The sequence below is a fragment of the Hirundo rustica genome, chromosome 6 (assembly GCF_015227805.2).
Source record: "Hirundo rustica isolate bHirRus1 chromosome 6, bHirRus1.pri.v3, whole genome shotgun sequence".
NCBI lineage: Eukaryota > Metazoa > Chordata > Aves > Passeriformes > Hirundinidae > Hirundo > Hirundo rustica.
This window is the reverse complement of record NC_053455.1, coordinates 16,182,637-16,253,260: the sequence shown is the minus strand read 5'-3', so window position 1 is coordinate 16,253,260 and position 70,624 is coordinate 16,182,637. Positions and strand designations below refer to the sequence as shown.

The 70,624-nt window shown below is 37.5% G+C and overlaps 4 protein-coding genes across 11 annotated transcripts in view; 1 reads left to right on the top strand and 3 right to left on the bottom strand.

The window, feature by feature from the left end:
• The window catches only part of TRIP11 (thyroid hormone receptor interactor 11), a 27,822-nt gene extending 4,750 nt beyond the window's left edge, over positions 1–23,072 (bottom strand). Inside the window, exons 1-18 of the mRNA XM_040068818.2 lie at positions 22,881–23,072; positions 20,316–20,392; positions 19,267–19,377; positions 17,927–18,202; positions 17,073–17,141; positions 16,224–16,389; positions 14,019–14,381; positions 13,293–13,333; positions 12,112–12,315; positions 8,064–11,093; positions 7,732–7,872; positions 7,331–7,524; positions 6,215–6,378; positions 5,792–5,895; positions 5,455–5,554; positions 1,733–1,814; positions 846–960; positions 67–189 (exon numbers count right to left, since the gene is read on the bottom strand). Of these exons, the coding sequence (XP_039924752.1) occupies positions 67–189; positions 846–960; positions 1,733–1,814; positions 5,455–5,554; positions 5,792–5,895; positions 6,215–6,378; positions 7,331–7,524; positions 7,732–7,872; positions 8,064–11,093; positions 12,112–12,315; positions 13,293–13,333; positions 14,019–14,381; positions 16,224–16,389; positions 17,073–17,141; positions 17,927–18,202; positions 19,267–19,377; positions 20,316–20,392; positions 22,881–23,019 (5,499 nt within the window). The 5' untranslated portion in view covers positions 23,020–23,072. The remainder of the gene's footprint in view (positions 1–66; positions 190–845; positions 961–1,732; positions 1,815–5,454; positions 5,555–5,791; positions 5,896–6,214; positions 6,379–7,330; positions 7,525–7,731; positions 7,873–8,063; positions 11,094–12,111; positions 12,316–13,292; positions 13,334–14,018; positions 14,382–16,223; positions 16,390–17,072; positions 17,142–17,926; positions 18,203–19,266; positions 19,378–20,315; positions 20,393–22,880) is intronic.
• Positions 23,073–25,420: 2,348 nt separating this feature from the next.
• On the bottom strand, positions 25,421–42,780 carry ATXN3 (ataxin 3). Of its 5 annotated transcripts, XM_040067114.2 has the most exons (12): positions 41,993–42,490; positions 41,458–41,521; positions 39,005–39,169; positions 38,441–38,485; positions 37,073–37,158; positions 36,541–36,607; positions 34,099–34,186; positions 33,717–33,849; positions 32,528–32,703; positions 32,000–32,123; positions 31,151–31,239; positions 25,421–30,599 (listed from the first exon to the last, which is right to left on the bottom strand). In XM_040067114.2, the coding sequence occupies exons 2-12, from the start codon at positions 41,491–41,493 to the stop codon at positions 30,505–30,507; spliced, it is 1,104 nt and encodes a 367-aa protein (XP_039923048.1). In that variant the 5' UTR covers positions 41,494–41,521; positions 41,993–42,490; the 3' UTR covers positions 25,421–30,504. The 5 variants fall into 5 exon arrangements, with proteins under 5 accessions (XP_039923048.1, XP_039923050.1, XP_039923046.1 ...); XM_040067116.2 differs by lacking the exons at positions 41,458–41,521; positions 41,993–42,490 and adding an exon at positions 42,716–42,780; XM_040067112.2 differs by lacking the exon at positions 41,458–41,521.
• A 709-nt stretch (positions 42,781–43,489) lies between these two features.
• On the bottom strand, positions 43,490–46,470 carry NDUFB1 (NADH:ubiquinone oxidoreductase subunit B1). 4 transcript variants are annotated; one of them, XM_040067104.1, is made up of 4 exons: positions 46,354–46,435; positions 45,300–45,353; positions 44,990–45,134; positions 43,490–43,806 (listed from the first exon to the last, which is right to left on the bottom strand). In XM_040067104.1, exons 3-4 carry the CDS (start codon positions 45,127–45,129, stop codon positions 43,770–43,772), a joined length of 177 nt encoding a protein of 58 aa, XP_039923038.1. In that variant the 5' UTR covers positions 45,130–45,134; positions 45,300–45,353; positions 46,354–46,435; the 3' UTR covers positions 43,490–43,769. The 4 variants fall into 4 exon arrangements, with proteins under 4 accessions (XP_039923038.1, XP_039923041.1, XP_039923039.1 ...); XM_040067107.2 differs by having other exon boundaries at positions 44,990–45,131; positions 46,354–46,430; XM_040067105.1 differs by lacking the exon at positions 45,300–45,353 and having other exon boundaries at positions 46,354–46,470.
• CPSF2 (cleavage and polyadenylation specific factor 2) lies at positions 46,449–63,792 on the top strand. Its single transcript, XM_040067103.2, has 15 exons — positions 46,449–46,569; positions 47,080–47,265; positions 48,750–48,909; positions 48,993–49,098; positions 50,591–50,720; positions 51,055–51,170; positions 51,714–51,901; positions 52,303–52,593; positions 53,607–53,707; positions 54,044–54,244; positions 54,826–54,978; positions 55,541–55,766; positions 57,412–57,711; positions 58,635–58,769; positions 58,913–63,792. Exons 2-15 carry the CDS (start codon positions 47,117–47,119, stop codon positions 59,003–59,005), a joined length of 2,349 nt encoding a protein of 782 aa, XP_039923037.1. The 5' UTR covers positions 46,449–46,569; positions 47,080–47,116; the 3' UTR covers positions 59,006–63,792.
• The last annotated feature ends 6,832 nt before the right edge of the window (positions 63,793–70,624 follow it).

The following is a 70,624-nucleotide window of genomic DNA, read 5'->3' as shown; positions in this document are numbered from 1 at the left end:
ACATGATTAATATGCAGCTTCCCTGTTTTTCCACTCAAACCAAGAGGATGAATGAGTAATTCTTACACTATTAAAAATGTTCTGATGAGTTGGTCTCAAAGGTGTGGTAGGAACACTCTTTGACCCTGCTCCTCCACCAAGCCAGCCAGTCACCCATCTTGTAACTCCTCTTTGCTCTTCAGATAATAACTAGAGAAATATTTAACGAAAACAAAGTTAGAAACAACAACAATAAAGCAGCACATGAAAGAAAGTGAATAAATACGAGCTGCAATGCAACATAACAATGTGGAACTCTTAGAGATAAATAAAAATTTTTATTATAGTCAAAATCATATCCTCTACCTGCCAAAGATTAGCAGTCTAAAAACCTAGCTCTTTATTTTAAAACATAAGCCTCACATTTTTCACAACAACTACTGGTACATACATAACAGGCTTATTTTTCTGTAACTGATATATTGCAGCTACCCTACACAACAGCCCCAAGTTAAATCCTTTCCTTTTCTGCATTAGTATTCCTCGGCAAAATCAAATCTACCCTATTAAAACAATGTTATCTAAAGATTAAGATCATCATATAAAAAACATAAAAAAGTCCCAAATTGAAAAAAAGGTGAGATGAAAGATGAAAAAACACATTTTCCCTACAAAATGAACAGGGGCAGTTACATTTAGTCTGGTAGCAAGCCATTCTATTTTCAGGTAAGGCTACTGAAAAAAAAAAGGAAAACAAGGAACAAAAAAGAAAAGAAAAAGAAAATACAAAAAAAAAAAAGAGAAAAAAAAGAAGGAAAAAAAGGAAAAAAAGAAAAAAAAGCGCCTAGTTTTCGGCAGAGTATTACCTGATCAAGTTCCTCCTTTTTCAGTCCCAAGATACTTCCCATTAACCTTAACACTTCAAGACGTTTATTTTTTGGAGTATGAAAATGTCCAATAAAGAGATTTCTCATCAACAGTCTGCAGAACAAAAGAAGGTATTTATACAAGTTGCTATTGTGTAACAGCTGGTACCATAATATTGATGCATTTATTCCTCATACTCTTGCCTAATTTACAGTAATATAAATAAACACATCAAATACAAATAACTAAAAGGTACCTCACCAGTTTCCTCTTTCTCTAAGTTATTACATTTCTTACACATTATGGCTTTGGACAATATTACCAATATTGTATGCAGTAAGGTGAAACTGGATGTAACATGAGCAAATATGGATGTACATACTACAGTCAGGGAAAATGTTTGTTCTAAGTTCTTCATTCAGGAGAGCATTTAAAAAGAAAGCTCTGTGTAGTCCCAAACCAAGATGTAATGAAGGGGACAGGGGAGCCCATCTGCCTATCCCTGTTTCAGTTCTGTTGGGTAGAGAAGGAAAAAAAAAGGACCAAGGAAGAGATTTACAGGACATCCAGGTGATGCAGACATGTGAAAAGGCTTGCTGTTCACACCTTGAACTTCATAAAATATGTTTATTAAGAACTCTTATCTCCATTTGCAGAGCTCATGCTACAGAAGTGCACTTCTACTTTAGAAGCACATCAGTGAGCCAAAGTCAATCAAAATGACTATTTATAACCATCAAGCACCTGAAAAATGTCAAAATAATAGTGTAATTACAAGACAACATACCAAAGTACAGTCCTGTACTACTCTTGCAACTGTGTCACATCTGTACATCAAGAGGAATAAACCCAAAAACTGAGACCAAATTTTTCATTAAAGACTTACTTGTCAACTTTTCCTTCTGTGCTGTTCATAAGGTTCATTAATTTATTTTGTACATCTTCTAACATTTCTCTTCTGATCTCACCTAAAAATGTAATATGTTATATATGAATATGTAAAATGGTCTTTTGTCACAGCAAAAGAAACAAAAATCAATTTTTTGAAATATTGTTGCAAAATTTATTGATAACACACACCTTCATAAATATTGCTATGGTGCTTTTAAATAAAAACCAAAACCGTAAAACCAATGTTATTTTTTCATAAAAAGGCATCAACTTAGTAAGACATTGTTATTCAAAACCACAAGCTGAAATTGCAGGAATGATACTCAAAGCTGAAGTACAGGAACACACATTAAATAAATCCATTGCAGAAGGTGTGATGAACTGTTCTTTTCTATCTAAATAATACAGATCTGGAAAAAAACTTCAGCAAGGTCTGTAGTCCTGTAGTGACAATCTTTTTCACAATGACCAAGCTCCATGCTGGCATCAGGTCTTTTTGATTCTGCCCTTAACCTCCAGTATTTCCCAAGCCCAGGTATTCTGTGTACCCTACTATCAGGCTGCTACAGCCTTTGAAGCATCAAGGAGTTCTCAAGTTTCCTAGATGAATTACTGGCTAACAGAGCAACATCAGGAGCTTGTTGAGGGTCTGTACTCCTTGGACCTTTCCCACTCCTGTGACTGATGCAGGCTCTGGAAACAGCATGCTGGGACATACTAATGCATTGTAGAAACAGTGTTGTGCTTCATAATTCAGTATGCTGGCAAGAGAGACAGACAAGCAAGATTACCCATACTTTTGGGAACAAAAACGTGAATGGAAGAGATGAAATGCCACAGCTACCATGCACCAAAAACAAGAGAAAAATGGCAAACCCTTCAGTCAGGCATCATGGCCTGCAAGCTGAATAAATAGGCCAGAAATATAAGTCAACGAACGTGAGGTGGCCTAAGCCATAAAGAACGCAAAAGCGTAATTTCTCACCAAACTGGGGCTCTGCAAGATACTGCCTCTGAAGCCTAATAAAAGTACAATTAAGCCTTATTTACACACAAAAATTTGACAAATATACCATAACATGGACTGTTCATGTGAAGACCAACTCTACCCCACAGACAAAAGCAGACAGGATGAACTTTTTTTCCCCCCCTCTCTCTCTTTGAGGTTTAATGCTTACTTCTAAATCCTTTGGAAAAACTGCTGATCAACTTAGTTTTTAACGATTTTTGGGCTCACTAATTAAAAATGCTTCATTAAGAAGCCACAAAAGATACGCTTTCGTTTTATCTATCTCATAGTTAATTTCTAAAAAGCCTCAACATCTTTGTAAAAAGAATGACTTTTATGAATTTTTACAACTTTCAAATAATGGTGGTGCATGGAAAGGATTCTGCTCATTTCCACAACTGTCAATCTTTAATAAGCGCATGCCACAACTATGTTGACAAAACATGGTTCTCAACTAACACTAATAACTCCATGAGAATTCACGAAGAGATTTTGGATATGTACACATCAAAGAGCCAGTCTCTGAAACGGATACAACCTAATATACCCTGTTCAAATACTCCACATCTTTATACAAACATTTTACTTCACAAATATGAATTTTAAGGAGTACAGAATAGAACAAACTAATGTCATGCTGGGAAAGTTCTTATTCAAGGAACACATAGAGTAAGCTCCTCATTCAAATCAAGCTAAAAACTAAAGCAAAACATGTATTATACAAAAATATCTCTTGTAACAACTACATCCATATGCATCAAAATCCATTCCAATGATGTGACTGCTCTTCAGCACTCCTCTCTTAACACACCAGAGTGAGGCACAGGAGAATTAATCCATGGTTTCAAGGTTTAATTTTGTAAATATGGTTAAATATGACACCAATACTTGAAGGAAAACATAGGCAAAATAATTATTGAATGATACAGGACATACACAGGTGAGTTATTTGGATGTACACAGAACAGAAGGAAATAGAGTTATACTTCCAATGCCACAAAAAAATAAACAAGCAGCATTTGAAAACAAATTTCAATTACATTTCACACTATGGCTATTTCTCTACAAAGCAAGACAATTGTGAATTGATTTTTCAATTTTTATTCACTTCATTTATTCCTTTATGATGGCTGTCAAAACAAAAGTATTAATAATTTAAATGAAAAAAAGATTTTTTATCAAAGAGGATAAACCTTTCAGGACCCCATCACAGCTATATTCCATCCACAGTGACTATGCAACTTTATCACAAAACATATTTTTTAAATGGAACATTTCCCTCTAAAATAGAATCCTACAGCTGAAAAGGACTTAAGCACGTACTTTGGGTGTATGAAAAGTAACAAAAAGGTCCTGAGCCAAAATTCAGCATGGACTGCTGTAAACCAGACATTTACAGTCTCTAATAATTTGTTAACCATTTATGGCAGAAAACTCCATCTGGTACATCTTATACTTTTCCATTAAAATCACTTCTCCTGCCAAAAAAATCTATAAAGAAATCCTTCAAAAGATTTGGCTAACAAAACTGTGTCTGGGAATGTATTTGGCCAATTTGCAATAAGACATTTTATGTTTTCTTGTATAAATAGAGAATATGGAGCGATATTTTTTCCTATAAAAATCATGATTTATTTTACAACAACATTAAAGTGCTGTTTCCTTTATGCAACAATTCCATTTCAATTTTTTTATCAAGTAAATTGCGTGCCAATACAACATTGCTTGATACTCAGTTTTCTCTCGAAGTTTAAACCCCTCCTGCTTTCTTATGCAAGGGTTTAATATCAAAATTTAAACAGTAATGAAGAACTTCCAGTTTAAGAGTGCAGTATTTGCCTATGCCAAAGTTAATTTCAATCCAGGGCGTTTGTGAACTTTTGCTATGAATGTCTGTAGTGAGACATAGATATACAGATCGGTCAGTTCAAAAATCAGTAGTTGTACTTTATGCAGCAGTTTGAAATTTAATTTAGCTTGTAAAATTCATAAGTGAACTCAGGGAGCACCTCTATGGATGCCCACCTGAATGCGAATTTGCACTTAGAGAGAACTAAATTTAAGTAAGTACACGTTCAAATATGTAGCAAGAAAGTAATAACTTTTTTGTAGAGTGCTTGCTGGAATTTTTTAGACTTTCAAATGATACCTCACACCACCTATCTGTCATAAGCAAGAATGCTTCAAGAAAACTTCACTTATTACAAGAGTAAGACTGATGACCATTTAAAAAGGAATAGCAATAATTTGTTGCAGATATTCAAAGCATGAGTTACCACTGCATCCATTCAAGATGGCAGTCACATCCGTTCAAGAGCTGCCGCCTCTACATCTCTTACCAATTCACACCTTTACCTCACTCTACTCCTGTATCTATGTCAAATATGGTAGCTACTTTGGATAATCTGACAACATTTGGTATTTCACCAACTTTTACGACACTTATAGAGCTAAATCAAGTGTCTTGGCATTTACAGGGAAAACCCCCCAAAACCCAAAAAACTTCTACAGCGCTTTCTTTTGAGAAAGATCCCTAACAGAAGGCAAACATATTTTTTCATATTTGCTTTATAAACAAGGAAGTCCTCAGAATGTGGCACAGAATTAGTCTCTCATAGGATATGAATTCTGGTGAGTTTCTAGGAATACAACATTGTCTCCTCAGCTGCTTGAAATATTTTAAGCAGAAATGAAAAAAATGTAGTTACCTTCTTTCTTAAGCTCTTCAATCTGCTCCTCTTTGATGTCAAGCTGCTCAGTAAGCCTGGATGCTGCATCCAAGGCAGCATTTGCCTCTTCTAAACTCACCTAAATAGAGGGTAGGAAAAGGACAAAAAGAGAAGCAGGGAGATCACTATCACAATTGCCCTAATACCACACACATCAGACATTACAGCTGAAGAGACAGCAATCGTTTGTTCTTTCCGATAACTGGACTGTAAACACCCTCAGAAAACAGATGGTCAACAGAAGAATGCTACTTTGCCTGCTCAGTGAAGAAATACAATTTAGTTTCACAAGGTTCAATTTCATTATTCAGCCCACCTGCAGTGATGCAGCTTTTTCTTCCAGGTTTTCTGCTTTCCTTTTCCATTCTGCACTCTGCTTTTGGTGTCTCTCCAGCTCTGCTGAATACATAGCTTTTTCCTCTAAAGGATTAAGAGACAAAACAAAACTACCTTAATTTACAACATGTAACTCTTCTAGGGATATGCAACTGCAAAACCTCAGCATTATCATATCTGGTCCTCATGAGGTAGAGGTAGAATTCAAACTTCATAAATGCAGTATTGATCAACACATTCACAGAACTGGTTTTTAAAGTTTTTTAACAGACAACAGATTCTGAAGTTCATGCTATTAAAAGGGAAGCAAGGTAACTAATACTTCAAAAGCACCAAAATAAGGTAACTATTCCAGTTTGCAAAATACTTGTTGCAATCTTTGCTATTTCTTGACTAGCCTTACCCTGTTGGAACTGCTCTAGTACCATCTGCAGGTTGGCCAGAGACAGTGCATATTGCTTCACTTGGTCCTGGGAGATGGTCAGCTGCAGCATGGTTTCATCTCTCTGCTTGGAAACTAGGTTTAACTGCTCTTGCAAAGATTCGACTTGCAGACTAGCCTGATGACTTAATGAAAACAAGACACATTACTTAAGTAACAGAAGTTATCACAGAGAAAATTACATCCCAGCAAAAGACAGCTTAGCAAAAATTTTTCAGCTCAATTTACAAAAATTATGGCATTTTTCCCCGATTCCTCTTTAAAAACTAACAAAACATAAAAAGAGATTTTAAAGAAGTCTGGAAATAATTTTTTTATGACCAAAGAAAAAAAATGCCAGTTAACGTATTTTGTTTGAAATGCACTAGAAAAAAAAATCCTAGTTTTTGTTCATTATTATAACAGCATCTTTACAAAAAAAAATCCGTACCTTCCTAATTGTCTGCTTCAACTCCTATGAATCAGTAGGTCTCTCTACCAGTTTTTACTTCTAAATCCAGTTTCCAAGAACTCAGTATATCTTGCTACTTACTGATGATTGAATGCTCCATTTAATTTCCCATTGTGCAAAAATATTTCAGCCACCCAGATTCTGGTACCCACGAGAAATTCAATGCATCTTGCTCTATACGTTTGCACTAAGAAGAAGGATGTTCTCAGCAGTATATACCTTCCATGGTATAAGGCCCAAAGTAAGAATGTGTATGTGTCTCGAAAGCAGTTCAAAAGGCATGACAGTCACATCTGTGTATTGAAGTGTATAAAATAAGACCCTTTCAAATTGAATGAAGGCTTGACTTGAAAGTAAGTCACTCTTCTTTAACATGCAACTAAATTGATGGGTGAAGGATTTTTTTTCTAGTTCGAAGCACTGTTGAGGATAGTTGTTACTAAAAGGAGAAATACATTAAATTCTCAACAGTAGCCAAGTATATTTCAAATCACCCTCTTTATTCTGAGTAACATAAGTTTGTATCTTTTCATTTTCTCAAGTGCTTAGTATGATTCAGGCTAGCAGCTCAGTATAATAGATGCATCAACACCAGTTTTAATTAACAGTGATATTTAAAAGAGTACCTGGCATTCTCCACTGCAGTAGATGAGGATGCAAGCTTTTCTTCCAAAATTAAAACCTTTTTTCTTAGCTTGACCTCTCTGTCTTCTGCAGCTAAAGCTTCTCTGGTGTAAGAGTCTTCCATTTCTAAAAGGTGATTCCGCAACCTCTCCAGTTCCTGATTTAGGCGCTGCTCCTTCTCATGCAAATGCTGTACCTGTGTAGAACATACCTTAAATTGCTTGGACTATCACTTCTTATTAAAAAAAATGAAGCAAATGTAACACATGCCACATTGCAAGTGTGTTAATTTGAAGTGCTTTAAACAAGTGATTGCTACTAAAATAATCCAAAAATATTACTGATGCAATTTCTTATTCTTTTTTTCATTTATTTCTTGCAACTAGAAATTATTTGGCGGTACCTCACTCTGCAGGGCACTGCTCTCCATTTGCTTCTGTTTGAGTGCTACCATGACCTGGTCTCTCTCTTGCTGAAAAGTAACAGCCTTTTCCTGCATTGATTTAACTTCATTTAAGAGCTGATTCAATTCTCCCGTCTTGCCCTGTTGAAGACATAACCCAACAATTTTACCAGAGGCACAGTCTTTGCCAGGAAGAGTGTAAAGATACTACAGATCTAACAAGGAAAAAGGCAGGACATTTATGGCCTGGCAACACAGAAAAACATCCAGGAAGAGTGTTATTTTGAACTTGTCTAGTTTGAAGAGACAGTCACAAGTATGATCGTACATACCTGTTCTTTGTCTTTCAACAGCTTCTCAAAAGCAAGAGCTTTTTCCTTCATGGAGTGAGACTCAAACTCTTTCTCTTTCAGCATCATTGAAAACTGCATATTAGTCTCCTGAAGTGCACGGAATTCTGTTTCTTTTTCCCTGCACCTTGCAACTATTTTCTCATTTTCTTCTTTCAGTTTTCGAATATCCATTTCTAAAATTAAATTTCTTTCTTTTAGATTAGTTACAGCTTGCTTTAAAAGCTCATTTTCATTCTCTTTATTACTAAGATTTTCACTCACAGAAAGTAACTGATCACTTTTAGATTTAATTAATATATCTTTTTCCCTAAGTGACTTCTGTAACACGTCATGTTTTTCTTTGATCTGCCTCATCTCTGATTCAGTCCCTTCTTGACTCTTTCTTTCAATCTCTGATGCTGTAGCAACAGAATCAGATAATCGCTGATTGTTTTCCTGAAGAATCCTAATAGTTGAATCTTTTTCTTGTAACTTTTTTTTCAGTTGTTCCAACTCATTTTGAAGGAGTTTACACTCCTCACTGAGTGCTTCAGGAGGACTGTATTGAACACCTGAAAGCTGTGAAACGGCGGAAGCTGTTGCCACAGATGGTGTTACCAAATCCAGTTTACTCAGGAGGAGATCCTTAGTGTTATAAAGCTGTCCTATGCTGTGTTGAACTTGCGCTAATTCCTGACTAAAACTTTTCAGCTTTTTCTCATTCTGTTCATAACTCTGAATCAAGCCATTATAATCTACCTGCAGCCTTGAAGTACTATCGCTTTCAACTGAAATTTGTGCTTGCAGCTTGTGTAACTCTTCTTGGAGGTGAGCTGACTCGTGCTGCATGTTCTGGACCGTGGTTATTACTTGTTGCTTCCACTCCTCCATTTTCTTTACTTGCTGTTTTAGTTTATCACGTTCTTGCAGGAGTTCCTCAAACTGGTTACTGTTCACACCCCCTGCCCCATTATCAGCACCTGTACTGGATGTCTGCAAGACAGTCAATAAGGTTTGGCATTTTTGACTTAGGGCATCTATCTCAATGTCTTTTTCTCGAATGATACGGGATAAATTCTGAATAGTTTCTCTAGACATGTCTTGACTGCTGTTTTCAGATCTACTGGATAACCTTCGGTTCTCCTCTTGCAACCTCACCAAAGCTGCTTCTTTAGCAGCGACCATGTCCATGATATTACGATACTCTGTTTTTAACTGACTGTTTTCCCTTGTCTTTTCACTTAGAACTGCTAGTACTTGTTCTCTTTCCAGAGCATAAGCTTGCAGCTGCTGCTGAAGGGAAAGAACATCCTGCCTGTAGGAAGCTGAGGAAACTCTAGCATTAAGAGCTTGTATTTCTAAATCCTTCTCTTGAATGATGCGAGTAAGTTTACCAACTTCATCTTTAGACAACTGATCAATTTGCTGACTTAGAGAAACATTCTTTTCATTTAACAGCTTAATTTCCATCTCCCTTTCTTTGATACCTTTCACCAGTCTTTCAATTTCAGCTTTAGATAAGTCATGTTTTTCATTTCCATTTTCTCCATTAAGAGTCTGAACTTTGGTTTCCCGGAAAAGATCAGAAGAATCAGTCTGAATAATCTGTCTCTCTTTGTGCAACTGAGTTTTAATTTGTTCAATTGTTTTCTGCAAATTCTTGATTTCCTCATCTTTCTCTAAAAAGAGTCTTTCATGTGTGACATTCATTTGCTCACACTGAAATTTGGACTCGTCTATTTCCTTTCGCTGCTCCTGCAGTGACTGCTGAAGTTTCACTGTTGCTTGATTCTGATCTTCTATTGTTTTTTTGTGAACTTTTATTTCTTCTTCAAGATTATTCTTTATCACTTTTAACTGTGTTACCTCACTTTCGAGTTCAATAATAATATCTAAAGTTTTAGGTTCAACCATAGGTGTAGATCTACTCTGCTGATCCTTAAGGCGTTCAATTTCTTCTTTCAAATGATTATTTTCTTCTTTCATGACTGCAAGACTTCTGTCTTTTTCCTCCAGGTTCTGTTTTAAGAGATCCTGCTTTTTTGAAACTTTCATATATTCCTCAAGTTCCTGCTTAACCTGTAAGGCTTGATTTTTGTATTTTTCAATGAATACCTCTTTCTCTTTTATGAGATCTGTCAACTGCTTTTGTCCTCCTAAGCTTGTAGTCAACATCTCTTTTGTTTCTTGATGGTCAATTTCCATCTGCTCAATAGTCCTTTTAAGCTCAGCAATCTTGAAGTCTTTCTCTTGATGAAGCTTAACCAGGCGCTGGTGTTCAAGCTGCAATGCAGTGGTATCCATACTACGTGCTTTTGATAACTCCTCAATAGTCTGCTTATAATTGTGTGCTTGCTCCAAGAGCCTCCTCTCTGTCTCATTTAATTCACTCTCCAACTGTCTTTTTTCCATTTTCAAAGCCTCCACAACAGTGTCTTTTTCCAAATAAACTTTCTTTTTCTCAGAAATAGCATCATTTAACTCCTGTTTTAGTTCTTCAATGGCGGCTATTAGCTTTCCATTTTCTGTTCTGAGATTAGACAGAGATTTCTGTAGATCTTCATTTATTTGTTTATTTTCTGAAACATCATTCTGTAGTTTTGCAATTTCTACTTCTCTTTCTTTCAGAAGCAGATCTTGACAAGCGTAGTTAGATTCCTCATTACTTTTTTCGGTTAACTTGCTCAAGGATACACGAAGTTCCCCCTCTCTTTCTTTTAGTCTCTCTTGTAACTCTCCAATTTCTTTTTTACTATGCAAATTACAGTCCTGGGCTTTCCTTAATTGTTCCTGAAGATCTTTAATATGATCTTGTAGCTGCTGCTTAGTTATATGCAGATCATTAAGTGCATATGAACAGTGGCTTAGTTTTTCTTTCTGACTATCCAACTCTTTAATAGTTTTCATTTTCTCAGTTTCTAATTCTGATACTTTTTTTCTTTCACAATCTATGTCAAGTTTCAGCTGTTTGATGATACTATCAGTTTCTGTGTGTTGCTTCGACAGCTGCTCTTTCAGTGTAATCACATGCTGGAAATGAATACAAACCAGAATTCATTAGGGTAGTAAAAACATGGATGAACTACGCATTTAGTTCACTTTTATCCTCTAAACAATAAAAAAAATGGAGGGGAAGGGTTTCTTAGTCACCAACATAAGTTGGCAAGTAGGATCAACTAGTCAATGCTAAATTCATTAAAACCAAATATCAAATAACGACAGATTACATTTCACTACAAAAAAAACAAACAACAAAACACCATCCCTAAAACAACCTTGGCTACCTAAATGAAGAAATAATAATAATAAAAAAAACCACTTAAAAAAAAGAACTCTCAGAGTTTGTCAAGACATCTGGAATTCAGCAATCATCCCTTGCTTTAAAAAGGGGTGGCATTACACTGAAATTATCTGTACATTCTAATTTCAACTTTTTGAAAGTTCAGCATACTTATTTGGATTCATGTCCTAGGTGATTCATTGGTAAATCAGTAATTGAAAACATATGGCTTGCAACTCAAATTCACAGGTCAAATATATGGGAACTGTGACAAAAAAGGTATAATTTAATTCTGATTATATATAATTGGTGACTTTTTTACTCCACGAATACTCATAAAGAACTTGCAATAAAGTAACTTAAATATTCAACATAATTAAAAATTATAAAAGTTTCAAAAATCATTGTAATGTATACTGTCATAAGACAGACCAGAATATTACCAGGATAAATTTCATCAAAAATGTTCCAATGAAAAATCAGGGACTATTTAACCGGACTTTGTAAAGTAACATCTCTTATGGACAGCTGACACGCTGTATTACTTCTTTGTCTGTAATAAGCAGGTTTTACTTGCATATCTGAATTTCACATTGAGATGGTAGATATAGAGAAATACTGGCCCCAAGTATTTGCTTCTAGGCCTCAAAAGGTAACTTGTATTTCCCTACTATCTATGTTCAAAGGTCAACCTAAAAGACAAACACACATGCACAGAATTCTAAACATTTATTCAGCAGTTCAATAATTAGTTGTAGTATTTATTACCTGAGTAGCTTCTTGATTCTGCTTGTCTAGTTCTTCCAACTCTGCTATTAATGTTTCTCTTTCAGCAACACTTTCATCTAATTCATGTTCTTTCCTTTCCAAATCTTGTCTTAACTGATTTATTTCTGAATTCTGATCCTCTGCATTCGAAGAAAGAATATTCTCATGTTTATGTTGTGCACTTGTCAGTTCCTTCTCAAGTCCCTCAAAATAAAAAAAATAATATAAATATCAGACTTTATCTTGCTGAAATTATGTTAGAATCTCTAAGCCTACGTGAATAACAGCCCAGTTAAAAATTCTTTGCTGTGAAGTATTTCTCTCTACCATTCATACATACACATTTATTTCTTCATCACTTGGTTTAGGAGTGCAGTTTATAAACTTCTGCACAAAAAGCCATGGTATGGTAAGAAGTTATATCCACCTCTGAGGTATGGATTGACAGCTGGAATAAACTATTTTAACTGCAAGAGCCACCCTAAACACAGGCTAAACACAGGCTGCATGGTGAGACAGGAAGTTTTAATCAAGGGAATCTAAATAACATCATTATGAAAAGCGCTACGGGAAGTCTTGAATGCATGCAAAAAATAGAAAAACTCAGTTGAAAAATACTACTGGATACAATGTAAAATAAACCAAATCTTTCAAGGCTGAGAGTTTACAAACTCTCAAGAGTTTACAGATGACAGCAATGCCAAAAAATAAAGGTGTGTTATGTTCCACTACTTCACTTCATCAGTAAGATGGAATGCAGTATTATTATGAATACTACAAGGAAGAGAAATATTTCATGGCTGATAAGTTTGGTAAGTGCCAAAACTGAAACATGTTAAGGCAGAAGAGAAAAATGACGTATTTTTACAGAATGTAGTACTAGTACTTTAAAAATGTAGGTTATAGCTTTCCAGGTAACAATGAGATAGGTGGAACTTGAACGGTTTTCCTAATAGAATGCTCTGTGGAGTTTCACAAGTAAAAATGTATTGTTTCTATAAATTCCATGTATAATTACAGAAGTAAACTACAATTATTTTCTTTTACATTATAATTTTCTGCAGAAATGCAAATGTTAAAAAAAATCCCAAACGACAAAACAACAAGCTACCAAACCCTGTTTTCCATCAGTTACTGTTGTTATGAACTTCTTTGTTGGCTTAATCTAGAAATTGCTTTACCTGATTTAAACTGGAAAGTCTTGCTATTTCATTTTCTGCTTCTATAAAGGAAAATTAAATCAAATAGACAAATTACTACTTTTCAAACAACAATAAAACGAAACCATTCTCCCACCTTGCCCAAATAGAACTCTGCTGCTCAGAAGAGAATAGTTTCACAGCATTTTGTGATGACAGACATCAGCGCCATAAAAGATTCAAACATACCATAAGTCACCTCCTCAAAGCAGAGTCTTACTTTCACAACGGATCCCACATTAGCGGGATATTGGTACTAGAGTTTATCAGTTATGAAATATTAAAATATTTTCGACCTACAGATGTTTCTTAAACAGGTATGTTAGTGTTTCCTTAAAGAGAAGACACTAGCAACTGAGTACCTTTATATGCATACACAAAAATGTACTTTTGGAATTTAAACAAGCAACTTCTATTGAGGCTTACTTACTTTTAAAGAAAAAAACCAAACCCTACCAAACAGTTGGCAGACATGATTACTTCCTTAATCAGAAACCCCTATAATGGCCACACTAGTCCTAACAACATTCTCTCTTCTGTTTCACCTTACTTCAACGGACAATGCTTTTCTAAAACAGCAATACTTTAAAGGTAAATAGTTTCATATTCAGTTTTAAATTAATAAAATAAATCTTGAGTTTTAAAAGTGAAAACCTGTGAAAATATACTAAAAATAAAGAATTAAAAAAAAAATCATAGCCTTAGTACCTAACAATGCTTGCTGTAGGCTGACAACATCTTGTGGTATTGATGCCTTTGACTGCAGCTGCTTCTCTTCTTTCAGGACAGCATCTTCCTCTGCCACAGACCTTCGAAGGTCATTAAAGTCAGATTTAAGCTTTTCATAATTTTGTGCCATTTGGATTTTTTCTTGCTTTGCAAATTCTTGCTCTTTCAGAAGATTTTTGTTTTCTGCTTTGGCAGAAGACAATTCGTGATTTAATTTTCTTATTTCATCCTCTAGGTCCTTTACAACCTGCAACTCTTCCACCTGTCCTTCATCTAGACTCTGAGCTCTTTTCTTCTGCTCAGTAATTTTAGAGTCATCCATGGCATCAGTGCTCACACCATCTAAAAGACAAAAGAGATTATTTGCAATATTAACCAAACCCATCACTCTAGATCTTTTATTTCTATTCTTTCACCTCTTCTCCTGACAGAGGGAGACAGACTAAAACAAAGACATGGTCATCATCAACAGAAAGCTTGGTTCAATAGGTTTAACATTTGAAGATGTGCTATACATACTACATTAACTATGACAGGTAGCTTCTGAATACTTTCACATGCCTGGCTCTAAATAATTTTAAATGATAAGTGTTGCAAGACATACTTTGTTTGCAATTTAATTAGAATATACTTGATCTCCACCTCTCTTGGTGAGGAGATGACAATCTAATTTATCAGAACTTGGAACCTCTCAGTTTTCTAAGAAAAAATTATCAAACCCCATCTAATTCAGACTGATGCAAAATCCATTTATAATTTAATTACATTTCAAAGGTTTGCCAAATGGTTGTTATAGGGAACAATTTGCTCCAAATAATTTGCTAAATGATGCACAAAGGTTTTCAACTAAAGAAAAACATTTTTCATAATTAACCTTTTTACAGATCCATTGTACTGTCATATGATACTGACATTTATATTTCTGTACAATCTTCCATAATTTCCAAGTAAGTTAGAGAGTACAAAAAGGCATCATCAGAAGAGTGTAGGGAAAAAAAAAAGTTAATTGAAGGAACACTACTTGTGAATTCTCTTCTGTATCAGATTAAACGCTTGACCCTGCCCTACTCCCTGTTATGTTGTCAGACAGAATGAACAAAATAAAAATATAAAATACTCTAGTTCTTCAAAAGCCACTAGCAATATTTATTTTGCAGATAAGCAGTAACGTAAAAGATAAGGGACTTCTGCCTTCAACTTCCTTAAATTAGTCCTGATGGTGGTATGCTTAACAGGTATCTAATTTTAAGAAATAAACTCCCTATCAGTACTACCTTTGTAGGTAGAGAGAAGCTGTGAAAAAACTTCCCTTCTTTCCAAGAAGGTAATAGATTCCTCATTCCAAAAGGAGAGTATATACTCTTGAGAAGTCCAAGTTTTACCAGGTAAATATAGAGGTTTACAGGCAAAGCTTATGTATTTGTGCAAAGAAGCCTCTTGAGGAAACCTGACACGACTGTTTTTAGGGAGCATGAAATATTTACAAGGCAATAAAAAGTTATTTGTGGGAACTACTGATCATCTGCATTGTAGTTATGCCACAAACTAAGGTGTGGTCCTTATGGCAATCACAGAACCACAGCATAGTTTGGGTTGGAAGGGCTTTTAGAACATCTAGTTTCAATAATCTGCATCATCATGGGCAGGGATGCCACTCACTAGATCAGGTTGCTCAAGGTCCTATTCAATCTGGCCACAAACATTTCCAGAAACGGGGCATCCACAACTTCTCTGGGCAACCTGTTACAGTGTCTCACCACCCAATCTTTGAGCTTTTGTCAAGTAACCCAATTGGCACACAGTACTTCTCACAAAAGTTATTTTTTGCCCTGTTACTTTCTTATCCTCAGTTTGGTATGTCTTATCCTTACCTGTATTCAGTGTAAGTTAAAAAACCAACCCAGAAAGTGCATAATTCAGAGCACAACCATTGGTATGAATAGAAAATGACCCTCCTGACTGATATATACCACAGAGGAAATGCTATCATTCCAGTGTTCAAGCCAACCAGAGTGAATAAAAGATATGGGACACATGTCTTAAACATGAAGCTGAACTGAAACTGAAATTCAAATTCTAAACATCATATATTTGATATCTATTGTACTGCTACATGCATATTCAGCATCTTAATCAAAATTCACTCTACATAAAATAAAACAGAAAGCATGTGGTAACAGAGACCTTTCTGTAACCGATTCTCAAGTTCTTCAATTCGCTCTTCATATTCAAGCATCTCCTCTCGGTGTCGGCGACTTATTTCTCCTAACTTCTGTCTGTGGGCATCCTGCAATACTGACAGTTCATGTTGATGTTCGTCTATTTCTTGGCTTAATTTCTGTTTGAGCTCCTAAAATATGGTTAGAGAAACAAAATGGCAAAATACAGCACAGTATCTTTTTAGGAAAGAAATAACATAATACAAAAGAAAGAAAAAAAGTTTTCCCCAGTCCAATGAAAGGATTTATTGAAGGATTTCTCACAGAATTTTCTTGATTTTTGTTGACTGATTGTTTTTTAAACATGTGGAAAGAAATTCCTTTAAAAGATATGTTTACACAAATAGTATGCTCTACATAACAGCAAATATTAAACCAATGTAAAGCAATTACAAGTCTTACATACCAAGTGAATACACTAGGATGCATTTCTTGTAACTTTCTAGGATGATATGTAAAATCTGTATTTTGCATATTTAACCAAAAAAGGAAACATGCATCTGAGAAGGAAGGAATTGTTCTGTGGATCTAAAATACAGTCTCATAACTCATCAACAGCTTCACAAAGTGATGTGCCCTCATAAGTAATACTAATGTCACTGTTTTGAGCTAACATACTGTAATTATCAAATCAAATAGACATCCTTTCTCAGAGTAACTGTTTCTAAATATTGTATTGCTGACTGAAGTGTTGCTATGCTACTACATGCACCTGTGCATTTTAAATAATGTGGTAGTTAAAAATATTTAAGTCATGTGACCACATGCAAAACCATAAAGAGTAAAGCATGAGAAGACCCGTTTGTCATCTTACCTTAACAAGATTTTGTAGTTTGCATATTTCACTTTGTTCAGCATCATCTGTGCCTTGCACTTTGGAAGACTGAAAAAACCCAAACCACATAGCCATATAAAAACTATGATAGATACATGTATTTTTTATCTAAGTGGCTCCTTTATTGATATTCAAAAGTAGAGAACAGCAAAGCTAACACGAAGCAAACTAAAAATCCACTGCAATTTTGATTATTAAAAAAAAAAAAAAAAAAAGGAAACATTTTAATTTTTCATGGATTTTTATTATTGCATTACCACATTTAATGGGTAGAAGTTTGGAGTGGGGGTATTATTGCTCATAGTAAGACAACAGAGTTGCTTAGTTTTGAGTATTTTCACATGGGAAAAGCATACCTCCGAAATCAGGCTACACCTTGAAAAATAGTAACCCATGTCAGCAGCAGCTTGAAAGATTATATTCTTTTTGTCTCAACAGATCATGAATTATAACTGACATATCAAGGACTAGGAGAAGAGAAAGTATAAAAAGCATGCAAGTATCCAACCATTACTTTGAACAGTACTGTGCTATCAATAAAAAGCAGTATTGTAGCCAGGAGGAAGTATTTTTTTAAAAGGCTGAATGAAAACAAAACCCTGAAATAGCGTTTCAGGTGACTCTTCACAAAATCTTTTACCTAACTTGAAAAATGATGCATAAAAGCATCACAAAAAAGCATTTGGAAGTTAGTCACGTGACAGCACAAAAGGTTACAGCTTTTCCATTGGAATATGACACTTTCAAGTTTTTTTCCAAAGATCCACCAAATGCAATGAAAACAATAATTTGGAGGGGAGAGGGAAGGATAGGGTAGAAGAGAAACCACTCACCACTGCAATCTGCTTCCAGTGGTCAACCTCCGATTCAAGCCTGGAAACTTCATTGGACAATCTGTTTATTTCTTGTTGTGACCAGATTATATCTCCAAAATCCATGTCATCTCCTTCAAAACCCAAGGAATGTCTGACCTCGGGAACATAGGAGGTTGAGGCAGTGGCTGCTGGCAGAACACCAGCTCCCAACTGAGCAGTCTGAGCAGCTGTCTGTACTTTCTGCAGTTGCTCCTGTAGTGCATTCTGTCTGGCTTTTAGATGGCTAATTTCCACCTGTATATACAAAATAAAATGCATTGTTTGAATAAGAAGAATATCAAAATATACTCTACCCTTTGTGACCTTATGAAATGTGAACTAAACAACACCCCCAGCACAAATAACTGATCACTTCCACTAAAAAAAGAAAAAGCTCCAAACATTCTCATAATAGAGAAAAACCCCCCACCCTTAAATCAAGCGTTATAAAGTACCTCACACAAAGACATGGCAAGCCAAGGTACACAAGCAGTACAGCCATATCCAGGCTAACTGGTTATACAAAAAATGTAAATATAAAAGAAGTAATTCAGATAGGAAAGTTAAGCAATTTATGATGTTTTTCCAGTTATTTTTATTACATTTGAGTTCTTTTATGCTTTAATGTAGTGAAAATTTACTCATTTGCAATAAAGGGAAATTAGCTGCACGTAATTTTCTTGTAACAACTCTGCCATTGCATTTACCAAGCAGAATTTTATACATCTCATAGTTCTCCTTCCTATAGTTCCCCCAAGAATGTGGGAATACATCAGAAATAAAACTCCCTTTTGTGTAACTTTCAGCATGCTGGCAACTTTCTTAATTTAGGTCTGTGAAATCTCATGTTATACAGTAGGCTATAAAGCTGATGCTTCCATCACAAAGGGAGATTTCAGAAATTTTGAAAGCCAGCTCTGTTGTCTTTAACTGTGTATGTTAAGATAGAAATAATGATATCTAAAGACAAAATAATTGCTTCGAATGGGAGTTGGTTCCTGTTGCCTTCTTTAAAAGTAACTGAATCAGAAATACAAACCAGTAGAGAATCTGTTCTCACAGTGATCCCAGAAACAACAGAAATTCTGACAGCTGCATGACATTCCCAGAGTGTTTTCTCTCAACTATCTCCTGGCAGCTTGACTTACATAATATGATTCAATGAAATATGTCTTAGTCTACATTAACAAACCAAGAAACCATAGCTATGAGCAGTGTTTCCACTGGAAGAGAACAGACACTATAACAAAGGCATTAAACAGTACAACAGGTAAGTTTATTGGACATACTTACTGAAGAGCTTTTACTCTGTGTCCTACCTCTTTCTGTTGAAGCTGATTCCGGTACTCAACAGACAACTGCTTTATTTGCAGCTCTGCTGCTTCATGCTTTTCTTCTAAGTCACTACAGACTTTTTTCAGTCTATCATTCTAGCAAAAATGAGAAATGAACGTTGGTAAACTCAGAACAGTCCTTAAGGAATCTGAAAAGCATAAAGCTACTGGACAGCAAAGAAGTTAAATTGTACAGATTTCTCATGTGATTTCATTCAAAACACAGAGCAACAGTGAGGGCCCAAAATCACGGTTATGTCCAAACTTTCCATTTTTATATGGCGTAGACTTCAGCTCACTTTCAGAAAAAGGTTTGTGACGACCAGAGATAAATGCCAAGAATTAAAAAACTCAGGGCTGAATCACATCTTAGCAAGATCCATGGGCAGGATTTAAGACCAGCCACAAAGCACAAATTGGAGCTAATATCCGGTGTTTTCTCTCTGACCTCAGCCAAGAGCAGATGGCAAGAAACTAAGAACAGGACAAGCAGGAACAGTTATGTCCCCAAAACAGTATATTAACTTCACAATGCTCTTGAGGCCTGAAGGCATACATGAGGGTTGCTTATTTAGAGACATAAATAAAGTCACAAGACCAACAAGTCCTTTATAAGAGCACAGAAAGTCACTTTCCATGAGGGTACATGAAATTTGTAAGTGGTTTTGGAGGAGCACAAGCAGCCTATGTCAGAATGACCAAAGAGTAGGAAAACAGAGAGAGAGCAGAACAGGGAAAAAACCACTCTTTTCAGAGCCAAGCCTACTGCTGCAGTCCAAGTCCACCTGATAGGGCACGAACAGTCACAGTTAGCAAAAGATGAAAATTTGCAGCACATGCATACACCAATAAACATGTGTGTCCCTAATTGTGATGGCATTTTGACACAAAATCAAAGTCGCATTCTAACACCACTGTCACCCTTGTTTCTGGATTTACCCAGGTGCAAACAAGTTCAGTGCAATATTTCAACTTTGTACAAACCAAATCCTATCCATTGCTTTTAATTACAATAATGAGCTGAAATTTCTTACTTCAAGCTTTTGTGCTGCATTAATACTTTCTATTTCTCTGAGTCTAGAATTGGATACATGGAGTTCTGTCGCTGCATCTGAAAGAAAGTGAAAGTTTTCATTTTAATTACAATCCTTTCAATCTGTTAAGACCAGTTATTAATACATATCTTACTTCAGACTGCTTTAACATCCATTCCTAGGTAAATATCAAAAGCTGCTTTTATCAGAACACTGTAAAAATTATTTTTCAGGCAGCCTTTCTACATCTAATTTAGTTCACTCATATTTAAATCAAATCAAAACCCATGGATTTAAGCTTTAAAGTAAGGGAGGTAAAAATGTTTTACTTGACTATTTTGTGTCCCTGAATCTGTTTCTCATTTCAGACTTGCTCCTGACCGAAGAGATGTGTTTCTCTGTAATGCCATGCAAAGTTTCAAAACAAATATTAATTCCATTAAATACACATAACAGTGACTGAATTTTCAAAATAAGAAACAAACCACCCACACCCAACAAAACCCATATAACAAAACATCAACCCCACAAGGCTCACTGTCTCTAAAAAGGTGATACATCTATCATCTCAGTTTATCCAACAGAAAAAGCATGTCATTCCAGATACATTTTAATGAACAATCATCCTCAAACTGGCTATGTTTACCTCTCCTATGTCCCAACTTTAATGGACAGAAACACCAAATTTCCTTTTACCAATGAAAAATCAACTATAAAGCAACCTTGACAATACTTCAAAATTTGAAATAAGTACAGTTTCCAAGTAAATACTATATATTTCATAATTTCCCATGTGCTGTTTAAAACTGAGACAGCTCAAGCACTGCAGAGGGAACAAATTACACAAGAAAACTGTGAAATGGAAGATGTGCAAGTCCATAATCCAGAAAAAACTGATGGGAGTCAAAACACTGAATGTATGGGATAATATTAAAACCACTAGGAAACTTTCACCAATTATGAAATTAAAAAAACCCCAAACTGTAAGGAAGTACTTGAAAAGTGTTGTTTAGGCCACATAGTATTTAAAGATCTTTACAGAAGAGTACTTGGATGCCTCTAGATTTTTTTACACCCCGGAGTCTAGTCACCCATATACAAATGTACCACCCAGAAATTTTTAGGAAACTGAAATTGTTCACAGCAGTATCCAGCAATGAAGTACAACTGAAAGTAACTACAAAACATCAGTACATCCCTCTTGCACAAACTCACGAACAAATGTGTGAGTTCACAATTTATCTTTCAAAAAAGCAAAACAAACACCCTAGATGACTACACCGCTCAGGAATATAAAATAACTTTTCAAACTAAAAGTACCACAGATTTTGAAATTTAAAACACTTCTAAGCAAGTCTTTCAGAAAAAAAAGAGAAAAAAAAAAATCTCAGTTGTGAGAACCTCTCTCGTGGGAGCACTTTACCTGTGCACCAAACAGGCCATCCATATGAGACCCATTATATCAGCTTGCCAACAAGGTTTATACACCTTATGTTTCTATAATATTCTTTCACAATGCTTCATACATGAGAGATTGTAAACACAGTAGAATTGCTTAATCTCACATTTAAGATGACTGTTCAGATGTCTTAGCTGTTATTTGTGGTTTCTGTTCTTAACACTGTTTTGAGAAAGCTTACTTTTAAAATAATTTATAGTTACAAAATGGTAAACAATACCAGGGATATTAATCAATTGATACTTATTACCACATTGTATAACTGCTTTAACTAAAGCTTTTTTCAAAAATTTGCAACCAAAAGCCATTATTAAAAATATGAAGAAAACATTATATTCTAAAATAGAATTACTATTGGTTTATAGAATATCTTACTCTGATGCCCTAATGACTGGGGTTTTTTTTTTTTTTTTTTTGTTTTGTTTTGTTTTGTTTTGTTTTGTTTTATTTTGTTTTTCCCTTGCTGTTTTAAAGATAAATCGTTCTAGCCTCTAATCCTTATAAAGCAAGAGCCATGTTCTCCTACTTGGCTATAGGGGAATTGTAGAATTCGACAGGTTTCTCCGGGCATAACTGAAATATAAACAAAAAATTACAAACATTGAACCTTTGCCTGTGTGACACGTCAGACTTAGATCACACCAGTGGCAAAACAACCTCTGTACTACAACTCTGCAATTTTATGGAACCGGTGTAAAAGCAGCTAATTAACTGAGGGTTTAGATAAACTAAGCAAACAGAAAGGAAAAAAGAGTGTCGCTTGAGTGCTGTCATTCCGGAGCAACATAACACTTCACGAAATTCAGAAACCTCTGAATAATAAGCCTAAAACAGGTTCATATCTACTATTAGAGCCTGAGAATATATTCGTGTATTCTCCAGATCCTGAGATCACAAGAGCGGAATAAAAACAAAAACAAAGGCAGCGAAGCCAGCAGCATTCGCGAAAGGCACCGAGCAGCGACAGCTCCTTCCCGGCCCGTGCGGGCAGCTCAGGCCCCGCCGCCGTCGCTCCGGAGGGGACCGGCGGCCGGAGGAAGAAGAGGAAGAAGACAAGAGGAGGAAGAGCTCCCTCGCCCAACCAGGCCCGTCCCGAGCCCCCTTACCGCCCACTTCCTCCGCTCCTTCCAGAAGGATGTCCTTGGTGAAGCTGGAGATCTGCCCGGTGAGCGAGGACAGGCTGTCGCCCACCTGCCCCAGGGACTGGCCCAGCCCCGAGCCCAGCCCGCCCAGCCACGACGCCATCGCGGCTCGGAGTGCTCCGGGCCTCGCTCGGCCCCGCCGGGCGGCCTCTGCAGCCGGTTCCCGCGGGCCAAGGCGCCGCCTCCCTTCTCGTCGCTACTGCGGGTCGCGGCTCCTGCTGCGTGCTCAGCACAACGGGCTCGGCAATTCCTCCGCCAAAGCCGCGCGCATCCTCCCGGCCCCTCCGGCTCAGCTGCTCCTCGCGGCTCGTCCTGTCCCGGCCTGGCTCAGCGACTCCTCCCGGCGGCTGCGGCCGCTGCCACCTCGACGGCCGCCATGACAGCCCTGCTAAACACGGCCGACAGCGGCGGCCCGGCTGGAGCGCCGCCTCGGAGGCGGATGTGGCGTGTGGGCGGGAGCGGAGGGTGCCGGGATGGTGGCGGAGCAGCAGGCGGGGGCAGCGGCTGCCGGCGGGGAGCGTTGGGTGAGTATCGGGAACTCGCCCGCCGGGATGGAGCGTGCTATGCACGAGATTAGACACGATTTGTGTTTGAATATGTCTTCTCACAAAACACACGAGATCCTGAAGCCCCGGCTGCTTTGGAGGTACATGGAGTGCATAGGGAGGGGAAGAGGCGACTGAGGGGATCTAATCGATGTCTATCAGAATCTCAAGGAGACGTGCCAAGAGACTGGGTCCGGGCTCTTTCGCTGGTGCCCAGCAGTAGGGCAAGGTTTCTGCAACGAGCAGAAACTGATGCACAGGAAGATCCACCTGAATATCAGGAAAAACTTGTTTACTGTGCAGTGACTACACACCGGAACAGATTGCCCAGAGAGGCTGTGGAGCCTCCCTCACTGGAGATACTCGGCAATCTGAATTCTGTGCAATGCGCTCTTGGGATCACCCTGCTTGAGGAGGGAGCTTGGACCAGATGATCCTTTGTGATCCCTTCCAACCTGACCCATTCTGTGATTCTTGGCTGTATTTCCAGCCAGAACCCCAAAACTGCTCAAATTCGAAGTTCTTGTTTTTTGATCGAGTGAGGTATTTAAACTTGGGACTACAAAGGGGTACTGCACTGATACAGAAAAAGCAATTTTGTATCAGTCAGGATGATACTGTTACAAAAAATGCTGATACTGGAAATAAAATACAGGGCAGTTGGCTCACTGCCCGTTTCAAATTGGTAACTACATAAAAAGATGCATAATTAAAGCACCAGATCAACGCCAAAATAAAGCTGAGAAGAGCATTTCACAGGTGAAATCTTACAAGTCTGAGAATGCAGCAGGCACAAAACACAGGCTCTAGAGTTACAGGCTGGCAAACTAGCAGAGAGACCTGCTTGTTGCTTCCCAAACGGGATCTTGCAGAGCCTTGGTGAAGGGTTCATGGCTGGACTGCAATACTGTATTACCTTTTAGCCCTAGTGACCTCTGTCACTCACAGGCAACTCTAAGGCTGGGCACGGTATGTGGAGTTTAGAAGTTAAAAGTTCTCTAATAAAGATTGTTTTCCCTTTTCCTCACTGAACAATTTTTCTAACAGGTGAATAACTGAATTCACCAGTATATTAATTTAATGGCATACTTGTCACCCTTATGATCATCCACAATAAAACCAATCATAAACCACTTTAAATTCATTTCTGTCTTAAAAAAAAAAAAAAAAATCAGAATTGTACAGAACTGTAGGAAGTAGACATGCACCTTTATCAGTTTTATTCATTTGCAATACTGGGTTTAATGCAGATGAAGTTTACAATGCTCAAAAGACGGTTTATGTTATTGATGGTTTAACAAAAGCTGTATGAGTCCTCATGACAGTAAAGATGTGTCATTTAGTGTTTGGCTAATTAATTTTTATAATAATTCTAGCATTTTTTGAATCACAGATGTGCTGTGACATCTAAAATACTTAGGAATGTTAAAAATGTCTGCTATGCTGGTTAATTTTATAATGCCAAGTAAGGCATGTGGTCAATAAAGTAGCACAGAAGAAGTTTTGTACCACTCTTTTAAATTACTACTCTTGCAAAACTAGAAACCATTTAGCTTTGCAAGTAATTTTTTCAGCTGACTGACTTAATCCACTGTTAATAAGGGCACACATAAGTCATCCAGTACACTCTGTTTTCTCTAAGCTACAAGAGCAATGCATTGTGTCACAAAAAGAATGAGTATTCTGGGAGCAAAGCAGGAAACTAGCTTAGTTTAAAAATTAGCATATAATTTTAAACTATAATTGGCACCAACTTACTTCCTTAACAGGAGTGTCTTTACACAACTTTTGGAGTATCACCAGACACAAAGACATCAGAGATGATGAAATGTCAGCAACAGAAAACCATCCCACTGCTCTGTCTACGCAGCCCTGGTGCAAAGCCCACTGGTACCAGGGATGAGATTTCAATGTTTGATGATTCTGTGCCCATAAGAGAAAGCACATACGCAAATACTTGAGAGAAACATTAGAAGCTATAATCATATTTATTTAAAAAAGTGATATCAAATACAACCATATATATTCATGCCTATTTGGAGAACATTTTCAAAATATTGAACAGTGCTGCCATTTTCCAGTCAAAACAATGACAAAGCATTTCAACTTTCCCTTTTTAAATCTTTTCAGTATTCTATGCTTTATGTACACAAAATAGGCAAAAATTATACAGGAATGCAGAGCCAAAGATGTGATATGGAAACAGTCTTGACAAAAAAATTCCTACTGAAAATGATTTCTAAAATGCACAACTATTAGGCAAGAGATGAAAAATTATTCCCTTACAAAATCCTAACTCTACACTGATTTGTACACAGGGGGTTTCATGTAGCAAAAAAAAAAAAAAAAAAAAAAAAAATTTTTAGAAAGTTTACATGCTTTAAAGACAAGATCAAGGTTTTTAACTTCCTTTTTTTTTTCACTTTGCTTTTGCACAGTGGCATTTAAATATTACATCCCTTTTTTCAAACTCTTACAAGTCCCTTCCTGAATTCACCCACTGGCTGTACTGAGGATGGGGGGAGATTAAAAGAAAAGTATAGTAATTATTTTTCTTAACAAAGAAAATAATGTCTAAGTATTTTGATTTGGTGAAAGCAGTTGAAAAGTCACATGTACTAACTCTGAAGAACTGCAGCTGGGGAAGAAGGTGGCTATGGCAGGTTAAATACTCCAGCATTACCTCAATCTCTAAAATACAAATAAGGCAAAATGTTTGTATGAAGATTTAAAAAAAAAAATTGCAGAAAAGCTTATGCTTTTAAGATGAAAACCTGGCTACAAGACAAAACTACCAATTTTAAACTGAAGAACTAAATATTTGGACCCAGCCAGTTTGAACGTATTAAGTATAATTCTCACTTGAACAAGTGATTGTGTGCATGGAATAGGTATGTATTTATTACATGCTGGACTTCTTTTGCGTAATGATTTGTGAATAATTATCAAGACTTTCCAGGACTTAAGTTCGTTCTATGCAGGGCAGTAATGGCTTACCAAGTACACAACATAATTTTCTTATCCTTGGATTCTTATTTCAATTCCTTTAAAAGTGATGTGCTGGTAACACAAATTGCAAAATACTTCTTTGTAAGGCTGAGTTCTAATTCTCTGATCCTGTTCCCCTATATTGTATTTTTCAGTACAAAGGCCACCATTTTTATGTTTTCATCATTATTTGAACCAATAATTAGTACTAGAAAACTTCACATTTTAGAACTGTAACATGTTAATTTTCAAACCTGTCAATTTTGTAATAAGACAAAGCAGCTTGCAAATGATATTTGTCTACTAGACGTCTGCAGAAGCCATTTTACCCCCCCACCTTTCTGTAATTTTGTAAAAGAAACAATAGTCCAACATTAAAACACTTCATAGATTTAAATTTGTATTGGTTATTTTCAAGTCATCTGCAGAGTAATAAAGTATGTCAAGTAAGAAGAGTACCTTAGCTGAAAATTACTCCTAAATTTGCTGCAGTTCTTTGAAGGGCACAGGAAGCCCAAATGTTAAAGTAAGCCAGTATTGTATCATATTAGTTTCAGGTCTAGAAAAATATAAGCATTTAAAACAGCTCATATTTGTACTTGCTGTGCCTAACAAGAATTGCATGCAAGCATCATTGCATTACAACTCTTGTTCCTCCTGCCCTCACTGTAATACCATAAAAGCAGTTTGCAGAATTAAACTTAGAGAATTAATTTTGGAATATATTTATTTCATCACCCCTGCCCCTTTGATTTCTACTGACAGAAAACCATAATCTATTTCACATGGTCCATTAACTGGAAAATAGTAAAAAATGGTTGAAGGAATGAAGTCCCTCAAATATAATTCTGTAATTAAAACAAACAAACCCCCCACCAAAAAAAAACCCCAATGTCTGCTCCCTTACACTGAACTTTGGCCTAAAGCTGTAACACGGGAAAAAGCCTGGCCCTTCAGCTTGCCAGGGTAGATAACACCGGAAGCACGCTCTAAATTAGTAAATTGGAAGCACAGTTAAGCAACACTGAGAACTGTTTATCACTGAAAGAATGCACACCAAAAAATGACAGCAGTGTTTTATTGACAGCTTCTTGGCAGGTCCAGACATTTTGAACTTGAGACCTGGGTTATAAAATACGTACTGTCAGCAATTAGTATGAGTCTTTTCCTCGGGTACAGTTCAAATAGAGACCCTGTCACTCCCTACAAGTCCTGAAAGGAGGTTGTAGTGTGGTAACGAGTGTCAAGGAGAGAGGAAATGGCCTCAGTTGGGTATCAGGAATTATTTCTGCCCTGAAAGGGCTGTCCACCATCGGAACAGGCTGCCCAGGCAAGTGGTTGAGTCCTCTCCCCAGAGCTATTTAAAAGAGGTGTGGCAGTGGTGCTTAGGAACATTACAGTTTCTGGTGGACTGGGCTGGATTAATGGTTGGTTTCTTACAGGTCTTTTCCAGTGACAGAATTACATGAATTAACATAAATTTAAAAAGCTTAAATTGCTCTGTCGTAACTGCTTCTCTAGATAGATGTGCCTACATCATTCAACTTGACATTTCTCTAAAAATCAAACTGGTATTTGTTGAGTGAGAGTTTCTCCACGGAAAGGGAAATGGTTGGCCCTGTGATCACTGACTCAGCTGCACCTTTAAGGCACTGACATTTTATATTCCTTCCATATTAAAATACTTGGGTGATGAAGTGACTTATGACATGAAAGTTCAAAGACAAACCTCCATGTTTTAGTGATTATAAAATCATGTAGTTGGTCTGGGTTACAGTCAGTGAGATTTAAGGGGCTGAGTTGTTTGTTTTAAATATAGGGCTGTTAGATCTATAGAAATAATATTTTATTATGTTTTTATAATAGAGGATAAAAGGTCTGGGTTCCAAGCACTGGCATCAGATTGCCAGTCTACACCTATTTATGAAAATGAGTCTTATTTCAGAATTAGTTTATGGCACAACCAAAAAAGAAAATTAAACTGAGTAATCAATGAGAAAAAAAAAAAAAAAAATCAGTGCTTCAGACACCTTTCTTGCTTTCAGTTTCATAGAAATTGCAAACTGAAAGCAGAAAAATCACACCCTGAAAAATACAGCATTTCAAAATGGCATATGCACACATGGAGTTTTAAAGTCATTGTTCGGCTACATTAATTTGAGACATTACAAATAATTATAATGTTAATGACATGATTATTTAAAAAAGGCAAAAATCTGTTTTTAAAAAGTAGTGCTTTCTCACATCAAAATCCATGTTGTGTAACACATATCAGTGGTTCTGGTGACATTGGTGAAAATCCAGCACATAGATAAGAAAAACAGAATTTAGCCCAATTTTGTATAATATAATAATATCCTAAGCTATCAGGAAACCATTGCTGTAAACAAATCTTTACTGAGAGGTTAAAAGCCCTTTCATGTACAGTACTACTTGATGCTGAATGTGTATTTCCATCTAGCTACCATTCATTTCCTACTGATTTTATTTAAATGTTACTATTGTGCAAAGATGTAACTTTAGAATATTTTGATAAAGAAAACTGGGGTTATCTATGAAAGATTCTTAGAATGCCTTTGCTAACTGTTAATGCTTTAACTGGACTACAGCTTCTATACTCTATCTACAACATATTTCCATATAATTTATATGTAAACAGAATTTGTATTTCAAGCACCATTTAGGAAAATGAAACATTTCTCTTTTGTTGCACTGAAGTTCCAAGTCAGGTTTGGTCACCCTGTTACACATTCATCCTGGATATCAAAGCAAATGTCTTACAACCAACAGCATAAGCTATCTCACATACTTGGCTTCCCAATTTTTCTCAGGATCAGAAACAACATGATAAAAAATTGTAAGGTGCGTGAATAAAGGCCATTCCTGAAAAAACTGCAACATTCTGACAGACACTCATAGAAAGCATTTCAGAAGAAACATCCACACAGGCATAAATATTCATTCTTGAAAGAGCTACTTGCACAGGGGTCATTTCAGATTGCAGGAATGCACCTCATGCGTGTGGCACCGACTTTATGGCATCTAAATGCCCTCCTACTTTCTCCTAGACTCAGTTACAGCTCTCAGTTCATACTGAAAGGCCAGAATGGAGGGTTGAGCTTGAAGAGGAAAACACTCTGGAAGAGGTAGAAAACAAAACCTGTTCAACCCAATTGAGTATATGCTGCTTTTGAAGTAAAAAGACAGTGGTTTTAAAGAGAAAGAACACAAGAAAACAACAATTAAAAACAAACAAGAACAAAACCCCAACCCAAATAAGGCAAGTTAGCTACTAAACGACAGTATGTTAAACATGGGCCTAAAATTTTACAACTGGAATTGAAGGTAAACCCAAAAATCGTTAGAAAGTCAGAAATCACTGAAAGACTCAGGAGTACCATAATAGTCAACAATACATTGAAAATTTTGTCTTAAATTGAAAAGTATGAAATTTATGGATTCGTGTTTCCTGCAGAATGGGTCATTTCAGAAGTGGACAGCAGGATCAAAAAGTTGATGTTAAGTCACTCATAAATAATTTATTTTGTGAGTGTTTGTTAAGATGAATGGAATTCAATTACTCTCCCCATTTTAGAGTGATCTATTAAAAAGAATTTATGAGCATAACTTATTACTTGTATCTGTTTTTCCATTAGACTGAAGAAAATAACTTGATGCTGTTTTCAGCACCATTTGTATCCTCTGCAGAATTCTTTAGAACAATTTAAACTTGCATTTTTAATGCAAGCTTTAAAAGCTTTACTTTTTTAAGTTACAGCTGCTCCCCTTGTCTAACTTGGTGTGAATAGTTGCAGTAATTTTAACACCACTACTCTTGTGAGCAGATGTTTTGTAGTAGGAATGCTGAATGCTACAGTTCTCTAAATTAGTGCAATCTTTTTCGTATTTGTAGATCCTCTCTAAACTGACCTCCAGGAACCCCCCTTTCATTTCTGCTTCCAGAACTCTGAAATGAACCCTGCTTGTGCAACATTCACACAGTAGAATTTTAATGGAGACTTAACTTTTTGACAATAAGAGGGAAAAAAATGATGTTATTTCTCCTCTTCTGAATTCAAGTGGTTTCTAACAGACTCCAGAGACATATTCATGGCTGCTTGAAGCATGTCTTCTTCACTCATATCACCTCCTAAAGACAATACACGCATACAAACTGTAATCAATTCACACTTCTTAACTACAGTTAAATGCTTTTGTTGTTCCCTTCATCCACACCCACATTTTCCTACCTCACTGACAAAACTGGTTTTGTTTTTAAAATCACTGAACATTTTGCAAATAGTTTTTCACCAACAACAGTCAGTTTGTAACAATGCACAATGACTTTGGATCACCATTACCTAACACTGGTAAGGTCTACACATGTTCTTTGAAAAACTGGTTCCAGTGATTTTGTGAGATACTACTCCAAGTTGTCATTCAACTTTAAAAGTAATTTAGAAAACAAACAATTGGGGTAATAGCAATGCTCTTCATTTTGAAATAGGATATTGACATTGAAAGGGAAACAGGCTTTTCAGGAAAGTGATCCTTTTCTTCACTGCCAATACAGTATTGGCTGTAATACACGATTAGAATGGCTGCTGAAGTGATGAAGTAGGTAGACAAGGAAAATTAAGAAACAACACAAAGATGAAAAAGACACATTTCAGTGTTGGATGTAAGGTCAAAAAACAATACCTTCACTAGGTTCTGGAGTGCTTGAACTAAGAGTTGCTTTGTCCTGTAGGTTTGGGGTCTGATCTTGCTGCTGTAGCTGTTGTTGCTGTCTGCAAGTGTCATAAATTTATTAAAGAATAAGATTAACATCAGTATGAGACTTGATTCAAGTTCATTTCATTGTAAGGAAGACCAGGATTCAGAAGTAGAAGCTGTTTGGTACAATAACACCCCCGTGCCCAAAATCTCTTTCATCCTTTCACCCTGCTAACCTTCAGATACCTATCTTCCTAGTATTAAACTCCAAACCACAAGGCTCTTTTCCCAGGATTTGGAAGCTCTGCTTCTAATCCTACCATGTGAAGTCTAACTCCTCCCCTCCATAGCATTTCTCCCTGGTCTTTATTTCATCTATTACTATAAGACAGAGATAAGGAAAAGCTACAATAACTCAACTATCTATTAAGAAGGTACACCAGAGTAGTAACAGAGTATGTACAATGCTTCTGTGTGATGCACTTGAGAAACATTCATTACCCAAAGCAAAGTGTTTGAGAAATAATACTTTTTGTTGGGATGGTAGTTGCAGAAATTCACAGGATTTAATTTAAAATACTTCTATAATGTAGTTTTTTTTTTTCTCCACAAGACTTGCAGTAGTAGCAAGACTACTGCGTTATAAACAAACACCCTCTTACTAGATGTTTCTTTGCAGGAACCACCTCAGAATAGTAAAATTCAGGTACTGTTAGGAAATCAGGTTAAGACAGAAAAGTTGAGCTGGATCTCAGTAAGAAACCCATCCACACCCCAAGAGCACTGAAAAATACAACATGTACTTCCACATGCAGTTTCTATCAGCTACTTTACTTTTCAAAATATGCTTGTCTTCTCCTTCGCAGTTCTTCTGAAGAAAGGGAGTCTGTCTGACTGCTGTGAGACGACTGAGGAACATTCTGTGGTAATGAGCCTGAGAGCTCACTTTGACGGCTACCTAAAAGCAGAACATGCCATATCCTACTAATTAAAGTAATACGAAGTAATTAAATGAAATATAACTTTAAAAAATGCCTTCAGACTTGAGGAGAAAAAGACTTTTTGGAGAACTAAGCACCTAGAGTAACTTTGCTTGATACCCTCTCTCCTCCTCACCTTAGGACTGCTCCCCTTTCCTCCTGCCACCTTTGCCAATTTGTTCTTCCTTGCTAATAATCAATATCAATATGCAAGTTACAACTTTTCAAAAAGCAGGAGGGAGATAGCTACAGGCAATCCTGGATTGTCCTTCCATGCCTCAAACCAGTCTTTCCAGAGATACTGACACATGCTGGAAAAAGTGCCTGACAAACTGCCAGAAGCTGCTTAAAGCACTGTTAGAAATTTGGATGAGCACTGCACCTTGCATGCTGAGCTGAATGGCTCTGCGAAGATCAGCTTCTTCATCCTCCATATCAATTTCCTGCCTACTTAGAGCCAGGGCTCTCTGAAAATTCTCTTCATCTTCATCTAACATGCTTGTTCCATCAAAAGGATGGTTAACTTCTATTGCTTGGTCCACATCACTTCTGGGTAACCTGTGAAATTCATACATTCATAGCAAAATTCAGACAGAAATTATATTAGATGTTATCATTGTTAACAGATGTTAACATCTGTTATATAAACAAGTATTTTCCTGAATAATGAAAAAACACGAAAGGGCTGCAAGCAACTGCTGAGCAACCTTAAAAGATATTTGCCACACATTGACCTCTAAAGCAATGCACATATTGACAAGAAGCTGTTAGATAGTAAATTGTCAAAAATTACAAGCCTGCAAAAAGCCACAATGAATGTTATTCAAACCTACTGCTATTTAAACAGTTACACCAGCAGAAAAGAGTGCATATGGTCTCCTCCTCAGGAGGCTTTGAAGGCCACACTAAAGCAACAGAACCCATGTAAACTGTACACACTTTCCGTGTACTGCTAATTATTACATCAATTTACAATGTCAGTTTAACTTTACAAAGGGGAAACAGTAATGAATTCCTCTGAGAAACCTAAAGCCTTTTTATCAGTGTGCAATTTGTTCACTATGAAAACTCAATGAAATCATTGCAGAAGCACGTAAAGTATTAAACTTATATGCTTTCAAGGATGTTTTATATTAGCAGAATGCATCAAAAATGAGCAACACAGCATTACAGCAAAATTCTTCCAAAAGGGAATGCTGTATGATTTATATGATGTGGAATTCAAAGATCAGTTTCTTATTCTTTTCTACTTATGACAGAATGCACAAACCAGTCTTTAATTATAATTAATTAAAGAATAATTACTATTAACAATAGTTTATAAGATTTGCTAAACCATTTTCTTCCCAAAGTAAAAAATCTGCACTAAATTATGCTTATGCACATGGAAAGACTCAATCCTTAATCAAGGCAGCTTTGACCCACTCAAAAATACACCATTTGTTGTCTATGAACTTGCTTTTACTGTGTGCAAAAGCAATAAATATTGAATTAAAGGAACTTCTTATTACTTCCAAATTACAAACCAATCACAGTGAACATGATTAAAATGAAATCTTTATTTACCTTACCTCTGATCTCTTGACTGTGCTGCCTCTTCTCCTATCAGTTTTGGTCGCTGCATCTGCTGTACCCGAATCATCTGCAGCAGCTGATCAGCCTCACAGTCTGGCAGGTCACCTTTTACTACAAATATGGAATAACCTGAGAAAAAGAAATCGTAAGTCTACAGAATTAAAGTGCAGATATAAACACTCTAAAATGCACGCTATATGGAATACAATCATGAGAAATTTAAGATGTAAGACTCTACCTTTCATTATAAGGACTTGGGTTATTTCACTATTTCAATCATCAAACTAAGGGTAGTTAACTGAATACTTAAGTTCTAAGAAATAATGATTATTACCTACTTTTAATTAATGAGATTTAACATCTGCAAGTTACTATTACCTTCCTGTTGTAATTGAGCCAAGAAAAGTGCAAGATATGTATCTGATATTAGTTCTGGACCCATCAAGAGAGAGTTCAAGTTAAACCACTGTAATTAAGAAAAAGAAAAGGTTGAGAGAACAAATTAGCATGAAGATTACTCGGTAATCCATTCCTGTACATTGTGGCAATTTTTTATTATGGACTATCTGAAAAAATCTAGTAAAATAAATTATCAAATTAAAGTTTTTTGAAGAGTAATACCTATACTGCTAAAGGTTATCCTTCAAATAGTCTAACAGGACATCTGAAGTGTTGAAATTAGTGCATGCTCTCTCCCCTTACTGAATACTGGTACCAGGGAAACACATTAAAACAGATAATCCTTAACCATTGTATTTTGATTTATTTCAGACATAATTCTGAAATTCTGCTTAATCCTAGTTTTAAACCTGAGACTAATGCAGTAAGAAACCCTTCATCAGTTAATGCTGTGTTTTAAGAAATTAATAGATACAGGAAACAGTCAGTTATTTCCATTACATACTTTCATTGAACATTCTACCTTTAATAGCTGGTGATGCTGAAAATTAGTGTTTACCCTTATAACTTTTAATCTTAAAAATTAACAAAAATTTACTCAAATTTAATATGCTGAGAGTACAACACTATATTACAACAGGGGACACTTCATATAAACATACATAACTCATTCCTAGTTCCCCAAAGACCATAACTAGTAATTTAAAATACTTCTAAACAGAAACAGTATTATACTTACATAAAACTTCTAGAGAGAAAATATATTCAATGTAAAACAAAATATTTTATCTTTAAACCTCTGTATATATTCCAATTAAGCTAAAGAACTTTTTTTAGACCTACTCATTCAATATTATCCAGAAAGCACTTCGAGTTAGTGAGAATTCTATCTCCATTCTCACAGAAATGCACTGATCTACCCAGACTTCCATATATGCACCCACAACCTGCAGCCAGGCCCATACAATGATAGAAGTGACTATCTATCACCCTGTCATGCAATCATTTCATTTGCCAAAAGCACTCTTTGCCACTAGGAAAGGGTAAAAAGACCAACTGTGTAGAAGAGTAGGGAAATAAAAATTTCTGTAAAAATCCTGATGGACAGACTACAGCAACTTTTAAAAGACATTATGGAGGAGAAAGTTTTGTTAAACTAATTTTGCTTTAACTGTAACAGGAGAAGCAGGTCAAATAAATCTAAGTCAACCTATTTTGTCAAATCTTCTCATTACCCTCTAGATAACAGACACCTAGTATTGTACTCATATGGTTACAAGCCACAAGCAAAAAAGGAAACAGGAAACCCCCCTCCAGCTTAGGATGTCTTGGGTTAGAATGCTCTCTCAAAATTCCACCCAACACGGTTGCATTGTATAAAAAGCATTTCCATAATTTTAAGAGAACATCCAGCCTTTTTGATATCAAATAAACAAACATGAAAAATGCCAGTAAACATTATCCATACTTTTAAACTAAAGCAGAACAGTAGAGTTTAGTTCTCATTCACAGGTGATTTTTCTTTTTTTTTTAATCTGGATGACAACATAAGTAGCCAGAACTTGCAAAAATGAACCAAATGGGCAAACAGATTCCTGTCCCACTATTAGACTCTAAAAGCTGTTTTCCATGAATGTTTTCTATGAAAAAAAGCCCTGAAAAAAACCAAACACCAAATCAGCTCATGTTGTATAAAAGCTTATGAAGTATGATCCAGAAAAATGATTGGTGACTGAAATAAAACACTGAATTGGTGTTGTAAGGAACATGGACATGAACTGAGCTGGCACATATGTACCATATACTAATATGGCCACACCCTATCTTTAATAACTATTTCCTGTTTAGAATACAATTGTTTCAAAGTTTTCTATAATAGTACAAAGATGAGATTCTATGTCCCCGAACCTCATTCTAATGGATACTCTTTTGAGTATCCATTATTATCCATCAAAATCTTGAACCTTTCCTCATATCTAGTGCCCATTTAAATAAACAAAATTATTTTACAATGCTAATCTCTTATTGTATTAAGATGAGTTTGAATTCTGTAGGGATCCTAATCTTTGTTCTCCCCCCGACCCTCCAGTACAATTTTTCTTCAGTATTTCATGCAGAAAAAAAAAAAAAAAAAAAAAAGAAAAATAGCATAAGTAGTCACATAAGACCCTACCAGAGCTGCAGCTCCCTAAAGGACAGATTCACTAGGGAATTGATCCTACAGTCTTTTCCCAGGCTAACATTTACAATGACCTGCCTGGCATTTTTGTCATAAAACAAACATTTGCCTTTTTAAAAATATGGGATACTATTAAACCAAACTGCAGCAAAAGCTTGCAAAAGGGAAGCACAATCTACTTGCAACCACTTTTCCACACCCATTTCTGAAGTAAATTTTAAAATAAAAAAAGACAGTGTCACCTGTTTTCCTAACTTTCGAACTGTAAACCAGTGTTCCTTATAATTACAAATAAATGATTTTTCATTTCTGTAAAAAGAAAAACAAAAGGCATAAATAAAATTAAATACTCTAAAATCAGAGTACATAATAATGTTTAAGATCTTTGCTATCACTAATTCAAACTTATTTAATCAAGTTTCACTAATACAAGCATTGATGTTACGTTACAGAATACCCATACTGCTTTTATAACATTCAGGAAGTTGTCAGTATCACTGAAATCTCCATATACCTGTGATGCCAAGATACTAAAATATCATGAAAGCACAGAGGACAGATGTTCTCATGCACCCCCAAAAAGAAAAAAGAAACAAAACAAAAACAAAAAAAAAAAACAAAAAACAAAAACAAAACAAAAAAAAATCACAGCCGGGGTGATACAGACATCAAAATGAAACAGAGCATGAAACAGCAATTTTAAAGAAAGATTTAAAACATAGATTAAGAGGTGTTTTTTTGTAAAATAAAAGGCGGGTGCTAAAAGAGTCTTACATAGGATCGATCCCAAGTCTCTGGTACTCTGGGCTGTTGAAGAGGATTAGTTCTAAACCCCACACTTTCAAGGCATTGCTTATAACCTGTCAAAAAAGAACACTTCATGAGTCAGACTAGTTCAAATCTAAACTCAAGCAATGCAACCATCTTAGCCACATTAGCCAATTACAATTATACTGTTTACATAAAACTTAGACTTCAAAACATTGCCAGGAAACCTAGGGAACACGTTACTCAAAATGCAGGTGTCATGAATCTACATGCAAGAATAACAGTCACATCCTATCTAAGGAGAAATAAAAAACCTAGGATTTAACTCAACTGTGTTAATGAGCTTTCTCCCCCAAACAAAGTTGTATTTTCACCTTCCATAGGCACTTTGTGAATTGTCATCTCTCTACTTGCTCTGCCCTTACTTGCCCTCCTTCCATATTATCTCAATCTTTCTTCACAGTAACTGTTGGAAATTTTGTACCACAGGATTATCACAGTATCAGTCAGTTTACTGATCTGAGTACCAACTCTTTTACAATAACTCTTCAAAACTATATGAAATAATGCTGTAGGAATTTTCAAGTTAACAATTCAAATTCCTTTCAGCAAGCCAACTGTGCCTCAAATGACAAAGCAATGACAGGACAAAAAAGTAGAAGCATTTTTTCAGCTACTGAAGCAGCCCAAAGATGGCAGGGAAGCCAAACTGTTAATGATTTCTTGCTAAAAAGAAAAACAGCCCAGTCAGCCATAAGGAAGAGAGGCTCTTGAGGGAGTCTGGAGCATTGACAAGTACCACTGAAAGCCTGGGAGACAGCCAGAGATGCCTAGAGTTCTAATCTAGACAAAAGCTCCAATCTGGTGTTCAAAACTTTTGTTTTTGTTATTCTGGTTTAAGTATTTATTGATTACTTTTCCCCTATGGCCTTAAAAAAACCCCAGAAACACTAAAGAAAAATCTGCAGAAAAAAATCACTGTCATAACACTGTAACCATTGCCAAAGGCTTTCCAGTCTATAATTTGAGAAAGCTATCTGAATTCTGCTTTTTCACCTGCAGTCTGTGGAAGCCAAGGTCTACACCTGAAGGTGTAGAAACAAGAAACAGCTTTGAAGTCAAGCTTATGGCCAGCAGGTGCCACTTCACAGTTCCTGAATCCATATTTCTCCTATGTGTTTGACATCCCATGAACGGAGGAACTGCAAGTCACTGTTCTGAATGGAAAACACTCTGACCATTTGGAAGTCCTACACTAATCCCATCAAGGCCATAAACTGGTAACTAGATGGAAAAGCTCAATGCCATTTAAATTATATAAGAGAACATACATTGCATAAATAGAAAATGGTGTCAGAAGAGAGCTGTGCTTACTTGAATTGAGAAGAATCCACTATCATCCATATTTACAGAAGGCTGCTGCTCAATGTGAAGTTGGGACGGAGAAAAGGGAAAAATGGTATAAGCATAAAAGGCCAAAAATAACTGAGTTTTGAAAAATGAATGTAACTGCAGATTCTTAAAGCAACAACCTATGTCCTTTTCTGTAAGGCTGATTACAGTGCCCCAAATGTGCATATCAATTTAAAACTTAAACCTTTAGAGATATTCAGTGCTTAAAGGGCAGACAGACACAGGAAATTCTGTTCCTATCTGACACTGGCTTACAAAAACAAAAGGCAAATTACTGATCCTCCTCATCATGCCTGAGCTTCCTACTCATAAGATGAGGGTGGAGTTATATTTCTTTTTGTAGAATTACTATAAAGCTGTACTAGTAACATTTGAAAATGCCACATCCAAGATGCATGAATGAAAAGGCCTAAAATTTCGCACTAGTAAATTAACCTTGTCCAGCTATGCAAGAATAGCAGATCTGTGCCAGACAATATTACATTTCAGGCAATATCAAACAACTTCAAATGAAGCTAATTTTACCTGTAAAAATGTTCTGTATTCTTCACTAGATACTCCTCCCTCTGCCATTCTCATCCTTTCTTCCTCATCCAATTGCTGTGCAATAGAGGATAACTCAACAGGACTGAAGTATTCCCCTTGCAGCAAATTGTTCAGACAATGTTGAGCACACAATGAGCCTTCTTGCTAATAATGGAAGAGAAAAAAAATAATAAAAGAAAAAGAAAAAACCAAAACACCAACCAACCAACAAACGAAACAGAACCAAAAAACCAAAATAACCAAAACAAAACAAACAAACAAATCAACCAAACACCAAGGTTAATTCAAACTCTGTAAAATGACTCATTCATTCTGGCAAACTTCCTGTCCTCCCCACTCATGCAGAATACACATATTCTTTCAAAGTATTACACTGCAAGTTATAGAATACAATCCTCTCATCAACTTGATGGGAAAAAAACCAACATGCATACTACCTTATTTCCTTAAGAGAAATAAATTTCATCTAAAAATTGTTTTTGAAAACACCATAAATATTGCCAATGACCCAACAAATCACAGAGACTCTGCAACCATCAGACCAATGGATTCTACCCTCTTCCAAAACATCAATACATGAAAATCAAACAGTTTAGATCTCTACTTCCTAGGAACACACATTTTCTGTATTAGACTTTTTTTTTTTTAACTTTTCTTCCCTTCCAGGTGTGACTGTTGACAATCTGCTCTCCACGTTATTGCTGAGAAAATGATTAGGAGCTGCAGGAACAGTAAAGCTCCTTTTCCATACTCCATTAAATTTACATATAGGAAGTAGATAAAACAAGGTAATACCACTAGTTTGATAATCTTGAAAAGTGATTGGGAAACAAGAAAAAAATATTACATTTAGCATATTAAACAATGAAAATATTTTTTATTGTTAGACTATTTAAATAAAAAACACTTCAGATATTTTGTTACATATCCAGCACATTACAGGTACTAGAACTACGGTGTAACATTTTTAAAACATCAGTGTGAATTTTAAAAGAGCTAATTAACAATGTCAGTCATGATTTTGTAGTACAAATTTTAAAAATCTCTGACCTGAATGAATGCATGATATGTTCCATCATTTTCATATGTTAGATAAAATACTGCCTTGTTAAAAGAAAACCACAGTATAAACCAACCAAAGCACTTTCCCATAAAAAGCAACCTCTTTCTACAAATAACTGAACTCCAGGTGCAAGACAAGTAACATCAATTTTAAAATCCTGCTTTCCTCTTTTGTTTTAATCAGTCCTTATTTTTATTTACATTAACGACTCTACTACACATGTGCTTTGTCAAAAACAAAACCCCTCAAGAACAATACAAAACACCCCTCTCTCAAGCCAAACCCACAGAAGCTAAGAATACAAGAGTATGCCTTTGAGGAACATTCTTTAAATTTCCATAAAAGCACCATACCAATCATATGTAGAATTCTCCCATGATCTCCCTTACAGCTCAAATGTCGAAAGTTCCTTTTACTCCAGAATGTTCCTATGGCTTCATCACTCAGTTGAGCAATGAGTTATTAAAGCTACACTGGCTGTACAGCCAGGCTTCAATGGAATCCAGAAACCTCCTCCAGCTCATGCCCTTCCTGCAACAAGAAACTCAAGACTGAACACCAGCTTCTGTCCCTCTGGGACCACATCCCTATTGCTGGCCATGTGACAAAACTGTGACAGAAGAACCTGCCCAACAATCACAGGCTTCCCCACTACAATTATATGAAACTGGTTTAGAAACAGAGAGATAGTAAAATACTACTGAAAATTAGTTGTATTAGATGCTTACATCCTAATTTTACTAAAAGGATCCTTCTGTACTTGTACAGCATAATCTGAAAGTAATAAACCTTTTCATATGTGAAAGTTATACACACTAAGTGTCAAATGCAGAAGACAGATCCTACAGTATTTAACTGACACAAACTTCCACTGTTTTGTGCAGAGAACAGTGCTTCTTTTCCATAACCTGAAATCCCCTCACAGAAACCTCTCCTGACATTTTATGTGTTTTCAATCACTTGCATCTTATCAAGGAAAGGACAAACTTCTAAGATTGGGACTCCTGAAGCCCCATACTTAAATCCTACTTTCTGCAAATGTCATTTCTCTCTATAAATGCCACATTGCTGGTTGTTTTATTAGATTTTCTTAATAAATACCAGCTTTCTCGTATCTTTTTTATCAAAACAACTGAGGTATGCAGATTCAGGAACATGCAGCACTCCAAAATATTTTGACAGCACTTGATGGGGGAAAAATACCCCTTAAGAAAAAAAGACAGTAATTCAGTTAGATATTCCCTAAAATAATAACAGAATAAAAAATATTTGATGCTCCAACTTAAAACACATTCAGCAGCAATTTTTAAAATGTGTTACTAACTTATGGGGGAGCAGGTACGTTTCAAATGAGAGAATGTCGACTCACCATTCCCCAGAATGCAGAGGAACTGCAAGTTACCATCACCTTGTAACGGTGAATGTACCATGATCTGTCACATCAATTTCATAAGTTGCGTTATTAAACTAGAAAACAACTTAATAGTAAAAAGTCAATTTATATTGTCATAAGCTAGGCCATGAAAGAGAAGAGTACATTTTGTTAAACTGTTTTTTCAAAGCCAGACTGAAGGTCACTGAAGCAGAGGCCATCACAGCTGAAATCCAGCACTCGCCCTCCAAACAGCAGCTACTTAACACCACAACGCTTGCCAAATGTTGCAACCCAAACCTACTGAGAAAGAACACTCCTCAGTTTCTATGGATTTCAGAACAGCAATTTTTTAAAGGAAGGTGCACAGCTATCCTACTTCACTTCTTAGGGAAACCAATCCTACACATCAAAACAGAGTAACAGAACTAGTGTTAAGATTAATACAATAAAGTTGAAGAGACATCGGCAAAGTGCAAGAGAAAAAATCCAATTATAATTTGAACCGCATTAAAACAGAAATAGGTCATACTTGGGAACCTGGATAAATCACAGCAGTTGACAGAAGCATTTGTCCTCCAAAACAAGAACTACTGTTCGGCACACAGAAGCGCACTATATGAACTGCGATTTCCTTAGAGGCTCTCCCACACCCTGCTCGTTACACAAACACAGCCAAGCCAGGCTCGCTGACGAGATAGGTCTGACAGCACAGGGACGGGACAGCCTTGCCTGCCGCTGCATATCCTCATATCCATTTCTCAGCCGTGCGAGCTCTCTCTCAAGAAACACAAGTAGCTGCAGCATACATCTCCCCACACTCGGGGGCTGTTTCTGCAGTCCTCAGAACATAGTCCCCAAGCAAAAGCGGACGCCGAGGCTCAGCCCTGACTCTCCTTTCCCTGCAGGGCTGGCAGCATCCAGCCGGGACGGGCCATAGGCACAGGCACCGTCGCGCGAGGGTCCCGGCTCTCCCCGAGGCAGAGGACAAGCCACTGCCTAAGGCTGGAGGGATGCCAGGGAGGGGCAGCGCGGCCCAGCCCGACATAGGCCGAGCGCACCCCGGGGGCTGCGGGGACTGCCCGCGGTCAGCGCGGGGACGGGAGGCCCAGCCACCGCCCCAGCAGCGCCTCAGGGAGAGCTCGCGCGCCTCCCCCGTCTCGGCGGCCCGGACGGCCACAACCGACGGCGCTGCGCCCAAGGCGGGCGGGCAGAGGGGCGAGCGGCGGGACCCGCCAGACCCTCACTCACTCACCCGCTCGTGGAAGATCGACTCCATGTTTACTATGGCGGCCGCAGCCCCCGCCCCACGTGACCCGCCCGGCCAATGGCAGCTCCCGCCGCCCCCGGCCGCGCAGGGCAGGCCCCGCCGGCTGCGCCCGGCTCGCCCGCCGCGCTGGCGCCCCCTGCCGGGGAGGAGGTCGGCGGGCTGGGCTGCCGCTGGCCGCGAGCGCCCCCGCGCGGCGGCCGTGGCTGCAGGGAGCGACACCCGCCGCCGGTTGGATCCTCCGCCGGAGAGCCCCGCACCGGCCAGAGCCGCTGGTCCCGGCACCGGCCAGAGCCGCTTGTCCCCGCACCGGCCAGAGCCGCTAGCCCCCGCACCGGCCCCAGAGCCGCTTGTCCCCGCACCGGCCCCAGAGCCGCTTGTCCCGGCACCGGCCCCAGAGCCGCTTGTCCCGGCACCGGCCAGAGCCGCTTGTCCCCACACCGGCCCCAGAGCCGCTTGTCCCCGCACCGGCCCCAGAGCCGCTAGCCCCAGCACCGAGCGCGGCACACCTTGTGCTCACCAGCTGCTCGCCCCTTACACCCTGCTCGTCCGTTCACAAAGGCGCCCTGCTTAACCACTATTCCAAACAAGCCTACAGAGGAAATCCAAAAAGAAACTTAACCAGGTTCAGGAAAAAAAAAACAACTAAAAAACAAACAACTGTCAACCACATTCTGGGTTCATGAAGTATTCCTTTAAAGGTTAGTTCAGGAATCAGCTACAAACACATGGATTCCACACCATACACAATAACAACATAGATGATTTTTGCATAGTTTATTCTATAATTCTTCCTCTCTTTTCCAGAGTGGGGAACAAAAGTTTCTCAATTCTTATGGACTAATGGAATTCCTGCACACATATTAGTCATGTAATCAAATAAATTTCAAAAAGTAACACTGGAAATTAAACTAGCACTGATGAATTGCAGATGTCCTTTACTGTAGTATCCTCTCAGGGTAAAAACCATATTCCCGTTCTTTCAATATGTGAGATAAGATGATGAATCAAAAAAAAGTGTCTTCCTTTTCATCATCAGCTTTTATCTCCATGTTACTTCTTCACCAGGCTTCAACTCCCTGTGCAGGAAAAAAAAAAAAAAAAAAAAAAAAAAAAAAAAAAAAAAAAAAAAAAAAAAAAAGAGGAAAGAGACTAAAATTAGTATTTTTCTTTTTAGAATAACTATTAATAAATGTAAGTATTTATTTGTGTTCGTTTATATTAAATAATACCTTAATTTTGAGATTTATGTAAAAATTTAACTTTCCTTGCAATTGTTGTCAGCTAAAAATCTTTCCATACTGATAAACTTCCTCTTTTCTTTCAAAAGCTTCAATGGATTGACTCCTCTGAATTTCCATTTATTTAAATGGAAGCACAGAACAGCTGACTTCGAAGGAGTTGACAGACTTTTAATTGGATCCAAAATGAAAAATTATACTTCTTCTAAATATTCATTACTTGAGTAGAAAGAGAGGTGTGAAAGCAGAAGGGATTTTTACAGGATGCCGACATAGCAGTCCAATTTCACTAACAAATGCATTAAGAAAAGTGCTAAGGTACTAGTGGGGTAGATTATGTCAAAAGCTTTCTTTCTCACTCAAAATTAATTTATGTGAGGCCAGAGTTGGAAAAAAAAATTAATTGGCAAACATGAGAGCACTCCTACTATCAGTTTATGCAACATGACTTTTTCCCCCTTCTTCTTTTGTTAACTTGATGATCTAACACAGAATTAGAACTGACATAGGCGAGTCAGTGCCTGAAGTTCTCTGATATAAATTCTCCCTGAGAAGTCACAGCCAGATAACCAAAACTGATCAGTGCTTAGAATCACATCATTCAGTGAAGATATAGCAGCATGTATGTTAATTTTCAAGAACTTGGTTATTACTTTTAGTAACACATTTATAAAAAGTATTTGGTTAAAAAGGAGTGTGATAATTTTAAATTTAAGAGAGAAAATTAAAACTCAAGCACCACATTTCCTGCTGAAGTTTTAGAGTCAAAATAATGGTTTCCATATTTTATGACTGAGAACGTGATAAAGTTAATGATCCTTTCTTTCATGAAGATAGGTCCCAAAGATTCCATCTTCAGAGGGTACTCCTGATCTAAAACACTTCATAAATGGTTGATATTTTTAGGGCTTTCTTCCCTTTTTTTGGTTATAAGCATAAAAGCATTTTTTCTCTAAAAAATAACTGAGAAACACTTTGAAAAATAACTATATATGTATAGAAGAAGCATCATAAAGCAGACCTTTTATATAATAAGCTCTTGTTTCTGAAGGCAGACAATTTTTCATCATTCCATCTGTCCAAATAGCATCCAATCACAAATCCTAAGGGAACAAGGATGTGAACCCAGTGTTCACGCACAGCTTGGGCGAAATTCACCATGACTGCTAGAAAGAAAAGCATAACAGGTAAGAGGTACTAATAAATCTGCACTGGGAAACTGTTGCATGCTTGGCACCTTTACTCTCTCTTACTAGGATTCTACAACGACATAATACACATGAGGCTATCAAACACTTCCTAGGAGACACATACTGTTCTCAAACCCACACCTGGGTTTCTTGGAAATAATCCCAACTGCTAACCCCAGGAAAAAGGATTTAATCCTAAAACAGAAGAGAAATAGAATGCCTCTTTAATTTAGTCATCAAAGCAACTCTACAGAAGTTTGCTGCTCTGTAAAACATTAAAAACACTTTCATAACATAAACTCCTGTAGATGGACACTTTATTACCCGTGTTAAGTCTCAGAGACAAGTTGTATATTGAGCGGGGAGCTGACAAATAAGGATGGACGTTTGTAAAATAAGGAAGAACATTTCTAAGATCACAGGATGACAGAATCGTTATGGCTGGAATGGACCTCTGGAGATCATCCTGCCCAACCTCTCTGCCAAGGCAGGATCACCTGAAGCAGATGACACAGGAAGGCGTCCAGGTGGTTTTTTAACGTCTCCAAAGAGGGAGACTCCACGACCTCTCTGGGCAGCTGTTCCAGGGCTCTGCCACCCTCAATTTATCTAAGTTCTTCCTCGTCTTGAGGTGGAATTTCTTGTGTTTTAGTTACGGCCATTGCTCCTTGTCTGTAGCTAAGCGCCAAAGAAAAGCGTCTGGCCTTTGAGCTATTTACGTACATTATTGAGATCCCCTCGCAGTCTTCCCTTCTCCAGACTGAAGAGGCCCAGCAAACCTTTCCAACCCAACCAAAGCCTTCCGGACTAGGGAATTACACGCGATACCAGCGAAGTGTGTCACACACAGAGCCGCGGGTTGGGAGCCCCAGCCGGGTCCCGAAGGCCACGCACGCACCCCTGCGGCAGCGACGGGAGGCGATGCCACACCGCCCCCGCCCCGCTCCGCTCCGCTCCGGGCGCTGACCCGCGACACGGCCCCGCCACCTCCCGGCTCAGCCGCCTCCAGCCTGCCCGCGACCCCGACGCCCCTCCAGGGGCAAGAGCGCCATAAGGCCTCACGGCTGAGGGGCGCTCCGCCCGCCGCCGCGTCCCGGCCGAAGGGGCAGGGGTCAGGACGAGGCGCTCCCAGGGAGGTTCGGTAGCGGTTCCGCCCCCGGCGCCGCTCCCGCCCCGCGCGGGCCCCCGCCATTACCGCTGCTCGCACCGCCGCCGCGACCCGCAGGACCGCGCCAAGGGCACCGGGAACGGGCGGGCCGGGAGACACCACGGGCTGCGGGGGAGCAGCGCCCTCCCCCCGGCGGGCTCGCGGTGGTGCCGCCCGCTACCCTTCCGCCCGCTGCCCCTCCTCCCCGCCTCCCGCAAGATGGCGGCCAGCGCGGCGCGGGCTGGGGGTGGTTGAGGGCGGCAGGTATCGGCTCTTTCACATCATCCTCCTCTTCCTCTTGTTCTCGTCGTCTCGGACTGGAGTGGGCGCAGGGCTCGGCCCCGCGACGCCGTCGCCGCCCGGCGAGACTCGTCCCGTCAGGCTGGGCCCGGGCGCCGGAGCCCCCGCGTGGAACCCCCGGCCCACGCCGCGCTGTGGTCCTGGTCGGGCAGACCAGGGTTTGAGGGGTCGCGGCCCTGGATGTGCCATCTCTGGGAGCCCCCATCCAGCTCCTTGGGGCTGCTGTTAACTGCTCTGCTCCTAAGGATCCTTTTTTTCGTTACTCTTAATGTATACTGTAGAAAATGAACCACATCTCTTTCTAATAAGATCTGCAACAGTAGAATGTTAATATCTGAGACTTAATTGGTATGGAGCAGCTGTATTGAACAGTACTAACACCGTTAGCCTGCATATTTTCAGGAATATGTGAAGCTAGATCTATGTAAATGGAATTTTTGCGTCAGTGAATGAAACATTTTGTTCCCCATTCAGATTAGTTCCTTTGGAGAGTAAACACTTGGAGAGGAAAATGACATCGATTATTAAGTTGACTACGCTCTCGGGGGTGCAGGAGGAATCTGCCCTTTGCTATCTCTTGCAAGTAGATGAGTTTCGTTTTCTTTTGGACTGTGGCTGGGATGAAAACTTTTCTATGGATATTATTGATTCTCTGAGGAAGTAAGTAGTTCAGTTCATACACCTTTTCTTAAAATAATTGGTCTGTGAAAGTTTTCAAAATTCCATGCAGTGGTATAATGTATGGTGTTGCTAAATGCAAAATTGTGGGGTTTTTTGTTTTGTTTTCATGTATGTTTTATGTGAAGGGAATCACACTTCTGAAACATTTCCCGCACAAACCTGGGATTATTTCATGTCAGTCCAGTGAGTTGTGTCTCTTAACTGTAATAATCAAACTGCTCCTTGTTTGTTTTGGCTTGGTTGATTAGGGTTTTTTGTTGTTGTTGTCATAAATGGGACGCAGTTTAGGGGACACTGACGTTGCCTCTCAACTACTTTAGAGTAGTTAACTAGGTTTTAAATGGGGGAGGAAGCCTTCCTGTATGTAGGCTGAATACAAAGCAGTTCAACGCTTGACCTTTGTTTCAAGCTGAATAGACTGTCAGGAAAACACTTTCTGTCAGGACACCAGCCCTGCAAAGAGGAAAAAAACCCTCCAACCCAAAATCTATCTAGACTTTAATACTGAACTTCTGCAGGTGTACAGCAAGGAGCTGGGTTGATTGCCAGGTTAGGACTGAAACATGGAAATTTGGGGAAGAAACTGAGCTTTTTGAGACTAGTTTTATAGCGTTGACACATTTGCAGTGTTGAAATCTTTTAAGTGAGGATTGTTACGTACTAAGAATAATTTATAAAAATTTTCAAGTGTCTTATCTAAGAAGTGATTAGATAAAATTCCGTTTTTCATAATAGCAATCGAGAAGAATGTGTGTGCCCCACTTACTATGCAAGGGAACAAAAAGCTGTCAGTCCAGCTTGTATTTTCATTTGTTATGTGTGTTTTATGCTCTCAAGTTTTTCAATTATGAATGATAGAACTCAGACTTAAACCATCCTAACTTCATGCAACACTTTGCAAGGAAAAAAAAAAGTTTTTAAGAGTAATAAAATCCCTGAATCTAATGTGCTGTTGTGCATTTTCTTAAATGATATGTTTGATCTTTTTCTGTATTTAAAGAAATATATTTTGATTTGATCTTTATCAGTTTAAGGATTATTGTGTCTTTGGTCCTGTTACTTGGTCACTCTCATCAGAAGAAAAGTTGTAGTCTGTTTTTGTGTGTATAAGCAATTTGTAGCACATTTATACTGATCATATTTTTGGTCCCTCAGTTAATTTACTTTCTCGTGTTCACTTACATACTGAGGTCTTTTTCATCAGGAGATGGATGAGAAACTTAACATCTTCAGATCTTAAAGTTACAGTTTCTCTAATCACTTGTGTTTTTAAGTACTTGAACATCAGGAAACACCTGTAAGTTTTAATTACAATTTTTAAAACTGTCCCAAACCTTGAAGTATTTAAGTTTCATTGTTTGGCATTCAGATTGTGTATGTTTTCTCAAAACAGCCCTAGCAGGAGATATACAAAACCATACAGAGCTCCTTTCAATGGCTTTTGTTGGCCCTCCTTTTTTCAGGCATGTACACCAGGTTGATGCTGTACTTCTGTCCCACCCTGACCCTCTACACCTTGGTGCACTTCCGTATGCAGTTGGAAAAATGGGGTTGAATTGTGCCATTTATGCAACTATTCCTGTATATAAAATGGGACAGATGTTTATGTATGATCTCTACCAGGTATGTTTAAGTTGATACTTTCGTACACAACATCTTTGTATGGTGGGGTGTTTGAATGCTCTGTACCTCTTTGTTTGTTCTAGTCCCGCCATAATACTGAAGATTTCACACTCTTTACGTTGGATGATGTAGATGCAGCCTTTGATAAGATACAACAGCTGAAGTTTTCTCAGATTGTGAATTTAAAAGGTAAAGTTGTCCCCAAAGCATCAAGAAATTGCTTCTAGTGAAAGGCAATGGAGTGAAGAATTAAAGTAACTTTTTTAAAGGGACTGAGTCCTGAAATACTGTGTGTTTTGCAGTGCTGATTTCATTAGCCTTATGTTAATCTGTATCAATTGCCTCAGCAATTTTATCTAGAAATGGATAGAATATTCGCTTAATGCAGAGTAGGTCATGCCAAAGAACGTTTAGATGTTTGTTTCTCTTTTGTGTTCTTGTAACTTTTCTTGGAATTTACTGATGTTTATTAAGGGTATTTACTTATGTCTAATGGCAGATACCTCAGAGCTTTTCATGACCAGTAACATAAGGGAAAGCTTTCTAGAGCAGGTTGCAGAGTTGAAGTTTCAGCATGTGCATGATTTAATGGGGAGATCTTCAGTGACTCAGACCATACTCAGTGTAGGGTATTGCTGGGACCTGTTGCAGTCAGCAGCTTTCTACTCGTGTTGAATGTAAAGATAAAAATAAAACAAAACCTCTGTTCTAGAACAGACACATATAAGCTGACCACTAGCAGTTTGTCTCTGAGGTGCAGTATTTTACAAGTTCATGAATAGTGCTGCCAAAATACTTGCCTTCTTATTTGGAAAATAGAAAGAGGATGTTGTCCTTGAAAGACTGTTGACCCCTTTTCGAGATAGTTGTAGCAAGACTGTGTCTGCTCTGGCATTTTTTTTTTTACATCTAAAGAGTAATTTTAGTGTACAACTTCTTTAAAACAACCAACTTATTTTATATTTAATGGAGGTGATTTGAAAAGACTCGATGGAGGCATTTAAGAAGATAATATATGTTTAATTATTACTGTGCACTTTATGCAGCGGGGTCAGTTAGTAATGGTCATGGGTGGTCTCATTTTAATATGACAAAGATACAGGCTGGTATCAATGACAGGGGCAACAGTGCATTTGAAAAATGCATTAGGTGCTGAAAAGTTCTGTCATCCCTGACTGCAACACATGAACACCTTTTCTGCTATGGTTTGACTTGTGTGTTTGTCATTCTGGAAAGCCTTCAGATTATGTCATTTATATGTCTTCCTAAGTACCTCGAAAGTGAATGATGTAGTAAACATTTAGTGTTGCCCCAGAGAGGATCCTGGCTTTCATCATTGTGCTTGCTTTCTTGTGATATGTTTTTTATATGTTTTTTTATGTTACTTACGTCTATAGTTACAGCAGCTCTGCAGTGCCTCTGAGTATCAGTGGGAGGTGGAGAGAAGAAGTGATCTTTGCTTTAGTTTCTTTATTCTGGAGGAAATGTAAAAGGGAATTGCAAAATATTTTGACATTACTGGTTAGATGGGAAGGACAGATATTACTACTTTTTCATACTTCATTTGATTTTTTTTCTCAGTAGTAATTTAGGCATTCAGTTGTTTGAAGTTACTATCTCTTGTTCAAAGTAATGGACTTTAATATGTGTAATCTACCTAAAATACTGAAAACCTTTGTAGGCAAAGGACATGGCTTGTCAATCACACCATTGCCAGCTGGTCACATGATAGGAGGCACAATTTGGAAGATTGTCAAGGATGGAGAGGAAGAAATTGTTTATGCCGTTGATTTCAACCACAAGAGGGAGATGTAAGTTCAGCATAGTGATGTATAGTTCTTAGCCGAGTTAGGTATGTATCATTTAGGGGGTGATAAAGAGGTGTGGAAGCATTTCCAGAAGTGCATTTCCAGTTCTAATAAGACCACTAATTTCATTTGCATCCAGATTAATTGGTTTGAAGGAAGCGTTAGCTCTGGGTTTCTTTATTCCATTTGTTTTTATTTATTTGTAAATTTGAAGCAGGAAGCATTCAGCAGCTGAGTAGTTTGGTTTCTGTACATGCAAATATCTGGAATCTAGCTGTCTTATTTTTTCACATAAAATAGAAATGCAAAAATGTGAGATTTTTCATTTTTTCCACAGCCATCTGAATGGATGTTCCTTGGAAATGTTGAGCAGGCCTTCATTGCTTATTACAGATTCATTTAATGCTACTTATGTACAACCCAGGAGGAAGCAAAGAGATGAACAGCTGCTGAGTATGTATTGTTTGGGCTTCAAAAATATCAGTAATGTGATTTATTAGCCATTAAAAATTATTTTTCTATGAGAAATTAATCAGCATTTAAACTTAAGAACCCTTATTAAAATGTAACAAGTTTTGAATTACTCTTTTCTGATTATACTGATCCTGTGAGTTAAATGTTTTCTAACAGCAAGGAACTGTATTTGAAAACAGTGTATTTTACCCAGTATCCTTAAATCTCTTGGAATTTTTAAATTACCTTCCTCAGCACTTCCTTTTTTTCAAATTCCATTTTCTGTTGTTTTTTTAATGAAAAAAGAAAGAATTACCAAGGCAGAGAGATCTTCAGAGCTACTGAGAACACACCAGCTCCCTTTAATTTTGGTGGAAGTGTGGATTTGGATCTCCTTTGAAGTTTGTTTCTGTGTTCAGTGTACTTTCGAATATGATTGCTAGTGTGATATAATTAAAAAAAAAAATGCAAGCCACACCACAAACCTTCTAACTTTGATTCAAAGTATAAGTAGGTTTTTGTTTTGTTTTTAATTCCTCTTAGCTAATGTTTTGGAGACATTACGAGGTGATGGAAATGTATTAATAGCCGTGGATACAGCAGGCAGAGTTCTGGAACTTGCTCAGCTTCTTGATCAAATCTGGAGAACAAAAGATGCAGGATTAGGAGTCTACTCTCTTGCACTTTTGAATAATGTCAGCTACAATGTAGTGGAGTTCTCTAAATCACAGGTTTGTTTTGACTTTAAAATCCAGTTATGAAGAGTGAAGGAACATTTATGCAAAAGCTTTTTAACGGTAAAAAATGGCAAAACACTTGGGGAATGTTCTTATTCTGTCGTGCATGTTTGTGTCTTAGCTCTTTTGATCAAGTAACACAACGTCCAGTTGTGGGCATGTTTCTCAATATTGATTTCTGGTTTTATGATAATACTTGTTAGCATAGTTTATAGTTGTTAAAAAAGAGAACTTAAAATACTTGTTTCAGTGTTGGTTATGCTCAACATTATTTCTATACCTGCTAACAAATACTGAAGTAATCATGGGCATATTGCATCCTGTACTTCCTATCAAGCTTGTACTGTTGAAGAACTTGTATTTGTATAGATAACTTTCTCTAATGCATATTTTAGGTTGAATGGATGAGTGACAAGTTGATGAGGTGCTTTGAAGACAAGAGGAACAACCCTTTTCAGTTCCGCCACCTCTCCTTATGTCACAGTCTGTCTGATCTGGCTCGAGTGCCTAGTCCAAAAGTTGTTCTTGCCAGTCAGCCTGACTTGGAGTGTGGGTTTTCTAGAGATCTTTTCATTCAGTGGTGCCAGGATTCCAAAAACTCCATAATTTTAACTTACCGCACTACACCTGGAACATTAGCACGATTCCTGATTGATAATCCTTCCGAAAAAGTAATAGATATTGAGGTAAGAGTTATGCCTATAGCTCCAGGTTTTTACTGTGGGCCATCTGGGGTCGTGTGGGCAAAACTGAACATAGTTTCTTTTTCGATCTTCTGGAAATGCTTCTAGTGGTGGAGAGAAACCCGAAATCAGTATATTGCATATTTATCAAATTGTGGATAAATTTACATAAAAATAGGTCTCCAGCCGAGAACTCCATGATGCCTTTTCATGGTGTGGCAAAATTAATAGAACTGAGCATGAAGTTCCTTTTATGTATTTATTTTTAGACAGCTCTTTCCTTTGTGTTTCTTCTATAATAGAGAAAATCTGCTTGCAGTTGATGTACTGATAACCACATATGATGTGTTAGTCTTGCTAAAAAATTCAAGTCAAATTAGTATAGTATATCCCAACAGGATTAGAAAGATCAGCAAATTCTGGGAATTAGGAGATAGTTAATTGCTATTCATGCTTTCAAATTGTTTTCAATAATCTGTACACCTGTGTCTACTTCTTTCTACGTTGTTAATTTATTGAAGCCCCCTGTGATTGCAGTGATAATTTCAATAGTGATGATGTAGCTTTATTTTGGTTTTAGATTGGCTTGAAGTAATTGAATTACAGTATTAGATTATTACTAGAATTCAGTTTATTCAAAGTGACCTGTACTCATAATACAAGAAACAAAATCTACAATTGTTTTGCCAGCTACTATGACTTTGCTAGGTTTGATGTTAATGATAGAAAAACTAAAAAAAACCACTGCTCATCTAAGAGTATTTGGAGAGATATTTTCTGAAGACATTTTCAGAAATTTTTGGAAAGCTTAATTGATTTCAATATTTTTAGAAATGCTTTCATTTAAAAGAGACTGTACAAATTGGCACTATCATGATGTTGACATTTTTGCCACAGTCTTGTATGTGACGTACAATTTACACTTGCCCTTGGTACCTAAGAACAAATATTCTTGTCAGCCGTATTAAAGTTGTGTCAGCTACTCATTGTAATGTTAATTACAATTCTATCTGCAGTTGAGAAAACGTGTCAAGTTGGAAGGAAAAGAACTTGAAGAATATCTAGAAAAGGAGAAACTAAAGAAAGAGGCAGCTAAGAAGTTAGAGCAGTCTAAAGAGTAAGTATGTTTGCTCATTCTGCTGTTACGATCAGAGTTGAAATTTCTGTGTGATTATTCTGCTCCTTCAACTCTTTTCAGGCCTATATGAAAATTAGGCTTTCAGTAGCCTTGTCTGGGGGCCCTGAGGAATCAGGAGGGGTTGTCTTTAGTCTGTTGTTCTGATAGACCCAGTTTTATTTGCCATTTGACTGAGCTCTTTCTCAGATACATAAACTGCCTTTGGCCTTGGTTAGTGTTATGTCAACTGTTATCTTCTAGTCAGCGTGTTTATGTAATATGAAACCTGAAGAAAAAAAAGAAGTGCTAGGTTTTTTTTTTGGAATGTCATTTCAGGGCAGATATTGATTCCAGTGATGAGAGTGATGCTGAAGAGGATATTGATCAGCCAACTTTACATAAGACCAAGCACGATTTGATGATGAAAGGTGAAGGCAGCCGGAAAGGAAGCTTCTTCAAACAGGCAAAAAAATCTTATCCAATGTTTCCAGCTCCTGAAGAAAGAATTAAATGGGATGAATATGGTGAAATTATCAAGTATGTGGCGGTAATGTATATTAACATAGTAGCTATGAAATAATCAAAACCTAGAAGGAATTAAATTCACCAGTTTGTCTCTTTCACAGTATTGCTATATGCTCTTCAAACTGCTAAGTCTTACAGAAGGCTTGTGATAAGGATTGAAGTGTTCACACCTCTTGGGATATTTTCACTGCAGGCTTTTTTTTTTTTTAATCTTTTGAGATAGAAGATTTAAATTTTTTTTAACCTGACTTTTTCTGCTTTAAATTTCACTTAATGTTAAATTTGTGAGGTGAGAAAACACCGTTCATCCTAACAATATTTAGTGGTATTTGGCAGCTTTGCATGGGGAATACTTGCTAGAAATCCTCAGTTTGCTAGTATTTCCTAAGGTATTCATGTTCTTTTTTAAGATAGGAAGGTAATTTTTTCCAAATCAGCTCTGTTCAAGTATGGAACTATTTGGCAGGTATAGCAAAATTGCTGGCAATAACAGTTACAAAAAAATCTTAGTAGTAATAATCAGCACCGTTTGTTTTTATATTATGTAGTGCTTTGGTTTTACTCTAAAAAGCAAAATGCCTTTCATTCTTTAGACCTGAGGATTTTCTAGTTCCAGAACTTCAAGCAACAGAAGAAGAAAAAAGCAAATTAGAGTCTGGTTTGACAAATGGAGAGGAGCCTATGGACCAGGATTTATCAGATGTTCCTACCAAATGTATTTCTGCAACAGAATCCATGGAAATTAAGTGAGTAATATTGTTCTTCTCAGTTCTGCTAGAACAGTGGCATGGGTACAGTGCAAATTGGGTAAAAGGCTAGCTCGAATTTAAGAAAGTGGGAAAGAACTTGATTTTTGTTTATTTTTTTTCCCCAAGCTAAGTTGTATTTTACTAGCCTTTCTGGGAGCACAGAACAGTCTTATGGTCCCCCACTTATAAGAAGTTTGAAGTTTGGTTCGTTTCCTCTCTTATGGAGACAACTGGAAGAGAGAGAAGAAATGATAGAATAGTATATTGGCATAGATACTTAAATATGTTTTGTTAAAAGGATAACATATTCAGATATGTGTATTTCATAGATAAATTTTTTTTTTGTAACTTTGTAAGTGAATTTTGTGGATGTATAATGTTAAATACACACATGCCAATATTTGACAACTGTACTTTACAGATCCATAATATACCTTTGCTGACAGCTTTCGTTGATATGCAACAATTAAAAAATATCTTGATGAAGTATTTTGGAGCACTCAAAGGTTTAATCTTTTAAGCTAAAACATATTATTCTTGGGTTTTTAATTCAAACTAGAGCCAGAGTTACTTACATTGACTATGAAGGACGTTCAGATGGGGACTCAATTAAAAAAATTATTAACCAAATGAAACCAAGACAACTGGTCATCGTCCATGGACCACCTGAGGCGAGTCAGGACCTTGCAGAATGTTGCAGAGCTTTTGGTGGAAAAGATATTAAAGTTTACATGCCTAAACTTCATGAAACTGTAGATGCTACAAGTGAAACTCACATTTATCAGGTAAGGTACTGGACTTCTTTAGATGTGTAACCACTGTGGACTGTAGTAGAGCTGTATGAGCAGAATGTAATTTGCCCCCTTTGGGAGAGGAGAGGTGGTACTACCTGTGAGTACAATTAGTTTTGTGTGATCAAGGCATTAGTAGTGTTTTTCTGTCTTCTAGCCTGAGGCTTATTCAGAAGTGTTTGAAAGCTTGAATGTGAGATCAGTGTGTTTTTACCTGAAGTGCAAAAGGGAGCGTTCGTGTCCATGGGACCATCAGTTTGCTTTATTGAAATATTTACAAATCTATAATGCCTATATTTAGAATACCATTGTATACTACGTACAATTCAGGATTCTCTTTGGATTCTCAAATGGAGTCTTAAAGAGCTAGAATAAAAATATGCTTCATACTTAAATGTACCTAAGAGTGAACATGTAAAATTAGGAGCAAGTTAATGATAAAAACAAATAAGATACCACCCCCCCCCCCCCCCCAAATCTTAATGTGATGATTCTTGGCAAGTAAGGTTATGATAATGTATTGCTGTGTGTTAGTCATGAAAATTAAATGCAATATATTAAGTTCTAAATAAAAAAGCTGGAATAGCTTGTGTGAATTATGTGAAAATTGTGTATGGTTCCAATTAAATTTTTGATGTTGTTTAGAGGGAAATCTCTCACAAACACTTTTTACAGTACTCCTTTATTCCTTTGTTCTTTTAAAGTTAATAGGAAAATATTGGTAGAATTGTTGAAAGAAGTACTTCTGTTTCTTTACAGGGAAGAAAATCTGTTACCCTCTAGAAAGTAGAAAATTTCAGTTACTAAAAATCATCTAGTTATGACAGCCTTAAAACAGCGTGTTTTCTGCATATGGTTTGTTGTTTTTTAAGGCTATGAGAGTTTCTAGTGTGTAAGAAATGACCCAGGAGAAGTGCAGTGGCAATGTTGAATTTGAAAATAATAGATGTGAGTGGAGTGTCGGTGTCACAGTGTCATTTGAGTGGGCTGTGCTGCACATGGGTGGGTGGCTGGTGGTTGTATCTTTCATATGGTTGTGCCTTGCTTGCACAGTGGGAATCTAATGGGCTTTATAATGTGGACAGCAATCTCTAAGAGTAGAGCTTTAAATAAAGTATTAAAGTCCCAGAGTCCATCAGAGGAATCAGGGTAAGGGCACTTAAAAGTCTTATATTTACAACATATTTTCTTGCAATAAAATAATAATTATAACTTTTTGGAGGATTGAAATTTTGAACTATTCATAAGTAACCTGACTGTATCTATAGAAACTTTCTCTGAATTTGCTAAGACCAACTGAGGAACAACTCAGCTGCAAAAATGCTTCTGTTTTTTGAAAGGAAATGATTGCTCTTGCTGTAAATTTAAGTCAGGTTTCCAGTTCTGTAGGTTCTTTTGTATTTTATCCAAGGTGAGAAAAGTGTTGATCTCCGCTTTTTAAGTTGTGATATGAGTGTTTATGCATATTAAATTATACAGTATCTTGGTGGTACCAGTTCCATCCTTTCTCTCCACAAGAATGCATGAATCGAACCCATTGGGAGGATGGTGAAGAGAAACTTGCTAATCTTTAAAGCTTGAAGTAGGACCTCTGTATTTTCTGTGAAACCAATAGTACTTTTATTTTTGTGCAACCCAGGTCAGATTGAAAGATTCTCTTGTCAGCTCTCTTCAGTTCTGTAAAGCCAAGGATGCCGAGTTGGCTTGGATAGATGGTGTTCTGGACATGAGGGTTTCAAAAGTGGATACTGGAGTTATTTTGGAAGAGGGGGAGTTGAGAGAAGATGAAGACTTAGAGATGCAAGTGGATGTGCCTTCTTCAGACTCGAGTGTGATTGCACAACAGAAGGCCATGAAAAGCCTCTTTGGTGATGATGACAAGGAGATGTGTGAGGAGAGTGAGATCATTCCTACTTTGGAACCTCTGCCGCCTCATGAGGTACAGAAATGATGCTGGTGTGGATTTCTTTCATGAAGATCTCTGTATTCATTTGTCTTTTTCTAGTGTTTGGTGATTCATACTGTGATTGTACTGAAATGAAGCTGGGTTTCATGTTTGGGTTTCTGTTTGTTAAACACAGTGCTGTTCTTTGTTCAGCTTTTATGCTTTTCAGTAAGATGATCTGTGCATCGATTAACAGTACCTAGCATACAGTACCATATATGAAATAACATTTTAATTAGTGTATGTCATATCTGTAATTAGTACTTGCAGAAAGAGAAATCAGTTGGTGTTAGTAATTTCTGGATTTTACTATGTTTTGTTAATGCTATGGAAATACTTCATATAGTTGAGATACAGATCTTTGACATTCACGTCTGCTTCTATAGTAGTGATTTGAGAGTTCATGAAATGTATGTTTTCTATAAATTTACCCCAACTCTTAAAATACTTCGCATTTTAGTAGATATTATCTTTCTATTGAATGATTCCAGTACCTTTTAATCCTAGAATTGCTTTTGAAGGTTCTCTGTTTCACAGTCCTAAATGTAGTCTGTTCTGGGAGGTAGAGAGCTGTGGAGGCAACTCTAAAGTCCGTTCAGATTCATGACAACCACCAAAGCATCCTGTACTGATCAGCAGTACAGCTCACCTCAGCTCACAGCCTGCCTTGGAAGAGGGATCTTCATTGTAGCTTTCTATTTGTCTTCAATATATGAGCAAAGAAAAACATTTGCTTTTTTATAATGGGTAACTTCTAAGGCTTTTTTGTCCTGAAGATGTTTTGCTGCAGCTGAACAGAAACAGAACCAATTTAGAGTCCTGTAGTCTTGGCCGCACTGCTGCCTACGCAGTAATGAGATCTTTGGGAAAATTTGGTGTTAAATAGCAGTAGTAAAAGTGTGTGTGTTGTTTTGAAGGTTCTTGGACATCAGTCTGTGTTTATGAATGAGCCAAGACTGTCTGACTTCAAGCAGGTTCTCTTGCGGGAAGGTATACAAGCTGAATTTGTTGGAGGAGTGCTTGTGTGCAACAACCTGGTGGCTGTCCGCAGGGTAGGTGTTCTGTGTTTTAACCTCTTCAGCAAATAATATTACAAAATAATACATATTAGTTCAGTAATAAATAAAATATTATTTTAGTAATAAGTTTCTCATCAGTGTAAAGATAATAAATTGAAACATGTCTTTTGTTTCAGACTGAAACAGGGCGTATTGGATTGGAAGGCTGCCTCTGTCAGGACTTCTATAGGATAAGAGACCTTTTATATGAGCAATATGCTATTGTCTAAGAAAAGTGCTGCAAAGGTGTTTTCTCTTGGACTTTCACAGACAATGGAGGTTTCTCCCACTTCTGACTTTTTGTAGTTTTCTAATTTATACAGGGAAACTTAATTCATAAAGAACAGTTAGCTGCCATGAACGTGTAAGTAACTGCTACTGTTGTTCATAAATCTGTTGGTACATTCCATGTAGTTGACTCTTAAACTGTTACAACTTGGCATCTCCCACATAACACATTATAAATGAGTTTATGACTATGAACGCTTCTCAGGAAAGGTTCAATTTGTCAGGGCATGTTTTGCTTTCACAGATTTCCCATCAAAGAGTATGAAACATGCAAACGTCATTCTTTTATTCTAAAATAAGGTTGGATTTAGAACTTCAGTTTCTTTGGTTTCGTTTGTTTTGGTTTCTGTGTGGTTGTTTTTGGTTTCAGTTGCTTGGGGTTTTTTTTAGTAAGTTTGATTTGGGGAACAGTCTCAAATATTTTTCGTCTTCTGTTTTTACAACTGAGTTTAGCTGAAGTACATTATTAACAGCCCACTTAAAGCTAGACTGCCTAAAGTTTCCCCAGCGCTAATCTGGCTGCATAGTAACGCTGTATCTATTCCATCTTACTGATTTGTTCTGAAACAGCGTTTCATATTGTAATCTGTAGGATAAAAAAATTTCTTAGGCAATTACTCTTAAGAAGATTGGATGATATTTTCAGGGAGTTTAAAATGCAGTAATTATGCATCAGAGTAACTTCTTCACAAGCATACAGAATTTGTAACTCTTAGCTCTTGCAAAATTATGCCAATTGTAAAACCTTTTCTGAGTTCTCATTTTAATACTTTGCAAAGTCTAAAGCCTTTATCCATGCACTGCTGTTTGTTCAGAGTGCCATGAGCCAAGTTCAGGAAGATCTTTTCTCTTGAAATCTGAGTTCATGTGATATATTTAATGATTTTGTGCCGTGTTCTGTTCTAGCTGACGGTGACACTTACCGATGCTAGGATTTTACCTTACTTTTTAGGTAAGGGTAAACACAGTTTTGAATTAATTAATTTCTCAGAAATTAACTTATGAAAACAAATGGCCTCTTGAGTTTATTTAATACTTTTCTTCCCTGTCCATGTGTGAAATACCAGCTTTGGCAGTGGAGGGTTGGTTTTTTTTTTTACATGAAACAGCAATGTAATATATGCTCTTTGTGTGTATGCATAAATAAAACCTTTTGAAAAAGTGGCAAAAACTAGCCCTGTGGGCTATCAATGGAAAGATAATTTACTTTGCAATTCATTCTCAACAAAAGTTCTCTATCTGATCTACAGACTATTCTGTTTAAAATAGTAGCTTAAAATTCAAGACTGTATTAAACATTTGATAGAACTATATACTAGAAATGTAAAAAACCTGAAAATATAATACTGAGTGAGAACGTATTTTCTTACACAAAATCTAGGGATAATTAGATAGCTCAGTGTTCTGGGTTTTTTTCTTAACAGTCTAGAAAATTGTGTATTTCCCTTATATTGACAACTAGAACTTCATAGAAATGCTCTGGTTTTGTAGCAATGCTATGTAAATCTATATGATACTGAAGACTTGTTGCTGAATACTATTGTATTACTACTGTTGCTGATACTAGTGAACTTTTATAAAGTGTGGTACTTTGTGCATAATCATATTGGCCTTAGGAGTTGAACCTTGAGGGCTTAGGGTGGGATGGGATCACATGCGCCTGCATGAAATATACTAATAAAGAAGAAACCCCTTAGGAAGTCAAAATAGTGCTGTTTTTAAAAAAAGGATAAAGACAATACAGTGTGATCATAAAGCTTTCTATCAGTTTTGTTTGTTTTTCTAACCTACTGATAAAAATTCAGCTAAGATCACAAAATTTTAGTGTTATCAGTTACTAAATTCTAGTCTGTGCTGACAGCAAATTCCAAATCAGTGCCATCCCTGAGGAAAAGGCTCAAGTATAAGCAAAACAGCTGACTTAATATTTTAGTCTATTCAGCATGAGTGTGGCTGAATTGTGAAATCTGACCTAGAAAGCTGACATGCAAGGTGAAAGTAGTCAGCTGAGTGCTGGGACTGGAGTTCTGGATGTCTGTAGAAAACGTAAAACAGGCTGCACTTGTGCTGCGGTGCAGGTGTGCTCCTCAGCTGGGCATTCAGTGCTTGTGTCATCTTCCAAGAACGGGGAAGAGGTCCCTTCCCAGCAGTGGTCGGGTATCGTTGGGCTCCTTTTGTTGCAGGGCTGAGCATTCGCATGGGCATCACTCACTTCCCTTGTAGACTTTTGTTATTAATGTTGTCGCTGTTACTGTTCATTTTCTTATTTTATTGCTGTTTCTGGTAAATTGTTCTTGTCTCAACCCACGATCTTCAAATTTTATTACTCCAATTCTTCTCTTCAGCCTCAAGAGGGGAGGGAGAGGGGAAGGGAGGAGTGAACGAGTGGCACATGGTTTGGAGTGTTTTGGTGGGAACACTAAATGGGAGAATACCATTCCTAAACTGTGAAAACTACTAAAATTTTTTGAGTCTTTGTCAAAAGTAGTCTTACTGTAAGGGTCCAAAGGTTGCTGGTATTCTGTTTCATGGCTTTTGGAGATGTTTTCATAGTTTTGAAAAGGAAGCACCGAGGAAGATGATCTCACAGTCAAATCTGATAAAGAAATGTATCTAGTAAATAGAATAGTAGTTCTTGGTCTGAAAACTGTAAGTAACTAATGAGATAATGAAACTAGATCAAAAGAATCTATAAAATTGCCTGTTGACATTTATTTTTAAAAATACTTTTAAGAGTATGAAGTCTTACCTTCACTTGAGTCTCTTTTTGGTTGGTAAGAGATACAGTACAAAGACCAAAATTTCTTAGAATCATATAATGGTTTGGTTTGGAAGGGGCCCTAAAGATCATCTGGTTTCAGTGCTCTGCCATGGGCAGGGACACCTTTCACTAAACCAGGTTGCTCAAAGCCCCATCCAAACCTGGCCTTGAGCACTTCCAGAGACGAGCCATCCAAACCTGGCCTTGAGCACTTCCAGAGACGAGCCATCTGCAGCTTCCCTGGGCAACCTGTGCCGGTATGTCACTCCTACTCGTAGTGAAGAATTTCTTCCTAGTACCTAATCTAAACCTACTCTCTTTCAGTTTAAAGCCATTTTCCCTTGTCCTATCACTACACGCCCTTGTAAAAGGTCTCTCTCCAGCTCTCCTGTAGGACCCCTTTAAGTACTGGAAGGTGCTCTAGGGTTTCCCCAGAGCTTTCTCTTTTCCAGGCTAGACCACCCCAGCTCTCTCAGCCTACTTTCATGGGAGAGGTGCTCCAGCCCCTTGATCATCTTTGTGGCCATCCTCTGCAGTTTGTCCAACAGGTCCATGTCCTTCCTGTGCTGAGGGCCTCAAATGTGGGTGCAGTGTTTGAGGTGCAGTCTCACCAGAGTGGAGTGGAGGGCAGATCCCCTCCCTCACTCTGCTGCCCATGCTGCTTTGTAAGCAGTCCAGGATAGAACTGGTTCTCTGGGCTGCAAAAGCACATTCCCGTATCATACCCATCCTGCACCACCAGCATTTATTTTGGGAGTCTTGTTGCGTGTCTTGTTTCCTGCAAGTACAGGACAGCAGAGTTGAAATGAACAGTAATCATTTTTTTTAAGAGTGCTTTTTTTATTTCCAATGAAGTTGAAATCTTCTGTTATAACAGCACAAGCTTTTGTAGAAACTCATTTCCATGAGGAGTAGTGGAACGGCAAATATTTCATTGAATGCTTTGGATGATCTAAAATGGCATGATAAGCAGTATAGGTTGTGAACCGTTAATGTACATCACGCTGCTTGACTGGTATTAACCAAGGGATGAAGCAGTTTTTTTCAGATCAACAACATTAATTACATTAATAAAATTCTTAATTCTGTATTGTAAAGGGTGTGTTAGTGTTTTCTGGCAGAGGAACTCTGAGGAGTGGTTGCAGTGAAATGGTAAGTGAACTGATCCTTCCTTTCAGCTCTAACACTTCCTCACAGTGCTAGAAGAGGAATATAGTTACAAATATTTGGGAGAACAAGATTGTTTCATACAGTGAACTTCAAGTTTTACTGTCTTTGATAGGTTATGTATTACCACTGTGATAAGAAATTAAAAATCCAAAAAACAGCCCCACTCCTGCATTATTTAATAGAACTTCCAGTGAGCCATGTAACTTTTCCTGGAAGAGAAGGTTTCATACAGACTTGTAAGGTCAGAAGAAATAAGTTTGCTTTATGAGCTTTAAGCAGTAAAAACCTGCCTGTTGTATCATCCTCTTAGGTGATGCAAGCTAGATCTATGATTCAACAGCTGAATGATAATGAGCTAAGCATCTGCCAAAAAGTATAGTTTGTAACTGCAAACTGGCAGTCACCAGTTTTGATAATGAACAAATACATTAATTCAGTTGTGCGGGCTTTTCTTAAATACATTTTGGTTTTGGTGCAGTTTTTTGGAAGTGATAAAAACTTCTCTAAAAGCTACTTTTGACAAATGATTCTAAAGAAGTTTGCAATGGTGGACATTTCAATTAAAAAATAATACAACCCAAACCACAGGCTTTCTGTTGAATTTGGCCCAAGTTTGATACCCATTTTTGTAAAACCGACTCTGGAAAATTACATGGGAAACCAATGGAGAGCATTCATCATGTATAGTAGTGGTTACCATGCCCTTACTTGTGTTTAAGATGTAGAAAATCAAACAACATTAAATGTCGATAACAATGTCAGAACTTTTGCAAGTAAATAAAAACTCTATCTTCAAAATGTTGAAGGTTTTTATTTTTAGATGCAACCAAACTTATTTTTCCTTTGTTTGTTGGTAATTAGTTTATAGGAATATATACATGTGAAGAATGAACTCTTAGCAACACTGTAGCTCTAGGAGTGATGTATTTCTCAAGTGGTGGTGTCATTGATATCTTTCTTAAGTTGTCACTTAACTCAGTTGCCTTGTCTGCAATAGGTCTTGCTTAGTTGTGTCACCAGTTCTGAACCATGTTGTGATACACAACACAGTCGTTTACTCAAGTGCTTTATGGCTCTATAAATAAGAACAAGAACTCTGATTTGGAGTGAGGCAGTTTAGATCGCTGAGTTCTAGCAAAGAAAAGAGATTATTAACAGCCTAGAGGTTGAAAGATAACCTTTTATTGGTGTTTAAGGTTGTAGTTTTATATGAAACCATTGCAGTTAATCTGATCCAGAGAACTGCTTTCTTTCCAGCTGTTTATATTTTTGTAGAAAGAGCAAAAATATGACTGACCAGGTATCATACCTTATTTTCCAGTATACTTTATTTTAGTAGTTGCTTCAAAGTGTGGGGTTTTTAGTCTTTTAGGTCCATCTGTTTAAGTTTTATAGTGTGCTAATCCCACCTGTTATTACCAAAATTTCTCAGAAATAATCCTGAAGCAGGAAGGCAAGATGTCTTTATCAGTGGTAACACTCAAATTGTGTAGTAAAATTGTACAAGAGGATTTTGAAAGATCATTGAAAAGAAAAAAATGGGACATAGTTAGGACTTAATCATCACTAAAACTTAGTAGGACTGTCAGCCATTTAATTTCTATATCTACTTAGGATGCAATGATAGGAACAGGCATCTCAGGAATGCTTTCTAATGCCACTGCAGTGAACTGTCAAAAAAACCCCAAAAACCCAAAAACTCAGCAAAAAAACCAAAAAGGTTACCCACATTTACCTAACTAGCCAATTGCATATGCTTCAATATGTGAACCTGAAAATGTTTTCATGGTGTGGATTACATATCAAAAAGTGTGATATTGGATGTGATAACATTGCCACTCATTTGTTATATTATTATATGTCTGGGGCAACAGGTATAGCATATGCAAGTCATTATTTCTCTTAGGGCAATATTGTATCTTCAGTTGTTTTCAGAGAACTTGTTCAACTTTTGTGGAGAAAAAGTCCTGAATGTGATGTAATCAATACTTCCTAAATTATTGGCAGGTGCTCTGCAAGACATAGTAATGAACTTCCCTGAAAAATCATCAGGGAATTACTTTTCCTGCCGTTTTGCAGCTCCTGAAGGAGTTGCACAGCTGGCAGAGCATATTGCCCGTCACCGTGCCAGACTTGGCATTTGAAAGGCTGCCAGATTGCTTTGTGCTGTTGTGCTAGTCATGGATCAGCAGTTTGCAACAGTATGTAGATAGTAAGCATTTTATTCTTTGCCCTTTGTAGGTTCACACAAGTTAACACTGCATTTACACAGTCCAACGTATTTTCTGAACCTATCAAGTACTTGGGTTGCATTACCTTGTTAGATTAACCTCCATGCTGCAAGAATCTATAGAGAAGTTATGTTTTTGACATACCCTGGTAAAAATTCTCTTAATATCAATGTTTGGAGTCACTCTGCATAGTCTGCTTTTCATGTTTTATGTAATTTTAGTATTTCTTTCATAATCTCCCTGATTTTACTAATGCACAATATTGCAAAAGCAGTATAAAACTAGTCAACAGACTTTAAATCATTTGTGTATCTCTAAACCTCTTATGCTGATTAAAAGTGTTAAGGCTATTAGTATTTTTTATGTAACTAGGTCTAAATTTAGTTTCTGTTGCAGTCAAAAAACACTCTGATATTGCAAACCATGATCCTAATCTGCTTCCTTTTGGAGTCAATGGTAACAGTTTTTCAGCACAGCTTTTGTGTTTCTGTGTGCTAATGACTTGAATAGTTAACACTCTGCTTGTTGTAGAAATTCAATGACTTTTCATTTTCTGATTTCTTTTCCAGGAGTATCAAAATATTACTTTCGTTGTGTGGAATATGATTGTATTTATTTCTGGGCTGTGGTGTGGTTTTTTTGTTTTTTTTTTTTTTTTTAATTCTTGAATTTTTAGGAAGTGATTTCAGTAGCCCATAGGTTATTGCTCCATTGGTTGGAAGCACAGGACTTAATTAAGAAGTTAATATTTTTCCTTATGTAAAATTCTTCTGGTTCTGTTATGGAGAGGAAAAAAGAAAAATAAATGTTGAACTGGAAGAAGTTGGATAGCATGTATGTAGTCCATACCTTCCAAGCTGAATAGCTATAAAATGCCTGCACGACAGTCTCATCCTGTAAGCAACTAATGCAACTTTGTGTAGTCTGGTCTAACTGTTTGAATAACCTAATTATTACAAAAAAGTAACAAAGTCATACCACCACATATTACTGATTTTATTTCCTGCAATATTGTACACTGCTTTTGGCCAGTTACATTGTGTGGTCTTAATTTCATATGTACATGAGTTTTATGTCATAGTTGACAACTGGATACAAAAAGTCGGCTTGAAAAACCATGAAGGTGTGGAAGTATTAGAATATCCAGTGAAGGAAATCATAGCTGTGTTCAAGGAGCCTGTTGGAAAGACTGAACATTTTGAATATTTGAGTAGTAGCCTTGCTGCTATTTATGTATAAAAATTAATGCCTTTAAGCTCATGTATGGAAATCGGTAATTAACTTTTTTTTTTTTTTAACACAAATTTGTAGATTGTATTTCTAATGCGTGTGTGCATGATCTCTAAAACAGCTAGAGACTGCATTGTGTGAGCTGTACCTACAAGTCAATAGTTACATGCCTAAGAATCCAGCACTTGAGTGTTTCTGGTAATTTTGCTCCTACATTTGCAGGACAGTTCCGGTGATTGCTTTCTAAGAAACAAATAGCTTCTAAATTATCCAGTTATTTTTTGATGTGTGAATGGAATTTTCCTTTGCTTGTCAGAACATAGGCTCTAACAATGCTGAAGTGGTTCTAAAATGACTTGTCAAGTCAGGGGCAATATGTTTTCTTTAAAGGTGAGCATTTCTTTGAGGCTAGGAAAGGATTGGTATTCTTGGTTTGGAACTATGGTCTGGATGGAGTGAAGAGCTTTAGGCAAGGTAGAAGGAAGGAGAAATAACCAAAACTGTGGTGACTTTTCTAGGAAGCTGGTGTTCTGCTTTGCGTGAGAGAGTTATGGATGTCTTGTCAATTATTCCCCATAGAATTAAGCAAGAGTTTTAGCTTTGCAAAGTTGTTGTGGCTAATTTTTCAGCATGTGCAAGCCAAGTATGTTTTGATAAGATAATGATGTATGGTTTTTTTCCAGGATGAGATTAGGTTAGGATTATGAACAGCATCATAAAGAATTAAATTCATTGATCACACAGCAGAATCTGCAGGTCTAGGTTTGATGGTTGCAAGTTGCTTATGAATTGTTCTGTGCCAGGTGATTTATTTGATTCATACTTCAGGTTATGGCTAAGGGCAGGGTTAGGGGCACCAGGTTACTAGTGAAGTTTTTGTGCAGTCTCATGGGGAAAGAAGCAAAAATGAGGCTTAGTATCGACGACAAATGCAGAAGAGCACTAAAAGAAAATCGTGTATTCTTGGAAACTTCCACCTTATCAACTGATACTGGGCTGACACCAACAAGAAGTTACATGGCTCTTTCTTGTCTACTCATAAAGTTTTAATAAATGCAGTGCTCTACTGTCACTGGTCAAAGTGTTGATCTGTATGGTTTTGAATACACAGTTTTGTGCAACTTGTTGGACTAACAGATATTTACTTCTGCCTTTTCTTTCATTATATTGATTATACCATTCGCCACTTAATTGTTCATTAGATAGTTCAATCATATGCAATGTTTGAAATTCATAATTGTATGAAATCCAGAACTAGAGGGAATTTTTATAGTTGGGACACTCAATACTGAAAAATCTTCCTCGAGTTAAATAACTTTTCATTACGATGTTGCCCTTTTTTAAAATTCCATGAGCTTTCTGAAATAGTGTTTAAAACAGTGCTAATTTCCTAAGCACATACTTCTGTAAGCCTTGATTTCTGATTGCAAGTGCTTTGCCACATCTTCTGTGTATTGTGGCTCTAGATGCAGGAAAGACTCAGGGAAATCTCTGAATAGGGTATCACACTGTGAAAGTCTGCTGTGTACTGATGTATGTACAAGTGTAAAATCTTTCTCCTTGCAGTGCCACACACGGCTTATTGCACAGAGCTTTGGCTTCTTTCCTGTTACTGATGAGAGCTGCTGAAATATAGCATTATTTACATTGTTTTGGAAATTGTCAGCTGCTTTGTTTTAACTCTGAGATTCTGTGGTTTTTTTGATTGTCTAGCAAATCCGTAGCCCTGGGGTTGGTAAGTGGCTTGTGTCACTATGCAAGCAGCTGAAATTTAGTAGCAAGGCACCTCTGATATCTAGTCTGATTGGGCATCTATCTATGCTAATAAACGGTATGCTTTAGGGAAGACATGGGGAAAAGATGGAAGTTGTGAAGACAGGCGGATTCCTACTTGGCTGTCTAATTGTATTCCTGTAGCAAATACTTAAGAATTACTTTCTGGATCATCAGCTTCAGCCTCTTTGTGATGTATGTTTTTAATAATCTGCTTTAGCATAACTACCTCCTCTGGGCTTTTTTCTCTTAGTTGAATGGAGTGTTCTACTCTAAGATCTGCTGTGGTGTGTGGGTAGAAGAGCACTTACTCTTTTACTAACACCAGGTATATCATGTAGTTGAATAGAAGCCTAGTGCTCCCTTGCTGCCTGTGGAAAGTGGAGGATGTGATCCAGAACTTGAGAAGCTGAGATCTTCCCTTGGTATCATCTGGGTTTCTGCACCACGTCTCCAGTGACCTCTATGCATTTCTTCCCCTTAGGAGTCTGTGTTTATCCATGGATACAGTGGATGGATGGTGCCTCAGATGCCTTTTTTTTTTTTTTATCCTTTGTTTTTTCTTTTCTTTTTAAATTATGGGGCCTAAGCTCAAGAGAGGAGTACATTAAAGAAGCATCCCTGAATTTCTTACTCCAGTTTACAGTTTCATACATTATGGTTATTTCAGACACCTCATTGGTTCACTTGGGACACTCAGCAGCTCTTCTTTTTGGTTTTTTTCTGTGAACTCTTCTAGTCAACTCAATGCTTTGTTGTTTCTACTTTTCTAGTCTTTTCAGCCTGTGCCAGTGGCAGTTCTGAAATCAAGCCAAAATTCGGATGCAGAGTCTCAGTCGCTCAGAAAGCTTGGGGGTTATCTTGTCACACTTGTGGGGTGTTGACTGTTCATTGTATGGATGCCTGTATGAGACAAGGTTGTCCTTGGTTTGAATGCTTCAGTCAATAAATGGGATGTTAGAAATAATAGAAATTATAGAATAGAATAGAAATTATCTGCCCCTGCATCGCTGCTTGTTCTTTACTGCCTGATTAAACTAATGCAATTCATGGAATAGCATCTCAATAATACAGTCACAAAATGTGTGGAAGTTACAAAGACTGTCAGTCACTGTTTGAATCACAAAGTTTTTTCCTTGATTCTATTCTTCTGGGAATAAAAATCATGTCTAATTTTCCATGAATTTTAGTGAAATTTGATGGGCAGAACTCTCTTTCCAGATATCCTGGTTTGGGACAAATTTGGGAGAAAACCCCTGTATAGGATCCCTCTAAGGAAGCAAACCCAAGTGGCCCCTCCCTCCAACCGGTCCGGTAAAAAAAAAAAAACCTCTTTGGAGAAAAGTGGAAAAAAACTATTTTACTAAACAAATGAAGTGCATACAAGTATAAAGAATGAATAATATGAAACAATAAAACCTCTCCTTCTGAAGTGAGATGGCAAATTGAGAAAGTCCTTGCCGTGGGTGTAGCTGGACTCTCTCTCAGTCTCTCCTCAGTGCCAGTCCCTCCGGCGCTGCTGGAAAATGCTGAGGTCCAGGCCCCGGTGGGCCGCAGGTGCAGCCCCCAGTGCTCCCCTGGGTTTTCAGTCCAGAGCAGGTTTAAACAGTTCCAAGAAAAAGGAAAAAAAAACAGTCCAGGGAACTTCTCTGCCCTAGCTAGCTGAAACTAACTAAAAGAAAAAAAATCTCTGTCCTGCAGTCTCTCCAAGCCTCCGCCGAACACCCCGTCCGCAGAAGAATGTGGAGGAGTCAGGCAGTTTTCTCAAAACAAACTCTGCGCTTCTCCTTGCTCTTAGAACCAGTCTTAAAGGCACAGGACTCAATATACAGCACAAACAGAACAGACGATTGGGGATACAAGCATCATTAAGTTACCCTAGGACACCAGAATATTGCATTCCTGAAGATAATAATGCTGTCTTGAATGGTAAAATATGAAGGAGGTTCTCGATATTTTTGGGTGCTTTTCATTGTAGAAGTAGCTAATTTCAGAATCCTCTTGGCTGGTTACTACTAGCCACATCATTAAAAGAACATAGTAGAACATGTTGCAGATTAGAGATAAAAAGTATGTTCTCCTGCCATGGTCAGATGAAAGTAAGAAAAGAATTTCAGTGCTAGCACTTCCTCTGTGCCTGCCATGTGTTTGAAAAGAATTGCCAATATAAATGCAACTGCAAGCTATTTTGATGCTTGAAAAACCAAACTAAAAAAGTTTGTGGTACAAACTGGCCAGAAATCAAAACTGGTGTGGCTGATGTTAGTGAAGAGCAATCCTTTGTCCTACAAACCCCAGTCATGTGTCTAGGCCGTGTTTGTGTGATGTCTTGCCTGCCACGTTCATGTGCCCAGTTCCAGGTTCTGTGCTCTAGCATGCAGCACCGTCAGGATGCA

Bases quoted from the DNA above. Each gene is read 5' to 3' on its own strand.
- NDUFB1 (XM_040067105.1), bottom strand. From the start codon at position 45,129: ATGGTGAATTTCGCCCAAGCTGTGCGTGAACACTGGGTTCACATCCTT. The intron at 43,807-44,989 runs GTCTGCTTTATG...TTTCCTGCACAG, and splicing joins AAGAGCTTATTATATAAAAG to GGAGTTGAAGCCTGGTGAAG.
- CPSF2 (XM_040067103.2), top strand. From the start codon at position 47,117: ATGACATCGATTATTAAGTTGACTACGCTCTCGGGGGTGCAGGAGGAA. The intron at 52,594-53,606 runs GTAAGAGTTATG...TTCTATCTGCAG, and splicing joins AAAAAGTAATAGATATTGAG to TTGAGAAAACGTGTCAAGTT. The intron at 57,712-58,634 runs GTACAGAAATGA...GTTGTTTTGAAG, and splicing joins AACCTCTGCCGCCTCATGAG to GTTCTTGGACATCAGTCTGT.
- ATXN3 (XM_040067112.2), bottom strand. From the start codon at position 42,031: ATGCTTCTGTCAACTGCTGTGATTTATCCAGGTTCCCAA. The intron at 38,486-39,004 runs GTAAAATTAGCT...CACATTGAGCAG, and splicing joins AATACAGAACATTTTTACAG to CAGCCTTCTGTAAATATGGA. The intron at 37,159-38,440 runs GTAAGCACAGCT...CTTTTTTGACAG, and splicing joins GTGGATTCTTCTCAATTCAA to GTTATAAGCAATGCCTTGAA.